Here is a 72,089-nt window from a genome sequence, read left to right as displayed (position 1 = left end):
TTTCACCTTCAGATGCAATGTTTTACATTGCTCTTCTATACTCTGAGACTTGCATGTGTAGGTTGATTGCTTGACTTGTTCTAAGTTGCTAAAATTTGCCAAGACTTAAAATTGGGAAAAGGCTAGATTTTTATTTGGTCAAGTAGTCTAATCACCCCCCTCTAAACATACTTTCGATCCCACAAGTGGTATCAAAGCTTTGGTCTCCATTTTCCTTGATTTCCATAGCTTTTGGTGATCATAGCCTTGGTTTCACAACCTAGGAGAGTATGGCGTCTAGCGAGGGCAATTACCACCATACAGGTCCTTACTTTGATGGTACTAATTTTGCTAGTTGGAAGCATAAGATGAAAATGCATATTCTTGGACATAACCCCGCCGTTTGAGCTATTGTGTGTATTGGCTTGCAAGGTGAATTCTTTGATGAGAGAGAACCGAACCGTGAAGCTAGCACGGAAGAGTTGAAGATGCTGCAATACAACGCTCAAGCTTGCGATATCCTCTTCAACGGATTGTGCCTCGAAGAATTCAACAAAATCAGCCGTCTTGAGAATATAAAGGAAATTTGGGATACTTTGATTGATATGCATGAGGGTACCGACTCCGTCAAGGAATCCAAATTGGATGTGCTTCAAAGTCAACTTGACAAGTTCAAAATGAAGGATGGTGAAGGTGTCGCTGAAATGTACTCTAGGCTTGCTCTAATCAATTGTTAGCTTAGGAAGTAAGGAGATGACCGATAGATTCATCATCAAGAAGATCCTAAGAGCCTTGGATGGAAAATCTGATATCGTGTGCACATTGATCCAAATGATGCCCAACTACAAAAATCTCAAACCAACGGAAGTCATTGGAAGAATTGTTGCTCATGAGATGTCACTCAACGATAAGGAAGAGCTTCACAATAAGTCTAGTGGTGCTTACAAAGCCTCATGTGATGCTCCTACATCATCAAGAGAGAAACAAGCCTTCAATGAGGAATTGAGCCTAATGGTGAAGAACTTCAACGAGTTCTACAAGAGTAGAAGCAAGGAAAGAAGTTCCAAGTCAAGGTCCTACAATGACAAAAGATCTTCGAGTCGTGAATGTAATTGATACAATTGTGGAAGACCCGGACACTACTCCAATGAGTGTACGGTTCCCTACAAACGAAGAGAAGATTCACCCAAAAGGAGAAGTAGAAGAGAAGAATCACCACCAAGAAAAAGAAGGAGTAGAGATGATCGTTATGAACTAAGAACATCACGGAGAAGCAAGGATTCGGAAAGGAAGGACAAGTCATCAAGGAGCTACACAAAATGAACACATCAAACTCATGTTGGTGAATGGGTATTCGACTCCGACTTCAAGAACCACTCCGAGAGAAGTTATCACTCCGACTCTGAATATACTCAAGATGAATGTGTTGCCGGTCTAGCACTTGTGTAAACCAACTCCTACGACATATTTGACTCACCAAATGAAGGAATTGGAAGATGCTTCATGGATAAAGGCCCAAAGGTATCACACCCCGAGTATGTTGATTTCAATAGTGATGAAGATGATTTGCTAGGTGATGATGATTTACTTGTTGACAACTCTAGTGATGAAAACTATGATGAAATTTCTATTAATCATGTTAATCAAGACAAAACAAATGATGATGATAAGAAGGAGATTGAGCGTCTAAATAAAGAACTAAACACTCTTAAGTTAGCTCATGAAACTACCTTGGAAAATCATCAAGAGCTTTTAAAGACTCATGAGAAGCTACGCTTTAAAAAGCTCAACCTTGAGCAAGAACATCGGTTCTTAAAAGCAATCAATGATGATCTTCGCAAGAAAAGTTCTTCTTACATTGCCAAGCATTTACTCTTGTCTACTTATATGCCACAAGTAAAATATAGCAACAGGAGTAAGAAAGATTCATCTTCTAGTAGTAACAATAATCACGTTAAATCCAATATTGTTGCTTCCAGTAGTTCTCTTGATTCCACTAACGATTCTCTTGCCCAAGTTACACTTGAGCAAGAAAATAGCTTATTGAAGGGAATTATAGAGAAAGGTGTTTACAAGAGCCTTGCAAGGATTAAACGTTTTCGGGAAATTGTACGCAAGGAAGGAAGGCACCGGAAGATTCAAGGTATTGGTTTTGAACGAAAGTTCAATGCCAATGGAGTTGAATGGGATGAAGATCAATACCCCAAGACGAAGTTTGTTCCTCAACAAGAGATGTATGATCCTACTTCTTTCCAAGGGACACAAGCTGAAGATGATCTACCACCACAAGACCACAAGCAAAAGAGTAAGGACAAGCTTCAAGAGGAGATTGATGCATTTGAAGAAGTTCCTAAGGCCTTGGTCAAGTGGGTTCCCAAGACTACATCAAGTTCTACTTCATCAAGTACGACTACAACTCCAAGGATTCCCGTCAAGATGACGTGAATCCCGAAGAAGAAGAACTAGAGAGTTGTTGAGGGTGACTCCGCCAACATACTACACTCATATCATCTTGGCAAGGAAAAGTTCAAAGAACTTCCACATGTTGCACTAGTTCAAGGAATCACAAACCCTCTTGTTGGTAAGATAAGGGATAAGGTAACCCAATGCTTTCATGGACATCATCTATGTGTACATCACTCTATATGTATGGAAATTCTTGTTTGTTCCTTGTGGGACTAACCCGTGTAGGTATTGAAAGTGCAACCCACTCCAATGGATTGCTCCAAATGATCTACTCCCTCCGTCCGCCAAAGAGTGAACGTCAGGCTCGAGTAATTTTCCCAAAATAAGTGAACGTTTGGCTCCGCAGTGATCAACCGAGGTAATTTTACGTTCACCCCCTCGATCTACGCCTCGAGGCAACCGCAGCGGTCCTCCATCCAATCCACTCGTTCTCACCCCCGACAACCCAATCCACTCGTCCTCTCCCCCAAAATTTCCCCAATCTTCCTCCTCTCCCCCAACGTTTCTCCTCCCCGATCCAATCCCAGTTCGGTGGGAGTCAATCCTCCAATCGAAGCCAGTCGTTGGCCATCGAGAGTGTAATGGCGGCCAGTCCATATAAACTCCCAGTACGGTGTGCACCTCATTGGATCCATGGCGGGCGGCGAAGCGGGCGGAGGAGCGGAAGCCGGCGATGGCCAGCGAGTCGAGGCTGTCGCGACGGCCAGCGGTGCAACACGCGGCCGCGGAGGATCTGGTTCTGGAGGCCCTCACCGTGCTCGTGCAGTCAAGTTTCGACTACGTTCGCCCTCATACATTCGTCGGTGGCGGAAATTCGGTTGCGGCTCCAAGATACTTGACCTGGACGAGGACATAGGGGCTGATGGTGAAGCGGGTGTTGGCCGTGGAGGCGCTGTACCCGGCGCTACAGCGGGTCATATGGCTAACCAGGTCGGCGTAGCAGCTGGTGCTGGGCAGGACAGCGCGTCCGTAGGTGTTGGGCAAGACGGCACGGCGGCATCAGTGCATCCTGGGGCTGACCATGACGCAGCGGCCGCAGGTGCTGGGAACGTTGAGGAGAAGATACGCAAGCACTACTAGCTCCGTAAGTTGGCTGGATGCAGTGTTCAATTTGTTTGGCTTTTAGTTTGGCTTGATGTAGTAAGTATGGCTGCATATTTTTATGTTCTACAAGTATGAACATCGATTCATACTATTGGAGTATGGCAGATATTATTACTATGGATGATCTATATTTATGGTGATTAGTGTGGTGGTCTCTAAAAATAATTTTCGGTTATGGATCATCCATTGTTATGGTGATTAGTGTCCTGGTCTCTAAAGATAATTTTCGGTTATGTATGATCTCTTGTTACGACAGTGATTTTAGGTTGGTAAATGGTACTATGTTGGTGAATAAAGAATCAAGCCCTGGTCTCTAAAATCATGCTATCATAGAGAGATTGTAGTGTTACTGTAACAACATTCATGATGATCTCTTGTACCAGATGATGATTTTGATCAACTGATTTCACATGAAAATTACTCTGGCCATGGATACTAGATTACGGATAATTTACATTCTTTATTTTATGATTTAGATGATGCATGTCATGAGTAATGCTGGAAGTGGCATGAAAATTACTGGATTCTAGATGATGCATTTTTTTAGATGTTCCCATTGTAAGTTTGATAAATAATTGGATAAAAAAATGATGAACTCAATAATAGTTGGATAAAAAATTTCAACCCAATGTCCAACATTACAAAAGTTGCCGCATCTAATATTAGAACTTCTAGTTGGCTAAGGTCTGCAAGACGTTCTCATAGAGTTCACGATCACAATCTAAAACATTAGGAAGATTTCCTGCATGTTCAAGGCCAACCTTGTACATGTGAGAGATCTTGTAGTCATTGCCTCCACCTCTCTTCATGACCTCAATTAAGTAGCTTTGTAGTGTAAGAAAAATCATGTTTATCTTATCAGCATCATAGGCATCATATCCCTGCTGCACATTGTTGATTAGCTCATCTAAATTGTTAGAGACCAATCTATCTGACATGGACTGTAGTGAGGAAAATAGGCCAAGGTCTAGGATATTCATATCCGGTGAGTTCAAAGGCTGTTGCATGAGGCAAATATCAAGCCTAGTTCGGGAAACAACATTAAGGAAACCTGAGTCATTACTTGGGACATGTGAGGGTGCATTATCTTGCTGGATCCATATCGTCTCACCTGCGAGCTCTTGAGGCCAAACTGCTTGAATAGCTGGTAGTACCTTTTGAATAAAAAACTCCCTCGATACATCTCTCTTAACTGAGATTTTTTTCGTGATTAGTGTCCCTCTTGGATGGTAATCACTTTTCCTTGGCGCTGGCTCCTACAACCAGCAAAACAACTCAAGTTAGATTAAGTATTGATGTGCATAATAAATAAATGGATTAAAGGTTCAAATTAACCTTTTTGATAAAGGGCCAAATGCCTATCTTCCCATCAAAAATGCAAATACCTTCTGCATTGTATCTAGGCCTGGCTATAGCAACCAAAAACATTATTTTGCCAATGGAGTTCTTATTTTGCATAGTCCTATGTGGGTCTTCTTCCGATGGTAGTTTGTAGAATGTCATGGTCTTCTGAGTGGAGTTAAACCACTTTTCATCTATATGTATTATGTTACGCATATCCTTGAATGTGGGCCTATTTTGCAAACTTTGTTGGTCAAACATAGAGAGACAAAACTGCAGCCCAGCCTTTTTGTTTGCTTCCTTCAAATATGGTTTTAGTGAGCTTGAATGTCTATCGAGCAAGCCGTCCGTAAACATCCTACGTAGTGTGCTTTTCTTCACACCCAAAGCTCTTGCGAGACTGTGTATAGTTCTCCTTTGGCTCCGAGGAATCTCAGGAACCATACTGAGGTCAACTACAATCCTTTTGCGCCCACAGTTTTTCGGCTTCCTTGATCTTACATCAACGGGTACGCCTTGTCGAAGGCACTCCTTCACTCTCCTCCAAACACGTCTGACCTTCTGCACCGAAACATGGAACATGTTTGCAACTTCTCTGGTTGTGGTCTTCTTTAATTTCCGATTGACACTTCTTGCTAGCAACTCTTCATAAATACCAGTCCTTTGCAAATCTGTTAAATTCTTGTATTTGTCTTCATGACGAACTTGCTCATTATCTTGTTGCTCTTGCTCCACATACATGTCCTCTTCTGGTGCTGAATCATACATGGCTTCTGTTGGGGAACGTAGCATAAATTCAAAATTTTCCTACGTGTCACCAAGATCTATCTATGGAGTCATATAGCAACGAGGGAGGAGTGGATCTACATACCCTTGTAGATCGCGCGCGGAAGCGTTCAAGAGAACGCGGTTGATGCAGTCGTACTCGTCGTGATCCAAATCACCGATGATCCTAGCGCCGAACGGATGGCACCTCCGCGCTCAACACACGTACGGAGCAGCGACGTCTCCTCCTTCTTGATCTAGCAAGGGGGGAGGAGAGGTTGATGGAGATCCAACAGCACGACGGCATGGTGGTGGAAGTAGCGGGATTCCAACAGGGCTTCGCCAAGCGGTGTGGGAGGAGGGAGATGTGTCATGGGAGGGAGAGGGAGGCGCCAGGGCTTCGGTTGGGCTGCCCTCCCTTCCCCCCACTATATATAGGGCCAAGGGAGAGTGGGGAGGCGCAGCCTTGGCCCTTCCTCCAAGGAAGGGTGCGGCCAGGGAGGAGTCCCTCCTCCCCAAGGCACCTCGGAGGTGCCTTCCCCCTTTAGGACTCTTCCTCTCCCTTGATTCTTGGCGCATGGGCCTCTTGGGGCTGGTGCCCTTGGCCCATATAGGCCAAGGCGCACCCCCTACAGCCCATGTGGCCCCCCGGGGCAGGTGGCCCCACCTGGTGGACCCCCGGGACCCTTCCGGTGGTCCCGGTACAATACCGGTGACCCCGAAACTTGTCCTGATGGCTGAAACAGCACTTCCTATATATAATTCTTTACCTCCGGACCATTCCGGAACTCCTCGTGACGTCCGAGATCTCATCCGGGACCCCGAACAACATTCGGGTTACTGCATATACATATCCCTACAACCCTAGCATCACCGAACCTTAAATATGTAGACCCTACGGGTTTGGGAACCATGTAGACATGACCGAGACGTTCTCCGGTCAATAACCAACAGCGGGATCTAGATACCCATGTTGGCTCCCACATGTTCCACGATGATCTCATCGGATGAACCACGATGTCAAGGACTTAATCAATCCCGTATGCAATTCCCTTTGTCTATCAGTATGATACTTGCCCGAGATTCGATCGTTGGTATCCCGATACCTTGTTCAATCTCGTTACCGGCAAGTCTCTTTACTTGTTCCGTAACACATCATCCCGTGATCAACTCGTTGATCACATTGTGCACATTGTGATGATGTCCTACCGAGTGGGCCCAGAGATACCTCTCCGTTTACACGGAGTGACAAATCCCAGTCTCGATTCGTGCCAACCCAACAGACACTTCCGGAGATACCTATAGTGTACCTTTATAGCCACCCAGTTACGTTGTGACGTTTGGCACACCCAAAGCACTCCTACGGTATCTGGGAGTTGCACAATCTCATGGTCTAAGGAAATGATACTTGACATTAGAAAAGCTTTAGCATACGAACTACATGATCTTGTGCTAGGCTTAGGATTGGGTCTTTATCCATCACATCATTCTCCTAATGATGTGATCCCGTTATCAACGACATCCAATGTCCATGGTCAGGAAACCGTGACCATCTATTGATCAACGAGCTAGTCAACTAGAGGCTTACTAGGGACATGGTGTTGTCTATGTATCCACACATGTATCTGAGTTTTCTATCAATACAATTCTAGCATGGATAATAAACGATTATCATGAACAAGGAAATATAATAATAACTAATTTATTATTGCCTCTAGGGCATATTTCCAACAGTCTCCCACTTGCACTAGAGTCAATAATCCAGTTCACATCGATATGTGATTAACACTCAAGGTCACATCCCCATGTGACTAACACCCAAGAGTTTACTAGAGTCAATAATCTAGTTCACATTACCATGCGATTAACACTCGATGAGTTCTGGGTTTGAACATGTTATGCTTGTGAGAGATGTTATAGTCAACGGGTCTGAATCTTTCAGATCCGTATGTACTTCGCAAATCTCTATGTCATCTTGTAGATGCAGCTACTACGCTACATTTGGAGCTATTCCAAATAACTGTTCTACTATATGAATCCAGTTTACTACTCAGAATAATCTGGATTAGTGTCAAAGTTTGCATCGGCATAACCCTTTACGGCGAACTCTTTTACCACCTCCATAATCGAGAAAATTCCTTAGTCCACTAGTTACTAAGGATAATTTTGACCGCTGTCCTGTGATCCATTCTTAGATCACTCTTGTACCCCTTGACTGACTCATGGCAAGGCACATTTCAGGTGCGGTACACAGCATAGCATACTGTAGAGCCTATGTCTTAAGCATAGGGGACGACCTTCGTCCTTTCTCTCTATTCTGCCGTGGTCGAGCTTTAAGTCTTAACTTCATACCTTACAACTCAGGCAAGAACTCCTTCTTTGACTGATCCATCTTGAACACCTTCAAGATCATGTCAAGGTATGTGCTCATTTCAAAGTACCATTAAGCGTTTTGATCTATCCTTATAGATCTTGATGCTCAATGTTCAAGTAGCTTAATCCAGGCTTTCCATTGAAAAACACTTTCCAAATAACCCTATATGCTTTCCAGAAATTCTACGTCATTTTTTATCAACAATATGTCAACAACATATATTTATCAAAAATTCTATAGTGCTCCCACTCACTTCTTTGGAAATACAAGTTTCTCATAAACTTTGTATAAACCCAAAATCTTTGATCATCATCAAAGCATACATTCCAACTCCGAGATGCTTACTCCAGTCCCTAGAAGGATTTTTGGAGCTTTGCATACTTATTAGCATCTTTTAGGATTGACAAAACCTTCCGGTTGTATCACATACAACCTTTCCTCAAGAAAATCGTCGAGGAAACAATGTTTTGACATCCTATCTGCAAGATTTCATAAATAATGCAGTAATCGCTAATATAATTCCAACAGACTCTTAGCATCGCTACGAGTGAGAAAGTCTCATCGTAGTCAACTCTTTGAACTTGTCGGAAAACATCTTAACGACAAGTCGAGCTTTCTTAATGGTGACATTTACCATCATTGTCCGTCTTCCTTTTAAAATCCATCTGCACTCAACAACCTTATGACCATCGAGCTGTTCTGTCAAAGTCTACACTTTGTTTCCATACATGGATCCTCTCTCGGATTTTATGGCCTCGAGCCATTTATCGGAATCCGGGCCCACCATCGCTTCTCCATAGCTCGTAGGTTCATTGTTGTCTAGCAACATGACTTCCAAGACGGGATTACATACCACTCTGAAGTAGTACGCATCCTTGTCATCCTACGAGGTTTGGTAGTGACTTGATTTGAAGTTTCATGATCACTATCATAACCTTCCACTTCAATTGGTGTAGGTGCCACAGGAACAACTCCCTGTGCCCTGCCACACGCTAGTTGAAGAGATGGTTCAATAACCTCATCAAGTCTCCACCATCCTCCCACTCAATTCTTTCGAGAGAAACTTTTCCTTGAGAAAGGACCTCATTCTAGAAACAATCCCTTATTGCTTTCGAATCTGAGACAGGAGGTATACCCAACTGTTTTGGGTGTCCTATGAAGATGCATTTATCCTCTTTGGGTTCGAGCTTATCAGCCTAAAACTTTTTCACATAAGCATCGCAGCCCCAAACTTTTAAGAAATGACAGCTTAGGTTTCTCTAAACCATAGTTCATATGGTGTCATCTCATCGGAATTACATGGTGCCCTATTTAAAGTGAATGTGGTTGTCTCTAATGCCTAACCCATAAACTATCGTGGTAATTCGATAAGAGACATCATGGTATGCATCATATCCAATAGGGTGCAGTTATGATGTTCGGACACACCATCACACTATGGTGTTCCAGGCTGTATTAGTTGTGAAACAATTTCCACAATGTCTTAATTCTGTGCCAAACTCGTAATTCAGATATTCATCTCTATGATCATATCATAGATCTTTTATCCTCTTGTCACGATGATCTTTCAACTTCACCCTGAAATTACTTGAACCTTTCAATAATTCAGACTCGTGATTCATCAAGTAAATATACTCAACATCTACTCAAATCATCTGTGAAGTAAGAACATAACGATATCCACTACATGCCTCAGCACTCATTGGACTGCACACATCAAAATTTATTACTTCCAACAAGTTGCTTTCTAGTTCCATTTTACTGAAACCGAGGCTTTCAGTCATCTTGCCCATGTGGTATGATTTGCATGTCTCAAGTGATTCAAAATCAAGTGAGTCCAAATGGTCCATTTGCATGGAGTTTCTTCATGCATATACACCAATAGACATGGTTCGCATGTCTCAAACTTTTCAAAAACGAGTGAGCCCAAAGGCCCATCAACATGGAGCTTCTTCATGCGTTTTATACCGATATGACTTACGTGGCAGTGACACAAGTAGGTGGTACTATCATTACTATTTTTGGCATGAACATGTGTATCACTACGATCGAGATTCAATAAACCATTCATTTTAGGTGCAAGACCATTGAAGGTATTATTCAAATAAACAGAGTAACCATTATTCTCTTTAAATGAATAACCGTATTGCGATAGACATAATCCAATCATGTCTATGCTCAACGCAAACACCAAATAACAATTATTTAGGTTTTAATACCAATCTCGATGGTAGAGGGAGCGTGCGATGCTTGATCATATCAACCCTGGAACACTTCCAACACATATCGTCAGCTCACCTTTAGCTAGTCTCCGTTTATTCCGTAGCCTTTTGTTTCGAGTTACTAACACTTAGCAACCAAACCGGTATCTAATACCCTGGTGCTACTAGGAGTACTAGTAAAGTACACATCAACACAATGTATATCCAATATACTTCTATCGACCTTGCCAGCCTTCTCATCTACCAAGTATCTAGGGTAATTCTGCTCCAGTGGCTGTTCCCTTTATTACAGAAGCACTTAGTCTCGGGTTTGGGTTCAACCTTGGGTTTCTTCACTAGAGAAGCAGCTGATTTGCTGTTTCATGAAGTATACCTCCTTGCCCTTGCCCTTCTTGAAACTAGTGGTTTCACCAACCATCAACAATTGATGCTCCTTCTTGATCTCTACTTTTGTGGTGTCAAACATCGCGGATATCTCAAGGATCATCATATATGTCCTTGATATATTATAGTTCATCACGAAGCTCTAGCGGCTTGGTGGTAATTACTTCGGAGAAACATCACTATCTCATCTGGAAGATCAACTCCCACTCGATTCAAATGATTGTTGTACTCAGACAATCTGAGCACAAGCTCAACAATTGAGCTTTTCTCCCTTAGTTTGCAGGCTAAGAAAATCGTCGGAGGTCTTATACCTCTTGACGTGGGCACGAGCCTGAAATCCCAATTTCAGCCCTCGAAACATCTCATATGTTTCGCGATGTTTCAAAACTTCTTCGGTGCCTCAACTCTAAACCGTTTAACTGAACTATCACGTAGTTATCAAAATGTGTATGTCAGATGTTCGCAACATCCACAGACAACGTTCGAGGTGCAGCACACTGCGCTGTGCATTAAGGACATAAGCCTTCTATGAAGCAATGAGGACAATCCTCAGTTTACGGACCTAGTCCGCATAATTGCTACTATCAACTTTCAACTAAATTTTCTCTAGGAACATATCTAAACAGTAGAACTGAAGCGCGAGCTACGACATAATTTGCGAAGACCTTTTGACTATGTTCAGGATAATTAAGTTCATCTTATGAACTCCCACTCAGATAGACATCCCTCCAGTTATCTAAGTGATTACATGATCCGAGTTAACTAGGCCGTGTCCGATCATCACGTGAGACGGACTAGTCAACATCGGTGAACATCTTCATGTTGATCGTATCTACCATACGACTCATGCTTGACCTTTTGGTCTCTTGTGTTCCGAGGCCATGTCTGTACATGCTAGGCTCGTCAAGTCAACCTAAGTGTTTCGCGTGTGTAAATCTGTCTTACACCCGTTGTATGTGAACGTTAGAATCTATCACACCCGATCATCACGTGGTGCTTCGAAACGACGAACTTTCGCAACGGTGCATAGTTAGGGGGAACACCTTCTTGAAATTTTAGTGAGGGATCATCTTATTTACTACCGTCGTTCTAAGAAAATAAGATGTATAAACATGATAAACATCACATGCAATCAAACAGTGACATGATATGGCCAATATCATATTGCTCCTTTTGATCTCCATCTTCGGGGCTCCATGATCATCATCGTCACCGGCCTGACACCATGATCTCCATCATCATGATCTCCATCATCGTGTCTTCATGAAGTTGTCTCGCAAACTATTACTTCTACTTCTACAGCTAACGGTTAGCAATAAAGTAAAGTAATTACATGATGTTTATGTTGACACGCAGGTCATAAATAAATAAAGACAACTCCTATGGCTCCTGCCGGTTGTCATACTCATCGACATGCAAGCCGTGATTCCTATTACAAGAACATGATCAATCTCATACATCACATATATCATTCATCACATTATTCTTGGCTGTAACACATCACATAACATACCCTGCAAAAACAAGTTAGACGTCCTCTAATTGTTGTTTGCATGTTTTACGTGGCTGCTAAGGGTTTCTAGCAAGAACGTTTCTTACCTACACAAGAACCACAACGTGATATGCCAATTGCTATTTACCCTTCATAAGGACCCTTTTCATCGAATCCGATCCGACTAAAGTGGGAGAGACAGACACTCGCTAGCCACCTTATGCAACTAGTGCATGTCAGTCGGTGGAACCAGTCTCACGTAAGAGTACGTGTAAGGTCGGTCCGGGCCGCTTCATCCCACAATGCCACCGAATCAAGATTGGACTAGTAACGGTAAGCATATTGAACAAAATCAACGCCCACAACTACTTTGTGTTCTACTCGTGCATAGAAACTACGCATAGACCTAGCTCATGATGCCACTGTTGGGGAACGTAGTATAAATTCAAAATTTTCCTACGTGTCACCAAGATATATCTATGGAGTCATCTAGCAACGAGGGAGGAGTGGATCTACATACCCTTGTAGATCGCGCGCGGAAGCGTTCAAGAGAACGGGGTTGATGGAGTCGTACTCGTCGTGATCCAAATCACCGATGATCCTAGCACCGAACGGACGGCACCTCCGCGTTCAACACACGTATGGAGCAGCGACGTCTCCTCCTTGATCCAGCAAGGGGGGAGGAGAGGTTGATGGAGATCCGACAGCATGACGGCGTGGTGGTGGAAGTAGCGGGATTCCAACAGGGCTTCGCCAAGCGGTGTGGGAGGAGGGAGATGTGTCATGGGAGGGAGAGGGAGGCGCCAGGGCTTCGGTTGGGCTGCCCTCCCTTCCCCCCACAATATATAGGGCCAAGGGAGAGGGGGGAGGAGCAGCCTTGGCCCTTCCTCCAAGGAAGGGTGCGGCCAGGGAGGAGTCCCTCCTCCCCAAGGCACCTCGGAGGTGCCTTCCCCCTTTAGGACTCTTCCTCTCCCTTGATTCTTGGCGCATGGGCCTCTTGGGGCTGGTTCCCTTGGCCCATATAGGCCAAGGTGCACCCCCTACAGCCCATGTGGCCCCCCGGGGCAGGTGGCCCCACCTGGTGGACCCCCGGGACCCTTCCGGTGGTCCCGGTACAATACCGGTGACCCCGAAACTTGTCCCGATGGCCGAAACAGCACTTTCTATATATAATTCTTTACCTCCGGACGATTCCGGAACTCCTCCTGACGTCCGGGATCTCATTCGGGACTCCGAACAACATTCGGGTTACTTCATATACATATCCCTACAACCCTAGCGTCACCGAACCCGGGTTCGGGAACCATGTAGACATGACCGAGACGTTCTCCGGTCAATAACCAACAGCGGGATCTGGATACCCATGTTGGCTCCCACATGTTCCACGATGATCTCATCGGATGAACCATGATGTCAAGGACTTAATCAATCCCGTATGCAATTCCATTTGTCTATCGGTACGATACTTGCCCGAGATTCAATCGTTGGTATCCCGATACCTTGTTCAATCTCGTTACTGGCAAGTCTCTTTACTCGTTCCGTAACACATCATCCCGTGATCAACTCCTTGATCACATTGTGCACATTATGATGATGTCCTACCGAGTGGGCCCAGAGATACCTCTCCGTTTACACGGAGTGACAAATCCCAGTCTCGATTCGTGCCAACCCAACAGACACTTTCGGAGATACCTGTAGTGTACCTTTATAGCCACCCAGTTACGTTGTGACGTTTGGCACACCCAAAGCACTCCTATGGTATCTGGGAGTTGCACAATCTCATGGTCTAAGGAAATGATACTTGACATTAGAAAAGCTTTAGCATACGAACTACATGATCTTGTGCTAGGCTTAGGATTGGGTCTTTATCCATCACATCATTCTCCTAATGACGTGATCCCGTTATCAACGACATCCAATGTCCATGGTCAGGAAACCGTGACCATCTATTGATCAACGAGCTAGTCAACTAGAGGCTTACTACGGACATGGTGTTGTCTATGTATCCACACATGTATCTGAGTTTCCTATCAATACAATTCTAGCATGGATAATAAACGATTATCATGAACAAGGAAATATAATAATAACTAATTTATTATTGCCTCTAGGGCATATTTCCAACAGCTTCATCTGTTGAATCATCAAGCTCTTCTTCCTCAAACTGAATCTCTATATCGCCTGTTGTCGGTGTCAAAACCGGCGGATCTCGGGTAGGGGGTCCCAAACTATGCGTCTGGGCCGGATGGTAACAGGAGGCAAGGGACACGAATATTTACCCAGGTTCGGGCCCTCTTGATGGAGGTAAAACCCTACGTCCTGCTCGATTAATATTGAAGATATGGGTGTTACAAGAGTAGATCTACCACGAGATCAGAGAGGCTAAACCCTAGAAGCTAGCCTATGGTATGATTTTATGTTGTGATTGTTGTCCTATGGACTAAAACCCTTCTGTTTATATAGACATAGGAGAGGGTTGGGGTTACACAAGGTCGGTTACAAAGGAGGAGATATCCATATACGTATTGCCTAGCTTGCCTTCCACGCCAAGTAGAGTCCCATCCGGACACGAGACGAAGTCTTCAATCTTGTATCTTCATAGTCTAACAGTCTGGCCAATGGAGATAGTCTGGCTGTCCGGAGACCCCCTAATCCAGGACTCACTCAGTAGCCCCCGAACCAGGCTTCAATGACGACGAGTCTGGCGCGTAGTATTATCTTCGGCATTGCAAGGCGGGTTCCCCTTAAAATTCTGCGTACCTATCGAAATAATGTCCAGTTCCTTGTGATGGTTTGTACTTCTTGGCTTCTACGCCCGATAATGGTCACTATCCACGTGTTGACCGAATGTGAAGAGCCAGGGTGTTTTCACATTTACCCCCTAGGTATGTAAACGAGCCGCCTATTTAAAAAGACGAGGATACAGATCCAAATCACATCATCCTCCCTTGCCGAGTCTTCATCAGAGTGCACCCGACAGAGATCCATTCCACCATGGCCGGTCGACGCAGCTCCTCCTCTCGCACCCCTAGTTCCAAGCCTGGAGATTGGGAGAGATGTTCCATCCCGCACAGCAAATTGGTGATGCTTCAGTCCAAGGGATTTCTTCCCCCAGCGTACCTGGTCCCGGTTCGAGCCGGGCTTGCCACTTATAATGGCGGAGAGCAAGCGGAGAGCCGTCCCAATCCTTCCAAGGGAGAGCGGGTATGCCTTGTCCCTTATCTGGTAAGAGGGCTCGGATTCCCAATCCATCCATTTCTCCGAGGGCTTCTGGAGTTCTATGGCCTCCAGCTGCACAACCTTACGCCTGCCTCCCTGCTGCATATCGCGGGATTCGTAGCCCTTTGCGAGTTATTTTTGGGCTGTGAGGCTCATTTCGCTCTATGGAAGAAGCTGTTCTACCTTGTGCCCCGTTCTAAGAAGGGATCAATATATCAAATGGGCGGAGCCGAAGTGTGGCGTATCGCTGGGATCGGATACCTATCCCGGAGCCTGAAGAAGATGTCCGAAGACTGGCCTTCAAAATTGTTTTATATAGAAAATGTCCCCCTTCCGGACCCTATTCGGATCGGCCTTCCTGAGTTTGACAACGCCCCTTTGAAGAAGCGCTAGAGCTGGCGTCCACGGAGCCCCCTGGAGGAAGACGACCGGGACATTCTTTATCTGATGAGCCGGATAAGCTCTTTAGCTCGATCCGGATTGACCATGATCGTGGTCATGGCTATATGCATTATGCGGGGGGTGCAGCTGCTCCAGTATAGAGGCCACCCCATGTGGGACTTCAACGGGGAGCATGACGCCACCCGCCACGGCCGCAAAGGGCCGGGATCGGCTGCTGATCTAATAAAAATCTTGTCCACTTTGTACAAGGGAGAAGAGGAGGAATTCCTCCGTGTCAACCCGCAGGGCGGATTCTCCATGTACAATCCTCCGAGCTGCGTAAGCGGAGATTTTTTCTCGCCCATCCATTTCGTATTCCCGTAGTTTAAGTATTCATTCTAGTGATTTCATCGCATGAGCTGCACCAGGCAATAAAGGAGATAAACAGCCCTCCTCCACAGCCCGAGGACCCAGTACGGTCCCTTGACCCGGCCTCCCAGGAGGATCCGGACATATCCGTGGAGCTGATCGACGGGGTATTTTACCAAGGGAGTAATGAAAATACCTTCACTACTAGAAAAATCCCTACTAATGGCGCACCTAGTATGGCCATTAATGGCGCATCTGTGGTGCGCCATTAATAGCACGCCATTAGTAATTTTTACTAATGGCGCACCACCTGGTGCACCATTAGTATCTGGTATACTAATGGCGCACCGCGGGTGCGCCATTAGTATAGGCCAGGGTGCGCCATTAGTATGCCTCCCAGGGGCCATGTATATGCAGGTGCTTTTGCATACTAATGGCGCACCACCACCGGATGCGCCATTAGTAACCGCGGCATACTAATGGCGCACTACCCAGTGATGCGCCATTAGTATGCACTGTCATACTAATGGCGCACTGTCATGTGATGCGCCATTAGTATGAATATTAGGTTTTTTTTATTTTTTTATTTTCTGTTTTTTGCACAGGTTACAAAATGTATAATTTGACAAAATATAGACAGCACACATCAACAACAGATTCATCGAATACAATAGAAGATTAGTCTTTGAATACAATTCATCATATTAGTCTCTGAATACAATTCATCATATTAGTCTCCGAATTGAAAAGACCGAACAAAGATAGAACATTATATTACAAGTCTCGAGACCGCGAGTAGCGAGTTTGTCTTCACATTACAAGTCGATATCGATCATCTAAACTACCATCACATAGAAGAGAGTTGCGGTCATCACGATGAGCATCATCACGATGAAACTCGTCTTCATCCGGTTCCTCCAACGCTCCCTCCCCTCTCCCGCTAGATAGCGGGCGTATCTAGATTCGGCCTCGGCCCTAGTGGTGTACCCTTTGTAACTGTTACCGCTGAATCGGTGAACCTGTCTCCGACACTCCTCCCAGTCATCGTAGACTCCGGGAACCTTACCCTTGTACATGACATACGTCGGCATCGCTATGCACTAGCCAAACGAAACGTTAGTACCAATTCACAGACAATACATAAGCAATATATAAGTATGCAACAGAACGATCGGAAGAGAAAAGCAAGACATTAATAGCATCGATTACATCTAAGTTGAACCACTCTTGAAACCAAAGAGACATACTACAAGTTCATTAAAGTTTAATTACAACATGAGCCAATCGATGTTTCAGAACTAGACACAGCATCACTGCTTTCGACTCGACTCAAGGGACCGGAGCGTGGATGAAGCCGCCGTCTATCGTGGGAGTCATGAAATAACGGTCGTTGTCAGCCTGCATTTGTAGCATTGTGTCGATGTCACTGTTGGACGGTTGATTTCTGAGGTAGAACTGCCCCGAGGTACGAAGGACATCTTGATGGATGATTTCCGCAAACTCCGACTGGATGCGAAAGAATTCTTGTCGGAGGTCCGCGTCCTGGATTGCCGACACGCTCGCGGCCCAATCTTTGAGTTTACTCGGTAGCAGAAGTTGATGATGGTCCCGTACGATCGCCCGCATGTGATGGATGGCGTAGTAGGCACCCTTCTGACCGCTAGGCGGCTGCTTGACGCAGCAGAACGTCGTATTGTGGGAGAACACGTGCTTGCCGTACTTACGAATAGGCCTGGTGAAGGTGCCTCCGGATTTGGCGTAGCCGGGGAGAACATCATCAAGAACCTTCTTGACATTTGTGTAGTCTACGTTCGACTGACGGTCCGGGTCGAAATACGTGGCCATGGAATATTTGGGGCTTAGGAGGATGAGCGTGCAACGTGTGTCACTGCAGAAAACACGGAATGTTAAAAGAAAAACGATCGAAATGTAAGAATTCATATGTTACGGGCCGGTTGAGGGGAGGACTTACTCGGGAAAGTAAGGCACAAGGAAGTTATCCTTATCTTGGTTTGCCAGAATGACGCCTTCGAGGTAAGAACTCGCGACTTGCCGGTCCCCAGCGTTGCCCAAGATCTTGGCACGCATGTAGAAGGGGTCGACTATCACGATGTCCGGGGTCTTGTCGCGAATGATCCGCATCTCCATACTCAGCGAAAATAGCCGAACGAAGGTGTAGTGCAGCGGATGAAGGTTCAACATAGCGTGGATGTCATCAAAACGCAGGACGATCGTACGCCCGATGGAGTTATCCACAAAGCCCTTGCCCTCTGGCACCTTGGCCGCGAAAACTGGGTATGCCACATCCTTCTCCCTGAGACGCCGCTTCTCCAAAGAAAGAACACTGTCATGCAGACTCCGCATAGCACCGGTTGCAGCATTGAGCATATTTGTCGGTAGCATCGCCCTACCCGCCACATGCACCCTCCTCGAGATATCCTGCGGTGAAGGTGGCCCGTCCTGAGCATGGATCGTACTCGGTGCCGGCTGGCTCGCACCCTTCTTAGTCTTTCTTTTGCGTGCCTTCTTCTTCTCCTGTAATGGGACCAAGTTCTGCTCACAGACCGCCTTCTTGAGTGTGTTGGGGCTGATAATATTTCGCACCTCGCCTATCTGAGGCTCGGTGAAGTCGGCAGCTGGAGGCGTCTCCTGAGAGCTGAATGCCAGACGGCGCCTGTTGCAACTTGGCTTCTCCGCGGTACCAGCTAGATCACACACGTCTTTTGTTGGGTTTGGTTCTTGAGAAGGAGGCCCCATGAAGTCGCCATCGTACCCATGATCGGCAAAGTACTGATCGACGTAGCCAAATGTATCATCGTCGTCTTCGTCGTCGTTCTGATCCTCTGCCATATGCATGTTTGGATCCAGTGGCATAGGGATGTCCGGCACCGTTACGGCGGTCTTGCCATGGGGCCGACTTGGCGCCGGCACGACTGGCGGTGTTGTCTTTGGGGTGGTGTCCCCCGCCCCCAAATGAATCTGGCTCTTCGGCCAAAGCAGGGGCCAGCTCAGGCAGGCGCTAAGGGTCATCACGTCTTCATCGTCGGCCCCGACGGGTCGAATCGGAGGTAACAAGTCGTCGCAGCCTGGCAGCACCCGAACCAGTTGAACCCTAAACAAGTTGGGTGGCATCTGGGTACCGTGGAACAAGGGGTTGCCCGGTTGAATGATTTTGCCCTTGGCAACATCGACCAACTCGTTGTTCACGAAGTGGAGGAGAGTGCACGGAACGTCGGTGGCGCACTGCGAAAACATGTAGGGCGTCAGGGATGCCCAGTCAAAGGCAAGGAGATGAAGTCCTCGGCCGAGAGAGGCTTAATTAGTTACCGTGATGATGGCGTCGAGCTCGGCTAATGTCGACGCACCGCCAACGGCGGGCGTGCAGTTGACGGAGGGGCCGCTTGCTGAAGAGGTGCCGGCCGGCGTACACCCGGGTGCATTAAACTCCCGTGCCGGCGTCGGAGACACCCATGCCGGCTCCGCCGGAGGCACCAATGGCCCCGCCATCGCATTATGCGAGTTGCTGGCCGTGAAGCTAGGAATCGGGGGCGGCCCCTGTTGGCCGCCCGCAATCCACGCACTCAACCCCGAGATCAAGGTAGGCACAAGGGCGGTGATCGTCGCTCCGAGTCGTTGTTCCACTTGCTCTTGGACAATCTCCGGAATCCGCGCCACCTGTGCCTTGAGTTCTTGAACCTCTCGCGCCTGGCTTTCCGAGCTGGTCTTTTTCTCCTTCCGCACACTAGCGGTGTAGTATGACCCCCATTTTGTCGACAAGCCTTTGCCGGCCACACGACCAGCTGACGTCGGCTTACTGAGCTTATCCTTGTTCTTCATTACATTCAACCCCCTATTTAGAGTGGTGTCCCAAGGGTTGCTCTTAGTCGACCCCGCGCTACTGCTTTCAGTCGTCTGCGGAAGGAATGTGAACCATTTAGAAATTCGGCTTCATTAATTAGAATGCAACCATATGGAGCTAATTACACGGGGGTGTATTCCTTACCAGAACAAGCTCAAGCTGCCTGGTCTTCGGATCCGTGGTAAGCTCCTTTGTTTTCGGGTCCTTCTTGTACCGGGCCCTGACAAAGTTCCTGGTCTGCTTGTCACCGTATTTATCGAAGAGGGGCGGTAGGCCTTGCTCCTCACGCCAATCGACTTCCGAGAGATGACGTCGAAGAAGTTGCATAGGCCAAATAGCGTTTCATGGACATGCGCGTCCATGATCCCACGGATTGCAACTGGAAGTATCTGCGTCATCAGCACGTGACAGTCGTGAGACTTCATCCCGCGGAACTTCTGCTTCGCTGGGTCTAGGTATCTGCTTATCTTCCCCGCGTAATCGTAAGGAAGTTTTACTCCTAGGAGGCAGGTGAAAAACTGCTCGATCTCCTCCTGACTTAGAGTGAAGCATGCGGGAGGGTAGTCATTTCCGGTCTTCTTGGCCTTTTTGCCTTTGTGACGACTTTCTGTGTCCCGCTTCGCCTCATCATCATCATCATCATCATCATCATCATCATCATCATCATCATCATCATCATCATCATATATAGCGTGAAGCTCCTGCCTGATGCCCATTGATTTCAAGTCTGCCCTTGCTTTCGGCCCATCTTTGGTCCTCTCTGGCATGTTGAGCAGGGTACCAAGCAGACTCTCGCACACGTTCTTCGTGATATGCATGACATCAAGGCTGTGAGGCACATGGTGGATCTTCCAGTACGGCAAGTCCCAGAAAACAGACCTCGTTTTCCATACCTTCAGCAGCGGCTCTGGCGCCTTTAGCTTCTTTCCCGGCTCTGGCGCCTTTTGCTTCTTTCCCGGCAGTGGGCAGTCTTTCCAATTTTTCAACAGCTTGTCTATTTCCTTGCCGCTCCTCGTACACGGGCGTTTTCGGGGTTCGGTTTCACCATCGAACAGATCCTTGCGTTTCCTCCACGGGTCATCGTCGCGAAGCCACCTTCGATGTCCCATGAACACGGTTTTCGAAGACCCGAGATCTCTATCTAGCTGGCGATACGTTGTGTCATCCATGCACCTTACGCATCCAGAAAATCCGTGGACTACCTGCCCCGCAAGATATCTGTAACCGAGATAGTCGTGCACCGTCGTGAGCAGTGCGGCTCTCATAGGGAAATATTCTTTCTCTGCGGCGTCCCACGTATTGGCTGGCGTTTTCCACAGCGTGTCAAGCTCCTCTTTCAGCAGCCCCAGATACAGATTGATGTCGTTCCCTGGTTGTTTCGGCCCTTCAATTAGCATACTCATGTGAATGTACTTCCTCTTCATGCACAACCAGGGGGGAAGGTTGTACATCCACACAAACACAGGCCAGGTGCTATGTGTGCTTCTCTGGCTGCCAAACGGATTGACTCCATCGGTGCTCGCGCCCAGCACGATGTTCCTTGGATCGTTCCCAAATTCTGGGTATTCGAAGTTCAACGCTTGCCACTGGCTCGCATCCTTAGGGTGACTCAGCATCTTGTCTTTTTTTATCTATCTCCGGATCATTTGCGTCATCTTCTCGCTTCTTCTCCTCCCTATCCGCGTGCCAACGCAGGAGCTTTACTACATTAGGATCCGCGAAATACCGCTGCAGACGAGGAGTGATCGGAAAGTACCAGACCACTTTTCGAGGAGCTTTCTTCCTCTTCTTGTATCGAGTGACACCGCACACCGGACATATGGTAGACTCCGCGTGCTCGTCCCGATAAATGATGCAATTGTTCATGCACACATGGTATTTCACGTGCGGTAAATCCAGAGGACACACGATTTTCTTCGCCTCCTCCAAACTGGTCGGGCACTTGTTCCCCTTGGGAAGACGTTCGTGCCAGAATGACATGTTCTCGTCGAAGCATGCGTCGGTCATTTTGTGTTTTACCTTCATCTCCAGAGCCATGAGCGTTACTTTTAGGCGGGTATCCTCAGGCCTGCATCCTTCATACAATGGAGTAACCGCGTCTAACTCAAGTTGATCCATCTTGGCTTTCTCTCGGGCGGCAGCTCTTGCGTTATCCGTCTACTTGAGAAGCAGCTCTTGAATATGAGGGTCCTGCACCTAGCCCATCAATGGTCCAGCGTCGTCTGCTCTGCCGGCATCATCATCATGTCCTGCTTCTTCTACATGATGACTGTGTATAGCATCACCATCGTGATCATCTCCTGGGGATTCTTCGTCTTCTCGCCCCCCCGAGTCGCGGTGGTTTTCTTGCTGCCCTTCCTCATTTCTTGCCCGGCCCCCATGGACGACTTCGTAGTCATCTTCATCACCTTGCCACCGATAGCCATCCATGAAACCACGCAAGAGCAGGTGGTCCCGCACCTGCCCGGAATCCGGGTCCGCAATAAGGCTATTCAGCTTGCATCTTCGACACGGACATCTTATCTCCGTCTCATTCTTTTGCAGCATCTCGGCCTTCGCGGACCTCAAAAACCTATTCACGATGCCTTCGGTCATCGTGCGGACCATGGTCGCCTGCGGGGTAGAGCAAAACGATATTTTAGAACCAAGAAAAAATTTGGCATGACTTTGCCTAAAAATAGGACCAAAAAGAATGCTTAATGCCAAAATTCTCGCCGAAACAGAAATGAATCAACATTCCGGCAAAATATTGGCAACTATCGCATTTCAAATACCGGTACACCTCCAAACACAAACACATATGCAAAACCACAAACATATGCAACACCACGAACATACATAGATCTAGCTAGGCCATAAAAAGTGCATGTGCACATTGTTGTAGGGAGAACAACATAAATATAGCTTCCCCCCTTACTTACCTAGCAAAACAAGGTAACTTAACCACTTAATTTGAATGAATCTATGGTGGAAATGAGGTGAAAAAGAGGAGGCACCCGAGACAAGGAGGAGGCGGTGGAGAGAATGAAGAGGGGAGAAAGTGAGTGTGGGAGGAGAGGCTGTCCAAAATATCTTGTTGCTGCCCACTTACTAATGGCGCACCAACCACAAATGCGCCATTAGTAATCCAGGTTACTAATGGCGCACCCCCTGGTGGTGCGCCATTAGTAGTTTTGCAAAAAAAACATACTAATGGCGCACTGCACCACGATGCGCCATTACTAGTTTAAACTAGTAATGGCGCACCGCGTGCGAGTGCGCCATTAGTAGTTTTGCAAAAAAAGGAATAAAAAAATAAAAAAAAACAACATTAGTGGCGCACTCTCTGGAAGGTGCGCCATTACTAGTTACAACTATTAATGGCGCACTGCCTGTGGATGCGCCATTAGTATGTTTGGACAGGCGCACTAGTTAAAAAAAATTTGGTACTAATGGCGCACCGTGGGCAGGGTGCGCCATTAGTAGTTTCAACACTAATGGCACATCAGAAGGTGGTGCGCCATTAGTATATACTAATGGCGCACCACATGTCTGGTGCGCCATTAGTGTCAATTCCATCTATAGCCCTTTTCCTAGTAGTGCTTGGTGACCATTACGGCCGATTACCCTGGGCTAGTTCCAGCCTCACAGGTGACTGAGACCGAAGTCCTAGCACTTAAAAAGGGATCTGTCCTTGTGCTCTTTTTTATTGCCGTATAACAGCCGTGTTTTGCAGGGGAGGTCCTTGGGGCAGAAGGCCGAGCCTGTGGCAACTAGCCAACAAGGGGCCGCTAGGCCAGGCAGGCTGAAAAGATCCGCAGTCCGGATTGAGGCACCGGCGCAGCAGTATAGCGCGTCGTCTTTATTGCAAGACATTATTTACAGAGGGATATTAACGCCCATGCCTTCTTTTTAGGAGAAAGAGCGCTCGCCGGACTATACCCGGAGAGGCTACCAACCACGCCTCCATAAGCCAGGCTCCAAGGCCGGACTCAGGGATGGGAACGAGTACAAGGCGTGCACCGGGTGCTCCTCCGACAGAGGATACGGATAGACTATCCGCCACCCATTCTGAGGTGGAAAGTGCCATGAACCATAGGTGTCGCCGAACTGTTCTTCGTGACGCTTGTTTCTCCCAGGAGGCTTCGGATGCCTTCAACTCGGGAGATGCGCACCTCTGTGCCGCTTAAAATGGTCTAGCCAGAGCCACGGAGCAGTATGTAAAAGACATACGGGTGAGAAAATTTGATGATTATATATATATCAGTAGCCCCTGAGACTTGAAACAGTTAGGATAACTGATTTAAGGATCATTTGTTATGTAGGTTCTTAAAGAAAATAATACTCAACTGTCCCAGGAGCTGGAAGAGTGCAAAGCCCAACTTCAGGCCGCACTGTCCGCCATAGGGGAGCCCAAAGAGACCCCCGCTGGTAACATATCCGTCAAGTGATAAGTATCATATTAGAGTGCGGCTTTATATGCAAATCTGACGATAAAATTGCAGATGGCGCTGGAGTGAATCCGGATAAGCAGCAGCTCATATGCCAGCTAAAGGCTGGTGAGAGCGTGCTAACGAGGGTGAGGTAGGAGAAGAATGATCTCCAAGCTGCCAACACCAAGCTGGGCGTGGAACTAAAAGATGTTCGTGCCCAACTGTCGGATTCTGTTAAGGAGAATCGGCGGCTTCGACACGACAAATTTAGTAAGTGCTTGAACAAACTTTGAAAAAGAGTTCGGCGAGGAAGCTACCTGACAGAGTTATGTCTGTAGGTATGCTAATAGGGCGTCCTGCCGAGGAGATGCCTAGTTCAACGGGTGATCTTCTTCCCGAGCTCGCATAGTTGCACGAACGAGTTCGGCAGGTGATGCAAGGTGTTGCGCAAGCCTTGTGGCCGTCCGTCTCCAAGCCCGAAGGCCTTGGAGAGCTTGCAGAAAAGCTGAAGGGAGCACGGCGGCGGTTCTGATTATGGAAGATATCGGCCTGGCTTCAGGGCGCTAGGGAGGCTTGGGCAATGGTGAAGACATGGTACACGAAGGCTGACCCGAACCACATGGCCGAAGTCGGACCTGTGGGGCCTGACGGCAAGGAGATCCCTGTTAATTTAGTGTTCGGCCAAGTAGAATTGGCCGCAAAGTATTCCCAACGGGACTGTATACTAGACAGCCTATTGGAGGGCATTGAAGAGGAATTCAACCAGTCAAATTGACTATGTAATTGTAAAGTGACATATATGATGTCTTCTAGCCGGATTGTAGATCGTTTATCGTGGCGGACCTTTTCGCTTCAACCTCGGGACCCGACAGTCCGGAGTGTATCTGAATACCCTCTCGGTTATATAAGAACCGGGGCATGCGTGGAGACCAGGCGTAGGGATAATTAGTGCTTTATCAGACAAGTGCCCAACTAGTTATGTTATATTACATGGGTAGTAAGAAACATCTTCCAGAGAGAATAGTTCCGTTAAGGGTTCCTTTCCCTGGGTAGGCATGCCCTAAAGTGCATGTCCGGACTGCGACAAGAAGCACAGTAAAAACGTCTGGGGGCAGATATGGTTAATAAATAAAAGTCATCTTTTGTTCACCGACCGAATATTCTCTTAAGAACGCTAGCTTTCGGCTTCACCCAGTCTGAGGTACACGCCCGGCTGACCCGACGGTAACAATCACAGAGGTGCTCCCCATTTGCTCATTCGACTTGACCGTTAGTTTGTGGGTGGTAGACTGAAGCATAATCGAGCTTGATGCCCCTTTTGCCGCACCAGAGTTTTACCTCGTGGGCCGTGAAGTTCGTGCCGTTATTAGTGATGATGCTGTGGGGGACGCCATAGCGATGTACAACCCCGGATATGAAATCTATCACCGGTCCGGATTCGGCTGTTTTAACCGGTTTGGCCTCTATCCATTTGGTGAATTTATCCACCATGACCAATAAGTATTTTTTTCTTGTGGGTTCCACCTTTAAGGGGTCCAACCATGTCAAGCCCCCAGACCGCAAAGGGCCATGTAATGGGGATTGTTCGGAGGGCGGTGGGTGGCATATGGCTTTGATTTGCAAAGAGCTGGCAACCGGCGCAACGCTGGACTAAGTCCTGTGCGTCTGCCCGGGCCGTTGGCCATTAGAATCCTGTACGAAAGGCCTTGCTCACAAGAGCCTGGCTGCGGCGTGATGACCGCTGAGTCCGGCATGAATTTCTGCCAAAAGGTTCCGTCCTTCCTCTTCGGAGATGCATAGTTGAAGGACTCCGGTACTGCTTTTTTTGTACAATTCTCCCTCGTGGACCCTGTAGGCCTTTGATTGCCGCACTATGCAGTGTGCCTCATTTTGGTCCTCCGGGAGTTCCTGTCTAGTTAAGTAGGCCAGGAATGGTTCTGTCCACGGGGCAATAATGGCCATTATTTCGTGGGCTGATTGTGTTATTTCGGTGGCGGAGCCTCCGATTGTGTCAGGGAGTTCGGTGTCGGGTATTTTGTCCGGGTCCAGACTATTGTTACCGGTGTCCCCTTCCCATGCTACGGATGGCTTGAAAATCCTTTCCAGAAAAATGTTGGGAGGGGCCGCGTCGCGTTTGGCGCCAATGCAGGCGAGGATATCCGCCGCCTGATTGTTTTCCCGAGCCACATGGTGAAATTCGAGCCCTTCGAACCGAGCTGACATTTTTAGGACGGCATTGCGATAAGCGGCCATTTTTGGATCCTTGGCATCAAAGTCTCCATTTATTTGGGATATCGCGAGGTTTGAATCCCCATGCACCTCTAGGCGTTGAATGCCCATGGATACTGCCATCTGGAGACCATGGAGAAGGGCCTCATATTCGGCTGCATTGTTGGAGTCTGTATACATTATCTGCAGTACGTATTGAATGGTGTCTCCTGTTGGGGACGTTAAAACAACGCCAGCCCCCAGACCAGCTAACATTTTGGAGCCGTCGAAGTGCATGATCCAGTTTGAATATGTGCCGTACTCTTTAGGGAGTTCGACTTCCGTCCATTCAGTGACGAAGTCAGCCAAAACTTGTGATTTAATAGCTCGCCGTGGTTTGTAAGTTATGTCAAACGGGAGGAGCTCAATTGCCCATTTGGCAATCCGGCCCGTCGCGTCGCGGTTGTTTATAATATCGTTAAGTGGTACTTCCGAGGCTACCGTCATCGAACACTCTTGAAAGTAGTATCGCAGCTTCCGGGATGCCATGAATACCGCGTACGCTATCTTTTGATAATGTGGGTACCGTGATTTGCATGGGGTAAGGACTGTGGACACGTACTAAACCGGCTTTTGAAGGGGAAATTTGTGTCCGTCCGCTTCTCGCTCGACGACAAGCACTGCGCTTACTACATGATGAGTTGCCGCAATGTATAATAGCATTGGTTCGCCAGTGTTTGGCGCGGCCAGGATTGGGTTTGTTGCCAATATGGCTTTTATTTCGTTCAGTCCGGCCGTGGCGGTGTCTGTCCACTTGAAGTGTTCGGTGCGTCATAGGAGGCGATAAAGGGGTAATGCCTTTTCTCCCAAGAGGGAGATAAAGCGGCTTAGAGCCGCCACGCATCCTGTTAATTTTTGTATTTGTTTGAGGTCAGTTGGGGTAGCCAACTATGACAACACTTGGATTTTGGCCGAATTAGCTTCACTACCTCTACTGGAGACGATGAATCCCAGGAGCTTTCCTGCTGGTACGCCGAAAACGCATTTTTCCGGATTGAGCTTGATGTCATATGTTCGGAGGTTGTCGAATGTGACCCTCAAGTTGTCTACTAGGGTGTCGACATGCTTGGTTTTAACGACCACGTCATCCACGTATGCCTCCACTGTTTTGCCGATCTGGTTTGCCAGGCATGTCTGAATCATGCGTTGATATGTTGCACCGGCGTTTTTTAGCCCGAAGGGCATTGTGTTGAAGCAGAATGGGCCGTATGGTGTGATGAATGCCGTTGCGGCTTGGTCTGGCTCTACCATTTTGATTTGATGGTAGCCGGAGTATGCGTCGAGGAAACACAATGAATCGTGTCCTGCGGTAGCATCGATGATTTGATCGATGCGGGGGAGGGGGAAGGGATCCTTTGGGCAGGCCTTATTAAGGTCCTTAAAATCGACGCACAAGCGCCAGGATTTGTCCTTCTTTGGCACAATCACCAGGTTTGCTAGCCAGTCCGGATGTTTTATGTCTCTGATGAATCCGGCCTCCAATAGCTTGGCTAGTTCCTCTCCCATGGCTTGTCTTTTAGGCTCGGAGAAACATCGAAGAGCCTGCTTGACTGGCTTGAATCCTTTTACGATATTTAGGCTGTGTTCAGCCAGCCTGCATGGGATTCTTGGCATGTCTGAAGGGTGCCAGGAAAAAATGTCCCAGTTCTCGCGTAGGAACTCTCGCAGTGCGGTGTCAACATCAGGGTTTAACTGTGCCCCGATGGAAGCTATTTTTGTAGGGTCCGTTGGATGGACTTGGAATTTGACTATTTCGTCCGCCGGCTTAAAGGAGGTGGACTTGGATCTTTTATCGAGTATCACATCGTCCTTGTTCACCGTGGAGCGCAGCGCAGTTAGTTCTTCGGCCGCTAGGGCTTCGGATAGTGCCTCAAGGGCTAGTGTAGTTGTCTTATTTTCGGCGCAGAGTGCTATGTCCGGATCACTAACAAGAGTGATGATTCTGTTGGGCCCGGGCATTTTGGGCTTCATGTACCCGTAATGGGGTATGGCTTGGAAGATTGTAAACGCCTCCCGCCCTAATAGAGCGTGGTATCCGCTGCTGAACGGGGCCACTTGGAATGTAATTTCTTTGGACCTGTAATTATCCGGCATGTTGAATACCACGTCTAGTGTGATTTTTCCGGCGCAGCGTGCTTCCCACTGGGGATGATTCCTCTAAAGGTTCTGCTGCTTTGCTTAATGCGGCTCCAGTCTATTTCCATCTTTTGAAGAGTTTCCTTGTAGATGAGGTTTAATCCGCTGCCGTCGTCCATGAGTATCTTGGTGAGTCGAAAGCCGTCCACGATTGGACTGAGGACCAGTGCGGCTGGTACTCAGGCTGTTCGGAATTTAGGTTCGTCACTGGCATTGAAGGTAATAGCTGTGTCGCTCCAAGGATTTGTTTCTGCTATGTGGCAGATTTCGGACGTGTTGCGGAGTGTTCGCTTCCGTCTTTTATTTGATACGAAGGTCTCAAAGACTGTTAAGACCGTACTATTGTCCTCGGGGTGGTGCTCTGTGGTTTTTGGGAGGAGTAGATCCTCACCACTTTTGGCCACCTGCCGGAGTATCCAGCATGCTCTAAGGCTGTGCGTTGGTATCGCATCCGCTGTACTATGAATTTTGCAGGGTCCGTTGAGCCATCCCTCCAGTACGGTTCCTTGCCCCGTAGAGGGCTTTTGCTTTTTGGAAGTTAACCCAGGTGTATTGTGATAATGCACCCTTTTATTTCGGACTGGGTTTGTATTCAGGGCTGGATTATCCCAAAATTTTATTTCGGTTTTCCAGGCGCTTTCCATCACACAGTACTTTCGTACTATGGACACCAAGTCGAAAAAGCGTGTAATTTCATGACGACTTATGGCGTTGAGGATTCCCTTGTCCGTGCAATTATTGCAGAAGAGTGAAATTGCATCTTCCTCGCGGCAGTCCTTTATCTTGTTCTTGACCAGGAGGAATCTGGCCCAGTAATGGTGTACTGTTTCTGCGGGCTCTTGCCTAATTTGGGATAGATCGCGTATGTTTGGGTGGGTGGGTGGAATTGAATCTGAATCCTCACCCAATCTGAGGCTTAGTGGCCAAGGAGTTTTCAAACTCGAAAGTTTGGATTCTGGGTTCACGCGTTGAGTGACATCCTCCCCTCCGCGGGTATCCGGCTTGGAGGGATCGGGAATCCGGACATAGCTAGTGCTTAAGATAGATGAAGTTTTGCCGCATTGTTCTTCCACCACTGCAACTTGATGGGTGACCTGGGGAGAGTTAATTTCTCTTAGATCAGGTTTAGGCCCAATCTGATCGTAGTCTGTAGCGACTCCCAGGGCGGCGATACGATCCAAGAGCTCGTTCAGGAAAGAGAGCTCCATTGGATCTAACTTCTCAGCGAGTTCCGAGTTGATGTGAAGATTGCTTTCAATGATCCGAGAAGTCATCGTCGGTGCAGCGGCCGAACAGGCGGTCATAAGAAAACCACCTAGCCGAAGAGTTTGGCCGATAGCCAGAGCTCCCTCAGTGATAGTGCCGTCTTTAAAGACGAGACGAGACATCCTTCCTTCTGGCGACGGCACAGCGGAACTCTCAATGAAAGCACCAATGTCGGTGTGAAAACCGGCGGATCTCGGGTAGGGGGTCCTGAACTGTGCGTCTGGGCCGGATGGTAACAGGAGGCAAGGGACACGAAGTTTTACCCAGGTTCAGGCCCTCTTGATGGAGGTAAAACCCTACGTCCTGCTTAATTAATATTGAAGATATGGGTGTTACAAGAGTAGATCTACCACGAGATCAGAGAGGCTAAACCCTAGAAGCTAGCCTATGGTATGATTGTATGTTGTGATTGTTGTCCTACCGACTAAAACCCTTCGGTTTATATAGACACCGGAGAGGGTTAGGGTTACACAAGGTCGGTTACAAGGAAAGAGATCTACATATCCGTATTGCCAAGCTTGCCTTCCACGCCAAGGAGAGTCCCATCCGGACACGGAACGAAGTCTTCAATCTTGTATCTTCATTGTCCAACAGTCCGGCCAAAGGATATAATCCGGCTGTCCGGATACCCCCTAATCCAGGACTCCCTCACCTGCATACACACCATAGTCTTCCTCATCAACTTGAAGGTTATGTAGAGCTTCATCCATTGCTTGCACTTCCTCTTCCATGCTCTGGAAAACACCGCCTTGGTCTTCAAGTTCATGGTCTACAAGGTGAGGTTATGTGAGTAGTTGAATAATATTATAATTAAATAATCATATATGCTATAACTAAATTAGTTTACTAACCCGATTCATCTGATTCATGTAGGTTCTCTTCTCCATGGGCAACATCAGCCTCATGTTCCTCTTCTCCATGGGCAATGTCGGGCTCATGCTCATCTTCTACATGAAGACCGACATGGGGTTCTTCATGCAAGGCAGCCTCAAGTTCGTCCTCTATGGCGAAGAAGAATAATCAGCAGGTGCACATGAACAAGGAGAACAAAGAAGTAGAGGATCAAGATGTACCTGGGCTCATGTTCAGATCGATTTGATGACCAACCTGGAGTAGCTCTTCGTGCAAGGGAGGCTCATGTTCATCTTCTCCGGTGAATTGGTGGCTGTCCTGGAGTACTTCATGCAAGTGAGGCTCAAAACTGACCCGGAGTTCTTCATGCAAGGCAGCCTCAAGTTCGTCCTCTATGGCGAAGAAGAATCATCATCATGTGCAGATGAACAAGGAGAACAAATGAAAAGCTGATCAATATGTACATGGGTTCAGGTTCAGATCGATTTGATGACCAACCTGGAGCAATTCTTCATGCAAGGGAGGCACATGTTCAACTTCTCCCTCTCCTGGTGCTATGTTCATGTCAATGGCCATGGCCTCCCTGTGTGTTGTTCTACTTGGTGCTAGTGTGCTTCTTGTTCTACTTGGTGCTAGTGTGCTAGCTTTATAGCTAGTTGTTCTACTAGAAATCTGGCTCATAGCTCAATTCTGTAATTTGCCGCTTCTAATTCTGTAATCTGACGCCATATTTGTACTAGTACTCATCTACTAGTTGTAGATGGCGGGAAATGCTGTGGCGGGAACAAATTTCTGTTGGCAAAGTTGTTTTTACTTCTCCCTTCTCATTTATTATCAACGGGAATCGAAGCATTGGTAAAGCTGTTGGCACCTTAATTGAGTGGTGGGAGGGCTTTTTTCCAAAATCCTTAATTTGTCTTAGAATACCCAGATGTGCACTCTTTGGCGGACGGAGGGAGTACATGAACATTGAGCATCCACATCTTCGACATCTACATTAAGTCAGCATCGACAAAACCCAAGGTTAGTTCATCCCTCTTAGGGGGGATATCACATCTAGGGGGAGCTTTACTCTAATCAATTGAGCTAATGAAACTCTAATGGTGTTAACACAACAATGCTTTATGTAAAAGTGGTAATCCCACTTGAGCTTAACGATGAGTATGACCTATGATCAAATGTTCTCATTTGACTCCTAAGTCAATATACTCATATATAGATGACCTAGTCATCGCCAATAGCTTGATAGATGCTAGAGTGTTTGTGTATGCTTTGTCACATATTTCATTTGCCATTTTATTGTGTGAGCATGTTAATTGCATATTTTACTCATTCGAGGACATCCACGTGTTGTTTTGATTGTTTGGCTTTTTTCTCTTTAGCCAAGTGGATAGACAAGAATGCCTAAGAACTTCCTCTAGCTGTCTATGCTCTTCTCGTCTCAAACTCTATTCATGCTACATCACCAAGTTTGATCAAGTCCGATCTAAACCACTCTGTGTGAGGAGCACTTGGAGTCCCCGATTCGTCGTAGACTTAAAGAGACGTGAACTTTTGGATCACACCGAGTTGCAGTAACCGCTTGCAATTCCGCATCTCGGTGCCACCGAGTTGTTCCACTCGGTCACACCGACAGGGTCAGGATATATAAACCCACGGGTGAGATTTTGGAAATTTCTTCAAACCTCCTCAGCCCGTGCGTGTCCTGCTCTGCCGCCTCGGGTCTCCGGTTTGTCTTCTCGTCGCCAGCGACCTCCTGCCGCTGTTTTCCATCGCTGTTAATAGGATTCAAACCCACCATTGCCGCCGTAGCTAACTCACCACCGAACTATGGTATGAGTTCGATCTTTTGTGCTAATTCCTTACTCCGACTCTTAGCACAATGCAATGCCATGTTCTTTACACGTATGAGATCAATCTATCCAGAGAAAACTTCCTTTGGGTTAGGTTTGATTTGAAAATTTAGGGTTAGGTTTCCGCCGAACTCATCTCGGACCGACCGAGTTGTAGAAATCGGTATCAGCAATTTGGCTTAGGACATTGCACTTGCACTTTTCGGTCTGACCGAAAGTTGCAAATCGGTGTGACCGAGTTCGACTCTCTGTGAAACCCTAGCAATCTCGGAGCCACCGAACTGTGACTCGGTCTGACCGAGTTCACTAGTTTAGACCCCAAAAGTTGCTTCGGTGTCATCGAGTTTAACAAATCGGTAGCTCCAAAATGGTTTTTGTGGAGAACTAAAACTAAGTTTTTGACTCAGCAGTTTTGCAAAACTCTGCACTTTGTGATGCTCATCCTGTCTACCTCATCTATATCTATTCACAAGTTTGCTATCAGTTTGCTTGACAGAATGTCTGCCTAGAGAGATAGCCAGAATAAATCAGAAGAGCAAGTGCACATGAGTGAGGGCACTAGTCCCTCAAGCAGCTATGATGAGGGAAGTAGGAGCACTCCAAGCAATTTGCCCGAAATGCAAATCCTCAAGATGGAATGATGGCGATGTTGTGAAGAGGATTCCTCATAATGTTTGAGACATTTTCCAATTACACCAAGATTATACAGATTGTTTCATGGTGCTGAAACAAGAGAGGATATACTATAGAATTCTAGGAACTAGGAGTACAGAGATCAGAATGTAATGAGCCATCCATCACATGGTAGTGAGTACAAAAGCTTCAATCAGAAACACAAAAAGTTTGCTACTGACCCGAGAAACATTAGACTTGGCTTAGCTTCAGATGGATTTAACCCCTTTGGCCACTGGAGCGCCACATATTGCTTGTGGCCAGTGCTTGTTATCCCTTACAACATGCCTCCAAATGTCTGCACCAAAGAATCAAACTACATGATTGCCTTTCTGATCCTAGGTCCAAAAGTCCTAGAAAGGATTTTGATTTATTCATGGAGCCTCTTGTGGAGGAACTTCAACAGCTATGGAGGGGTGTTCTCACTCGAGATCTATATAGCCGCCCACCAGCTGATTTCTTTCTACGTGCTGTTATAATTTGGTGCATCCATGATTATCCGGTTTTAGGCACTATGTCAGGGCGAACGACACATGGTTACAATGCATGTGTTCGCTATGACAGGAATCCGCTGTCATACGCAATACTTAGCAAGATCTGTTACATTGGACACCGCCATTTCCTTGCCAAGGACAAGCCGCGTCCTACAAAATACCGAAGACATGTGTTTAATGCAAAGCATGAAAACCGTGATGCGCCAAAGAGGCTCACCGCCGATGAGTTGCAAGTGGAATTAGAGAAGGTCAGGCATATTACACCATGAAACCATTCTGGTAATGGTAGCAGGAAAAGGAAGCGTGGCAGGGCAGAAGAGAGATTATTGTTTACCCGCATGTCCGCTTTGTGGGACTTGGAGTATTGGAAAGATTTAGATCTGCGGCATAATCTTGATGTGATGCACATCGAGAAAAAATATATGTGACAGCATTATCGGCACACTTCTTAATATTAAAGGCAAGACGAAAGATACCTTAAAATCTAGGATTGATTTAAAACACTTGGGTATCAGAAAGGATTTGGAGGTGGAAGATGAAGGTAAACCACGGGATATGGCACCAGTTGTGTACGTCTTGGACAAGGTAAAAAGAAAAGAATTATATGAGGTCCTGTCACATGTGAGATTCCCACATGGATTTGCTTCCAACCCTGAAAGGAGAGTCAGTGCAGATGGGAACAAGGTACAAGGGTTGAAAACTCATGACTACCACGTCATACTTCAAAGGGTTTTACCTGTTATCCTTAGAGGATTGGGCCACCCTGACTTATACAGAGTAGTTTAGAGTTGGGACAATTCTTCAGGGAACTCTGCAGTAGAAATATCAGGGTAGATGCTTTGGATCATCTTAGAGACAAGATACCAACTATCCTATGCGACCTTGAGAAGATATATCCTCCAGCCTTCTTTGATGTGATGGTGCATTTGGCTGTTCATCTACCTGATGAGGCACTACTTAGAGATCCAGTACAGTATGGCTGGATGTACCCTATTGAAAGGCGGCTAGGCACTTTCAAGGGCTATGTTAGGAACAGAGCTAGACCCGAGTGTTCCATTGCAGACGCCTACATTGCTACAGAAGCATTGACATTCTGTTCAAAATACATTGAAACAGCTGATCGGCTTAGCAAAGAGGTGGGTGAAGACAATCCCGGGCTCAATGTTTTCGATTTTTCTTTTCGAGTTACAGGGAAGAGTCGACAAGAGGACAAACCTAAAGATTTGGAAAAAATGGTTTGGTATGTGTTGAATAACTGTCCTGAGATACTACCTTATTTCAAGTAAGTGATAAGTACTGCACCTTATACATCATAATCTACTAAACTTGCAGCACATTCTTATATATTTAGATGTTTGACGCGATCACCCTTACACGCGACGAAGGAAGGAAGACACAAAATAGTGCCATCATGAGCACAGATATGTGCGACAGAGAGACAACTAAAATGTATGCTAACATAACAGACATTGTTCAGCTGCAGTAAATCAAGCAACACAGGTGTTTTTCTTGGAAGACACATTTGCACGTAGCGATGGCTGGAGAGTATTGCAAAGGTTTGAGCAGAGGAATTCGTTTAATGAAGTTGCACAACAAGACGATGCTTACACTGCTCCTGATGTACAAGATTCCACAGATGTTCCTAATATCTTTGAGAACCATCATGTCAATGACGCTGGCGAAAAGATTGCGTGTCATGCTGTGGACATACAAGAGTTGATCAAGAAGAAGCCAACGTTCGAGGACACTGAGGATGAAGAAGAAGATGACACTCTGGGGAATTACGATTCAGACTGATACACATGGCGAAGATGTTGACGCTCGTGCTGCAGATGATGATCAGATTGCTTTTGTCGTATTTGCCTGTCAGAAGACATTTTTTATCTACTATGTGAAATTGTGTTTTCTATGACAACTGAAACCTGATGAACGTGTTGTTTAGTATTTTGCTGTGAGAACATCACTTGTTATGTATGTTCATTAGTGTTTGGTGATTGTATGACGACTAAAACATGATGACATTGTTGTTTAGTTGTACTCATATTTGGCTGTGAAACTTGAATTTGATGACATAGTTTGCTATTGGACTGCAATTTGCTCGATGTCTTCGAATGGGAACAAAGCTAACTCGACAGGGCCTCGGCTAATTTATTTATTTATTACCAAAATGGTCTATGCAATTTATTTATTTATGAGCAAAAGGGGATACCCCCCGATCTCTGTTAATAGAAATCATTAGATATTCGCAACACTATGCCCAGCCTGCTACACAGGTTTCATTCATTACTAATTTCAGCAAAGTGCTCATGTCATAGCCACTGAATACATCATGAGTGCTACATACACTGCAAATAAAGAGACAATCATCCTATAGAGCACATTGATTTTGCCCATGATCTTCAAAAGCTCTTTCATCTCCTCATTGCTGTCAAGGCCGTTCAGCAACTGTTGCTTGGCCATGATCAGAGGAACTGCATCTTTAACCTTCTGCTCTGCATCTTTCTCTTCTCCCGTTCCTTCATTTACTTGTCCAACACCCCAACCTGCTGGTATTGGGATTCCTCGGCTAACCAAATAATCAGCATAGTTGCGTTCCCCCGCATCAGCAACTTCCCAGAAATACAAATCACATGAATTTTCCCTTTTCTGCATGAATCAAGTTGGAAGATCATCAACCAAACTATTAGAAAATCAGCAACTGAAAGTAGCAGAACAACACTTAAATATATTATTACCCCATGATTCGGGCATTTGTAGAAGACTTGGCTAGGGTTGAGGATTATGGTTAAGACGCGACGGATGACTCTGCGTGATTTGCAGCAGTGGCACCACACCAACGGCAGCGGGTTGCGATGAGCAACCGGCTGTGGTGCGTGTGCCGGCGGGGGTGTGATGAGACCCACAGGCGATGGTATGGGTGGCGACTTGGAGCATATCAGGTTGTTGCCTGCTGAAGAGTAGGTGGACGAGCAGCCAGCGGACATGGTTGTTGCGGCCAGAGCTTCTGATGCTAGGCAGAGTAAGTAGAGAAGAGGAGAAGCGAATGTTGGATATGTCAGTTTCATTACTTGTAGAGTAGCATAGCACCATATATAGTAATAGTCTAGGTTTGGATTTGAACCAGCAACATGAGTGCGTCTCTCTTTTTCTAAAACTCAGCAACGTCTCTTTACTGGTACACTAGCTTGTTCTGTATGCCTTCTCAAGTCTTTGATTTTCTTTCTCTTTTTTGTGAGGAAGGAAGGAGGACAAAATTGAGAGTTCCTGGGACTCGAACCCAACACCTCTCAGTTGAAAACCAAGGGTGCTAGTCACTTATGTGGCGAACGTTCCCTCGCAGTTTCCTCGCAGTTTTAGTTGTGAAGCAAGATCGAACGGTCGCAGTTTCAGGAATGTTATCACGCAAAAGAGCCCAATTTTTATTTTCTTCCTATATATAAAAAAGTATGCAACTTGGTGTCAGCTTAGTCAACAAATGATTGTGCCAACCTTGACCATTGGATTGACATTCAATGTTTGTCATGTTTCTTCAGTCTCTTCTTCCTCCAGCCGCCAAAGCCAAACCAGCGCCGGCGGGACCGCGTACTCCCACCTCCCACGGCTGGTTGTGCTGCCACGCACGCATCATGGCCACATCGCACAATAAAACTCTTCGCATCTTCCCCGGCTCATGTTCATTCCCATCCGAGGCCTCACCATCGTCCTCCGCCTTGGTTCGCTCGCTGCGGCGCTGCCCTCCGGTGTTGTCAACATGGTCAACAACTGACAGGAATAAGGAGGTGACCGTACATGGTGAGGATGGCAGTAGGTACCCAGCAACGCGTGAAGTAATTTTGTTTTTTCGGGACGGAGAAGGGTATCAAATGGGTTGTTCGGGGGCTGTGGCCCGTCTAGCACATGACCAGCCCAGTTTGTTTTTTCCTTTCTGAAAATGGCTAGCCCAGCTATTTTGCTTTTTGCAGAATAACCAACGTAGGCCTACTTGCTTTTCTACGCCCAGCTGGGCCGAAAATCTTTCAAGATGAGGAGGGATGCACTTTGCCCAGAAAATGGGCTATAAGTAATATTAAATGGGTTGTAAAATGAAAAAAAATACAAAAAATAGGCAATTAGTTCCAAAATACTTTTTTCTTTTGGATTTTGATATTTTAAATTTCATTGTTTTTGTGTGGGTACAATTTCTTTGGATTTAAATTAAGGTATGTTTAGTTTTTAAATTAATTTGAATCTGGCTAGAAATTTCAGGCTGTATGCTGTTTGGGACAAATTTGGAGGATGGCTTGTGGGTCTACTAGGTTGACGTGTACAAAAGGCTTTGTCAACTTAGTCCACAAACGATTCTAGCAGCAGTGATTGTTGGATGTTAATCCAACGGTCGTGCTGCTTCTTTAATATCTGATCTTCTTGCTCCTGTCGCCCAAACCAGCGCTGGTGGGACTGCCTGCTCCTGCCTCCCATGGCCGCCTGTGCTGCCACACAGGCCGCACCGCCCCACCCTACTCCATTGCTGGCCAGGCCATTCCTCTACTCACCCACACCTCATGTTATTTTCCGAAGACGGTAGCCGGACTAGTAAACCCTCGTACTCCCCACCGCGTGGGCAACCACTGTCGAGTCTTCCCCGGCTCCGTGTCGTTCCCTTCCTAGGCCTCTCCGTCGTGCACCGCCCTGGTGCTCTCTGCGCGCCGTGGTCAACGAACGACATCCATCGGATGTGGACTGTATGTGGAGAGGCTGACAGCTGGGTCCACGGCCGCACACAAGGAAATGCCTCCTTATTACATGCAAAATAATGATTCCTCCACCTGACATCTGGGACCCATCGGAAGGGCCTCTGTATTTCGCAAAAAAATGTTCCCCCTGCTGAAAGGTCGGACCCACCAGCTATATCTTCGCATGCAAGGAAGTGCCTCCTTATTACGCACAAAAAATGAATACTCCCCTACTAGCTGGGACCCAGCATAGTGGGAGGCTGACATGTGGGCCTACTAAGTTGACGGGGATGGAGGGCTTTATCAACTTAGTCAATATGAATGATTCTAGCTCTAGTGACCGTACGATGTACATAAAACAGCCGTAGTGCTTCTTCAACCTCTAGTCTTCTTGCTCCAGCCGCCCAAAGCAGCGTCGGTCGTGCCGCCTGCTCCTGCCTCCCGTGGCTGGCTGTGCTGCCTGATAACCCACATGTATAGGGGGTCACAACAGTTTTCGAGTGTAGAGTATTCAACCCAAATTTATTAATTCAACACAAGGGGAGCCAAAGAATATTCTCAAGTATTAACAATTGAGTTGTCAATTCAACCGCACCTGAAGACTTAATATCTGCAACAAAGTATTTAGTAGCAAAGTAATATGGAAGTAGCGGTAACGGTGGCAAAAGTAACAATAGTAGTTTTTGTAGTGATTGTAACAGTGGCAACGGAAAAGTAACTAAGCAAAGATCAATATGTGAAAAACTCGTAGGCAATGGATCAGTTATGGATAATTATGTCGGATGTGATTCCTCATGCAACAGTTATAACATGGGGTGACACAGCTAGCTCCAGTTCATCAATGTAATGTAGGCATGTATTCCGAATATATTCATACGTGCTTATGTAAAAGAACTTGCATGACATCTTTTGTCCTACCGTCCCGTGGCAGCGGGGTCCATTGGAAACTAAGGGATATTAAGGTATCCTTTTAATAGAGTACCGGACAAAAGCATTAACACTTAGTGAATACATGAATTCCTCAAACTATGGTCATCACCGGGAGTGGTCCAGATTATTTTCACTTCGGGGTAACCGGATCATAACACATAGTAGGTTACCATTAACTTGCAAAATAGGATCAAGAACTCACATATATTCATGAAAACATAATAGGTTCCGATCTGAAATCATGGCACTCGGGCCCTAGTGACAAGCATTAAGCATAGAAAAGTCATAGCAACATCAATCTTAGAACATAATGGATACTAGGGATCAAACCCTAACAAAACTAACTCGATTACATGATAAATCTCATCCAACCCATAACCGTCCAGCAAGCCTACAATGGAATTACTCACACACGGTGGTGAGCATCATGAAATTGGTGATGGAGGAAGGTTGATGATGACGATGGTGACGGATTCCCATCTCCGGAGCCCCGAACAGACTCTAGATCAGCCCTCCCGAGAGAGATTAGGGCTTGGCAGCAGCTCCGTATGGTAAAACACGATGAATCTTTCTCTCTGATTTTTTTCTCTCGGAACGTGAATATATAGAGTTGGAGTTGACGTTGGTGGAGCCATAGGGGGCCCACGAGGCAGGGGGCGCGCCATGCACCCTCGTGGACAGGGTGTGGGCCCCCTGGTGTTGATTCTTTCACCAGTATTTTTTATAAATTCCAAAACGTGTCTCCATAAATTTCCAGGTCATTTTGAGAACTTTTATTTCTCCAAAAAATAACACCATGGCAGTTTTGCTGAAAACAGTGTCAGTCCGGGTTAGTTCCATTCAAATCATGCAAGTTAGAGTCCAAAACAAGGTCAAAAGTGTTTGGAAAAGTAGATACGATGGAGACGTATCAACCCCCCCCCCCCCAAGCTTAAACCATTGCTTGTCCTCAAGCAATTCAGTTGAAAAACTGAAAGTGATAAAGAAAAACTTTTACAAACTCTGTTTGATCTTGTTGTTGCAAATATGTAAAGCCAATATTCAAGTTTTCAGCAAAGATTATGAACTAACCATATTCACAATAAAATTTAGGTCTCATGCTTACTCATATCAATGGCATAATCGACTAGCGAGCAATAATAATAAATCTCGGATGACAACACTGTCTCAAAACAATCATAATATGATATAACAAGATGGTATCTCGCTAGACCTTTCTGAGACCGCAAAACATAAATGCAGAGCACCTCTGAAGATCAAGGACTGACTAAACATTGTAATTCATGGGAAAAGAGATCTAGTCATAGTCATACTCAATGTAAATTAATAGTAATGCATGCACATGATAGCGGTGCTCTCCAACTGGTGCTTTTTAATAATAGGATGATGACCCAACATAAAAGTAAATAGCTAGGCCCTTCTAAGAGGGAAGCAAGGATTTGCAGAGGTGCCAGAGCTCGAGTTTTGAAATAGAGATAAATAATATTGTGAGCGGCACACTTTCATTGTCAACATAACTACCAAGAGATCGCGATATCTTTCATGCTACACACATTATAGGCAGTTCCCAAACAAAATGGTAAAGTTTATACTCCCCCACCACCAAAAATCATCAATCCATGGCTTGTCCGGAACAACGGGTGCCTTGTCTGTTACAGCGATCCTCAAGATACCCGACTTGAAGACCGGAAACTTAAAGGGGCTCCTAGGATACCCGACGTGTGCCTTGTCCGGAATAAAAATAAACAAGGCATTGATAAAGGCTGGAAACTTAAAGGGGCTCCTCGGATACCCGACGTGTAAACTTGTCGAATGCATTTCGGCGATCCTCAAGATCAAAGATAAAGAAGATTTGTTGAATCAGTTTTCAAGACCGGTAACTGAAGATGAAGAACAGTTCGGAAGAATCGAGGAGCGTCCCTAACTTGAAGACCGGTTCAGGGGGCTACTAACGGTGTCCTGGACTAGGGGGTACTCACCACGTCATCTCCTGATCTATTAGATTGGGCCGAGGACCCCCGTGGCCGTATACTCATGGGCCAGTTCGGACGGCTACCGCATACAAGGAAGATTCCACAAGACTTGGCGATCAAGACAAGGACTTCTCCCCACTGGCGTATCCGGCTAGGACTCTTGTTATCCTAGGCCTCCGATGCATTATATAAACCGAGGCCAGGCTAGTTGATATTTCATTATACAACAATCATACCATAGGCTAGCTTCTAGGGTTTAGCCTCCTTGATCTCGTGGTAGATCTACTCTTGTACAACCCATATCATCAATATTAATCAAGCAGGACATAGGGTTTTACCTCCATCAAGAGGGCCCGAACCTGGGTAAAACATCGTGTTCCCTGCCTCCTGTTACCATCCGGCCTAGACGCACAGTTCGGGACCCACTACCCGAGATCCGCCGGTTTTGACACCGACATTGGTGCTTTCATTGAGAGTTCCGCTGTGTGATCGACAAAAGGATCGATGGCTCGCCTGCAGATCAACTGCGACTTCGGCATCTTCGTCACCAGCTCGACTGGTCACCTTGGTTCGACCAAGAATTGCACCCCGTGTTTGGATCACCATGTCCGGACGAGGGCCTTCATCAAACATCAACTCCGATCTCTATCAAGATCGTGGAGGAATCATCTATGGAGCTCGGGGGCTCAACGTCAACATTGCCCTCAAGCGACCGTGCTGTTTTTCTGGACAGTGAACTCGTATCTGCCACCACCACCTCCTTGAGTATCGCTTTGACGATCGCTTTGGTGGAATTGTGCGGAATTGAGTCTACAACAACCCTGGAAAATTTCGTCGAGTTCTGATGGAGGAATCTCTGGCAATCCACGATATACCAGAGCCCTGTCAAATCTGGACGGGAATTTGGATGAGTTTAGGGCATGGTGTCCAGCTTCTAGTTCGGACGTCCTTTGGAAGATCCAACCGTTGATCGGCTGCGGAATTCCTATATCTACCACCTCTCAAAATTTCGGCTCGATCCGACCGTCCAAACTCCGGGAACCTTCCGATTAGTGCATCACTTTTCGGATCTGTTTTCTGCGCGAAAACGAATCCGACCCGAGTTCGTCTTTTTTATGAACAGGATTTCGGACATCCCTTTTGAAGGAAGTTTTGTATGGGGTATTGTGTTTCATTCCCGAACACATCCCACTAAGTTTAAGATCTTTTGAACATGATCTTCAACATCATGCTGGTGTCAAATCAGTCCAGCAATATTACTCCACGGCTACCGACCTGCGCTAGACACGTCGTCACTTTAGCTGACCTCAACTTCTTCGGATCATCATCTCGGCAAGCCGAACAAGAGTCCGTCATCGCGAAGGATAAATCATCATCAACATCGCCGCCCCACGGATTACACAGAGCGGGCATACCGGCATCGCCGCACGGTCGCTTCATCAAGCCGACATCAACCACATCACGACCTGCATCGACAAGGCCGCACTATTGCTTCTTCAAGCTGGTGTCTGTCACGCCGACCTGCTTCGACTCATCGGCTGATGTCGAGGCTTCGACATCTTGGCTAGACCGGGGGCTTCGCCATCTCTTTATCAACCTACTCCAGACACTTCGGTGACACTAACCGACCAGCTCCGTCACGTTAGCTGGGCCGAGGGCTTTGCCTCGGCGAATCAACCTTTACCAGCATTGCCATGCCGTCGTTTTATCGCCCACCAGGCAATGGGTGTGCGGAGCGAGTCCCAATTTTGGGAATCACCTTCCTTCGGATTGCTACAACAAATAAACCAGGTGCTATTAATCCCAGTATTTTTTGCTTGTTTGGGTTCACTCTTCCCAAGGAATTATTACTCTGGTTTGTCCACGATATGTACACAGGTCTATCAAATGGTGACCGCATTAATGACGGTCGCGTGGTGGTTCGATCAGTTTCCGTACATAGTCCGACGAACGCCGCATCCAAAGCTCGGACCGACCTGTGAATTCAGGCTTTGCCACGCCTTTACTACATCACGCCGACGCCCTGCATCGACATTGACTGTGGCGCCAGGCCATATTTCTTTTATTCCTCACTTTTCATAAATTATTTATTATGCAACACATTTTTTTTAATTATCATTATTACTATTATCTCCGATTTGCACTATTTTTTGTGCACAGGAAAATGATCCGGGGACTTCGGCGTCACTCTGCCGGTCTGCATTGACCGTGCTATGTCACCACTTCGGCGTGTCAAGCTCTCCGCTCCGCCACCTCGGGACCGGCTTGGGGATGGAACCTTGCCCCGCATCAAGCTCGGACCGCGTCATCAATACCGAACACATTAACCAGCTAAGTCGCTTTCATGCTCAAAGCTTTAATTTCTAACTTGTGTTCGGTTCGACCAAGCATTATACTTTTTTGGAAAAAAGTTGCTTGTAAAAAATTTCCTTGTCCAAACTTTGTTTGTGACACACAAATTCAAGGACCCAATTCACTTGGGGGCTTCATTTATGAAGCTTTTCCTCTTGCATATGATTATACTTGTACAGCTTCGTTCCTTGTTCGTGTATTATGCCACAATATGCACCGTATTGACTTAAGCGATTTGCAAGCTGGGTTGCCTCGCTCCTGTGTTTACCCCTACGTTCCCGATTGTTCGGCTAGGGAGTAAAGGGAGCACCTCTGCGATTGTCACGATCGGGTCAACCGAGCCGGACCTCAGACTGGGTGAAGCCGAAAGCTAGCGCTCTTATAGTTTTCAATGATGGTCGGCACACAACGGAACTCATGAGTACAAAAAATCTATTGCACAAGTCTCATAATAACAATGAGCACCGAAGAAAGGTATCGGTGGGGGTACTATTTTCTTCGAAGATGCTTCTTACACTTCACGGTAATATAGCATAAGTTCCCTGAGCGCGCTTTGTCTGTTACAGCCTTATGGCCTGATTGCCTGGTTATTGGAAACACCGTCGATATTCTCGACCGATGGAGTACATAACACTTTTCGGTCCTTGACCGAAGAGGGAGAAGCTGACGGTCGGTTAAGACGCGTTTAAAGTTCGGTTGAACATAGATATGATATAAGTACTTCGGTACATGCAATCATTCTTCTACCCAAGTCACTTGGGGGCTCTTAAGTTTATTTGAGCCGTTTTATAATAAGTGTTCTTCTTCTTAGTCGTTGCAAAGTTTTATTATTATTTATCACTCCTTTTTCGACACGAGTGTGCGGTCACTAGCCGGGGAGCCTAATTTCTCTCTCAAAGCCGCTAGAGTTTAGTTTGCTAAACTGGCCTGATGAGAAGTACTCCGCCCACGGGATAGGAGGTTGAAGCCGTAGGCTGACCCGCTCGAAGTCTTGAGATAGGATGTATCATGTTAAAGCACGACAGAAGCACTTCTTTTTTCTAAGACCAATTTTCGGATTGGCACCGAACACTTGATCTTGTTCGGACGTCATGTTTTTACTGACGTTTCTTGGTTTTCCAAGCTTTTTGGCACTTTTAAACTATTTGTGCTTTTCCAGCATTAGTCTCGCAGTGCAACGCCGGACACCTTTAGGGATTCGGCAAAAACATTCTCAGATATTGCTATATATGCATCGGTTTCGAATTGTGTCTTCGGTCAATAGTTGGGTTGCCCGGCTCCTGCACTTGCTTCCTACGTTCCGTTTTGTTCGGCTAGGCGTGCAAAGGGAGAACCACTGCGATTGTGCTTCCAGCTCACATGGTTAAGCACCTTAGTGGAGAAAGCCGAAAACTGACTGTCACAATAAGCGTAAACTGGTCAGCGATCCGATGACTATGACGGGCCATTCATAACATTGGCCGAAGTGTTTACGGCTTGACCTCGACTGTCGCCGAACACTACCGGGGGCTATTAACTGGCCTCCCAAACTAAATCCTCGATATTTTGCTCTTACATTCGAGCTGAGGTTTCATGATCATGCTTAGCATGACAACCCAAAGAAAGGAACCGATAGCGGGACTATTTTCTTTGGAATACATTTCTTCTGTTAAACAGTAATATAACATATCTCTCTGCGTACCTTTGTTTATAAAACCGTGTGGCCAGATTGCCTTGTTTGTCGTAAATCTTTGCCCTCATAAAGGCTTTATAAAGTAGGACAAACACTCCTCGGCTACTGGCCAAGGAGGTGGAAGCCGATGGTCGGTCAACAAAGTTTTGTACAATGCGGATCCGAGCATTAATGACGTAAAGTACTTGGATACATAGAGTCATTACACATAATTTGTGACTTTACTATGGATATTGATCCTTAATTCGGCCACCCGTGCCCGCATTAAGGCTCGGGGGCTACTGGTCTTCGGGCTTATTATTTACAAATATTAAAGGGGCACATCGATCCCCTGATCTGGTGTTGCCACCCGACCAGTGTCTCGGGGGCTACTGCATTGCTTGTCCAATGCAGAAAATTTTATGTGCAATATAGTTTCCGAGGAGATTTTGATCCTCAGGTTGGTCGGCCGCACCCAACCTGAGTCTTGAGGACTGAGCACGCCGTTTTTGTGTCCCGAAGTATTCTGCCGAGCTAGGACTTGATCCTCAGTCCGATTTTGCAAATCAACCTGAGTCTCAGCGGCTACTGGGATCGGCGGTCTTATGTCATCCTTCATGTGCATCTCGGGTTTTAGACCGATACACACCTTGAGGGCTACTGGCTATATATCTCGGCAGAGAATAAATTGCACCAATAAAAAATATTGACAAAAAATCGGCCCATAGTCGGGGTGGTGCACCACCTCGGAAGCAGTCCGGCATAAAGCTCGAGCGCTAGTGGCTGGCTCCATAGAGGGCATTTCCGGCATTAAGCTCGGCTAAACTCCTTCAAATTTTTTGAACCAAGGTGATATGACATCTCGGATATAGTCCTGCGTTGGAGCCTGGACACAGTCCGGCGTTGGAGCTCGGATATATTTCGGCGTTGGAGCTCGGATATACAGTCCGGCGTTGGAGCTTAGATACATAGTCCGGCATTGGAGCTCGGATACATTCCGACGCTAGAGCTGGGAAGCGGTCCGGCGTTGGTGCTCGGCTGCAAAAGATACCTCGAATGCAGTCCGGCGTTGGAGCTCGGACGCAAGAGGACCCTGCCTCCCGAGAACAACTTCAAACCCGAGGTGTGGCATAAAAATAAACAAGGCATTGATAAAGGCCGGAAACTTAAAGGGGCTCCTCGGATACCCGACGTGTAAACTCGTCGAATGCATTTCGGCGATCCTCAAGATCGAAGATAAAGAAGATTTGTTGAACCAGTTTTCAAGACCGGCAACTGAAGATGAAGAATAGTTCGGAAGAATCGAGGAGCGTCCCTAACTTGAAGACCGGTTCAGGGGGCTACTGACGGTGTCCTGGACTAGGGGGTACTCACCACATCGTCTCCCGATCTATTAGATTGGGCCGGGGACCCTCGTGGCCGTATAGTCATGGGCCAGTTCGGACGGCTACCGCATACAAGGAATATTCCACAAGACTTGGCGATCAAGACAAGGACTTCTCCCCACCGGCGTACTCGGCTAGGACTCTTGTTATCCTAGGCCTCCGGTGCATTATATAAACCGAGGCCAGGCTAGTCAATATTTCATTATACAACAATCATACCATAGGCTAGCTTCTAGGGTTTAGCCTCCTTGATCTCGTGGTAGATCTACTCTTGTACTACCCATATCATCAATATTAATCAAGCAGGACGTAGGGTTTTACCTCCATCAAGAGGGCCCGAACCTGGGTAAAACATCGTGTTCCCTGCCTCCTGTTACCATCCGGCCTAGACGCACAGTTCGGGACCCACTACCTGAGATCCGCCGGTTTTGACACCGACAGTGGTCTTCTCCTCTCGACCCCAAAAGTAAAGAAATGAAACTATTTACACGAGGAAGCTCCCAACAAGCAAAAGAAGAATGAGAAATCTTTTTGGGTTTTCTTTTAATTACTACTACTACAAGCATGGAAAGTAAACTAGCTAAAAGCTACAACTATTTTTTTGGGTTTTATTAAGGTTTTTCAAACACACAAGAAGAAGGCTTAAAAAGAAATTGAACTAGCATGGATAGTAGAATGAAAAAGTATGAGCACTGACAACTAGAATGAGTGTGTGAACATGAATGTAATGTCGGTGAGAGATACGTACTCCCCCAAGCTTAGGCTTTTGACCTAAGTTGGTCAATGGCCACTGATCGAAGTTATTCTCTCCGGTGTACTGAGGAGGGTCCTCAGGCTACCACTGGTTAGCGATCTTCTCCGGATCCCACTGATTAACAGACTAACAATAAGGATCAAGTGGTGGCTCCGGCTCAGGCTCTGGGACTTGTGTCAGCCTGTAGTACACATAAATGGACTCGGGTAAGATGAGGTATGTGCCTGAAAGTATGTTAAACAGAGAGGGTGCAGGCAAGGTAATAATCTCATGGTATGTTTTATCAAATATCAATTTATACTTAAGCATCTTCATCTTATCTTTAACAATAAAATCATTTGCTACCATACTCTTATAATCTAGAAAAATAGGGGGCAACAACTTTTCCTCTTTCTCATAATGCCTAATAGGTATCTCAAAGTGTTCAGCAAGGCGTGAAGCAAAGATGCCTCCGAAGATGGGACCTTTGTTCGGTTCAGATTTAATGGTTTAGCAACAATAGCGCCTAAGCTGAAAGTGATATCACTAAACAAAGCATGGCGCAAAATGACAACATCAGGAGCACTAAGATTTCCACTATTCCCGCGACCAATTAAGCATCTACTAGCAAATATCGCAAAGTAACAAAGAACAGGAAAATGTATACTGGTAATTCTTGCATCGGAAATTTTCCCAGTTTCTCATATGGCAATTCTATCAATAAACCCACCCACATCGCTACGATGTGGTTCCTCGATACTGCCCTCAAAGGGTATCTTGCAGAATCGACAAAAATCAAGAAGTGACATCTCCTTAACCTCATCATATAAGTGAAACTCCACTGAAGGTTGTGATTTCTTAGCATGGAAATAAAAAAATTACACGAAAATATTAGTGAGTAGAAGATATTGTTCACGCTGGTCGCGGAGGAAGTCGATGAGGCCTGCATTGTCAGCCATATAATAAAAGTCCTCGTAAATCCCGGCTGCTCTCAAGAACTGATCACATGGCCACTTGCACGGTCGAACCTCCGCAGTGCGAGGAAGATTGTATTTGGGCTTTTTATTCTCCTCATTCTTATTATCCTTCGAGCTTTGGCTCGAGGAGCCTCTCAATAATCTCTTCAACATTTTCTCCCTCTGAAAATTTGTGAAATTTTTAGTGACTCAAAATAAAAGTGAACCAAACTCTACAAGATTGATAGCAACTACTCCTACAAGTGCCTAAAGGCCATATCATGCATTAAACTACTTTGGACCATATAAATTTGACATGCAAGCTCAAGAACAGGGTCATCTAAGCAGCAAAATTTTGCAATAAATAAAGCACTAGAACAAAAACTAATGGGACCATTGGAGGAGTCACATACCGAAGAACAATCCCCCAAAGCAGTTTTGTGAATGAAGCTTTGAGCAAGGAGATCGAAAACGGCAGCAAGATGAGCTAGAACATGGGTTTGAGCTATGGGATAATTTTTTCTGGAGGAAGACGAGGTGTGTGGGTGCTGGAATAAGTTGAGGGGGCCACGTAGGGACCACGAGGCAGGGGGCGCGCCCTGGATCCTCGTGGCCAGGTGGTGTGCCCCCACGTGTGTTCTCAGTGCCAATAATTCTTAAATATTCTACAAAAAATCATATATCATTTTCAGGACATTTGGAGAACTTTTATTTTTGGGGTATTTTTTATTGCAACGATAATTCAGAAAACAGATAGAAACTACTATTTTTGCTTTATTTAATCTAAATAATAGAAAGGAAAAGGAGGGTACAGAGAGTTGTTCTTTCTAACTTCATCCATCTCATGCTCATCAAAAGGAATCCACTAACAAGGTTGATCAAGTCTTGTTAACAAACTCTTTCCGAATAACATGAAACCGGAGAATTTTCGGATAACACTAAGTTACCTCAACGGGGATATGCATGTCCCCAACAATAAGAATATCATATTTCTTCTTGACAGTAGGGAGAGGAAATTCAAAACCTCCAATAGTTATCGTTGAAATTTTTCCAATAGAATTGATACTGTTGACTTGAGGTTGTTTCCTCGGAAAGTGTACCATATGCTCATTACCATTAACATGAAAAGTGACACTGCCTTTGTTGCAATCAATAACAGCCCCTAGAGTATTCAAAAAGGGTCTACCAAGAATAATAGACATACTATCGTCCTTGGGAATATCAAGAATAACAAAGTCTGTTAAAATAGTAACGTTTGCAACCACAACGGGCACATCCTCACAAATACCGACATGTATAGCAGTTGATTTATCGGCCATTTGCAAAGATATTTCAGTAGGTGTCAACTTATTCAAATCAAGTCTACGATATAAAGAGAGAGGCATAACACTAACACCGGCTCCAAGATCACATAAAGCAGTTTTAACATAGTTTCTTTTAATGGAGCATGGTATAGTTGGTACTCCGGGATCGCCTAATTTCTTAGGTATTCCACCTTTGAAAGTAGAATTGGCAAGCATGCTGTAAATTTCATCTTCCGGTATCTTTCTTTTATTTGTAACAATATGTTTCGTATACTTAGCATAAGGATTCATTTTAAGCATATCAGTCAAACACATACACAAAAACATAGGTCTAAACATTTCAACAAAGTGCTCAAAATCCTCATCATCCTTTTTCTAGGATGGTTTAGGAGGGAAAGGCATGGGTTTCTGAACCCATGGTTCTCTTTCGTTACCGTGCTTCCTAGCAACAAAGTCTCTCTTATCATAACGTTGATTCTTTGATTGTGGGTTATCAAGATCAACAGAAGGTTCCATCTCTACATCATTGTTATTGCTAGGTTGAGCATCAACATGAACATCATCATTAACATCATCACTAGGTTCATGTTCATTACCAGATTGTGTTTCAGCACTAGAAATAGAAATATCATTCGGATTCTCAGGTGTGTCAACAACAGGTTCACTAGAAGCATGCAAAGTCCTATCATTTTTCGTTTTCTTCCTCTTAGAAGGACTAGGGACATCAACATTAGTTCTCTGAGAATCTTGCTCTACTCTCTTAGGGTGGCCCTCGGGATACAGAGGTTCTTGAGTCATTTTACCCCCTCTATTCACAACTCTAACAGCATTATCATTTTTCTTATTATTTAATTCATTGAGCTAATCATCTTGTGCTTTAAGCACTGGTTCTACTTGAGTGGTAACCATAGAAGCATGTCTACTAATATGTTTAAGTTCACCTTTAACTCTAGACATATAATCACTCAAGAGTTCAAGCATATCAGCATTATGTTTCAATTATCTACCAACATAAGCATTGAAGGTTTCTTGTTTAACAATAAAATTATCAAACTCATCCAAGCATTGGCTAGCAGACTTATTACGAGGAATATCACCTTCATCAAATCTATAGAGAGAATTTACCTTTACTACCTGTGTAGGGTTATCAAGACCATGTATTTCTTCAATAGGTGGTAAATTTTTAACATCTTTAGCTTTAATACCCTTTTCTTTCACAGATTTCTTTGCCTCTTGCATATCTTCAGGACTGAGAAATAGAATACCCCTTTTCTTTAGAGTTGGCTTAGGAGTTTGTTCAGGAACTGTCCAATCATTATTGTCGGTGTCAAAACCGGCGGATCTCGGGTAGGGGGTCCCGAACTGTGCGTCTAGGCGGATGGTAACAGGAGACAGGGGCATGATGTTTTACCCAGGTTCGGGCCCTCTTGATGGAGGTAATACCATACGTCCTGCTTGATTGTTTTTGATAATATGAGTAGTACAAGAGTTGATCTACCACGAGATCGAAGAGGCTAAACCCTAGAAGCTAGCATATGGTATGATTGTTATTCTTGGTCCTACGGACTAAACCCTCTGGTTTATATAGACACCGGAGGGGGTTAGGGTTACACAGAGTCGGTTACAAGGAAGGAGATCTACATATCCGTTTTGCCAAGCTTGTCTTCCACGCCAAGGAGAGTCCCATCCGGACACGGGATGAAGTCTTCAATCTTGTATCTTCATAGTCCAACAGTCTGGCCAAAGGATATAATCCGGCTGTCTGGATACCCCCTAATCCAGGACTCCCTCAGTAGCCCCTGAACCAGGCTTCAATGATGATGAGTCCGGCGCGCAGATTGTCTTCGGCATTGCAAGGCGGGTTCCTCCTCCGGATACTTCCTAGAAGATTTTGAACACGAGGATCGTGTCCGGCTCTTCAAAACAAGTTCCACATACAACCGTAGAGAGAATAATATTTCCACAAATCTAATATGCCGATGTGTTTCGCAGTGCGACATCACACCATAGCCAGGTCACCATTCGAATCGTCTTTCACAACCAAACTTAGCGTGTTTCGCGAGGCAGTTTCCTTGGCACGTCTTGTCAAAGCAGAGATCGTGTCCCCTTATTACGGGATTCCCATCAATACGGATGTGGGTAACCCAATCGCGCCATCAATTACAGCACTTGGGGGATAAGCGAGTTTTACCAGGCTGGTGGGGGCGCATAGTTTTCGTCCGCCCTTATAAAGGGATAAGGGTTCACCTTTTTCTTCCCACGCCTTCTTCCTCCTAGCTCACCCATTCTCGCCCACTCGAGCTCCATCGCCCAAGTCCACATCCTTCTCCTCAACTCTCTCCAAACATGTCCGGAGCAGGAGGCAAGTGGATGGTCTCCTCCGTCACAGAGGGAGACATCAAAAAGCTACGCGGGGCCGGATACTTAGCCGCGGATATCGCGCACCGGCTGCCAGCCACGGGGCAGATCGTCCCTACCCCGGAACCTTACGAAATGGTGGTTTTCCTCACCCACTTCGTCTGCGGACTGGGGTTACCCCTCCATCCATTCGTCTGTGGCCTTATGTTCTATTATGGGCTGGACTTCCATGATCTGGCCCCGAATTTCATCCTCAACATCTCGGCGTTCATTGTTGTGTGCGAGGCTTTCCTCCGCGTCCGGACCCACTTCGGCCTGTGGCTGAAGACCTTCAATGTCAAACCGAAGGTAGTAGGCGGCCAACAAGCGGAATGCGGCAGCCCATGGTGGGCAAAATGCCCAACGTTACATGGCTCGAGGGCTCCTACGTGGAGACCATAAAGGGGTGGCAATCGGGGTGGTTCTACATCACCGAGCCGCGCGACACCAACTGGGTGGCGGCCCCCTGAGTTTCGATCCAGAATCCCCACTCGGCTTACTTCCTGGAAGGAGAAGGGCCTGTCCTGGGGCTCATTGGTGGAGCTGGACGGACTCCAGAAGTGTATCCGGAACATGATAGGCAAGAAACTCAAGCTTGTCAACATAGTCCAGGTCATGCTCTTCCGCTGGATCCTCCTGTGTCAACAACGGGCTTTCAACTTATGGGAGTTCGACCCGGCCCAGCACTAGACTCTACGCGAGTTCTTCGACACGACGCATAAGGACGTCTGGAAGGTGCTGTTCAAGGGCGCCGAGGTCCCCCCTCCCCTTACCGAGGACCGCGGGCTAAGCGCGACGCGCCCTGCGAATCTGGTAAGTTCTGTACATCTCGTAGGGTATTTATTTTCCATAGTTTAACCATGTGCGGGATCTGGGCTCCCATGCCTTTGACAGGACTGGGTGGAGACATCGGAGCAGATTGACTGCCCGACCCCTTTGCCCGAAGACCCTGCAAGTGCTCTCCTGACGGAGATGCGGACCCCAGCTCCTTATGAGGTGCCGGAGAAGAAGATCAAGAAGAAGGCCACGGGAACCCAAAAGAGTTCCTGGCGCCAGGTGGTATCGGACTCATCGTCTGATAACTCCGAGGCACCAGGTGGTATCGGAAGATGAAGATCCCCCCCCTCCAGCCGGGAGAGACAAGAAAAGGAAGGCCGCCCCAACCGAGGAGGCCAAAGGGTCCAAGAAGGGAAGGACTCTCCTTCCAGACTGTTCCACCGCCGCCGCCGACAGTGAAGATGAGTGGTTACTCAGGGCCAAGCCCCTGGCGAAGTCGTAAGTATTCGGATACCAGAGTAACTCATAGCATACTTTTATTGCACTACTTTTCCCAATGCCGAATGTGATCATGCAGTCCGCCCCGAGCCCGTATGGACGTATCCTCGTCGGGCAGTTCCTTGGACTCGTTGGATATGAATAGTGAGTCACTTCCAACCGCCTCCTCTCCCGCCCTATGGACAATGTCGAGGTATTGTCTCAAGGGGCACCGAGCCGGGGGAGATAGTCCTGGAGGCGCCTCAAGGCGACCTTCCGGACTCCAGGCGCAAAGGGAGAAAGACTCCCAAGGGCTCCAAGTTCCGCCCTCAGCCGAACACCGCGCCGGAACCTCCAGTGGTTCCGGACTCCGGCAGGCGGCCCCCTTCCAAGAGGGGCAAGTGCCGGTGACCTCTGTCCATCCAGAGGCACCGAACAACCTGCTGGGGGTGCTTCGCGGCGCTTCCATCGACGAAGAGCACCGCACTATTATGAGTGCGGTGATCAAGAAGGTTCAGTCCGCCAAGTGCAGACTGACTAAAGCATGTGCCAGCCTTCTAACAGGCTTTGAGGTAAGTATTTAAAATATAGGAAAATATTACCGCATAGACAGTAGCCCCTGATGCTCTATTTGGTGTTCACAAAGAAAAGACGAATAGAGGATCAAATAATATCTGCAGGAGTCTAATGTAAGTATGCCTGTATGCGTATGCAGGCTTTGCTGCTGACCTCTGCTGCACTGACTGCGGAGGTCGCGCACTGAAGCAGAACCTCGAGCGGTCCGAGAAAGAGCTCGGCCTTGCCAAGAGGCAGCTCGAGGAGAACAAAGGTAAGTAATACCTTGTCTATATATATATATATAAGATGTGGTTGCAAAATGATAGGATCATCATGGATGTGCCAGGGGCCACGACTGAAGTGGCGACCATGAAGCAAGCGTTGTCCGAGGCTGAAAACAAAGTGGCCAAGGAGCGCACCGAGCGGGAGAAACAGGAGGCACGGGTGGGCGATGTGCAGCAAGAGCTCCAGGCTCTCGTGAAGAAGCACGAGACTTTGGAGCTTGACTCGAAGACGAGAGAGTCCGAGCTTGCCGCGGCCCTCGAGAGCACAAAGCATGCCAAGGCTGAAGCCCAAAAGGCCCTCCAGGAAATTGAGGCGATGAGTAAGATAGCGGCGGGTAAGGCATTCATTATGCAAAGCAAGCATGTGAAAGTAAATTACTTGTTACTTACCCGAGTCCGGAGCTCTCCAGGAGCATTCGCAGATTTGCCCCGCAGCGTGTCAGATGCCGCAAAGTACTACCAGGCCGAGGAGGGAAGCTCGACGGAGAAGTTGTTCTGGTCTCAGTATACTGGGACCGAACACCCGATGCATGTGAGCGACCAGCTGAAGCAACTGGTCGAGCTGCACAAGGCGGCCGAACAGGCCATGAGGGGCCTTATAGTCCGGATGTGGCCTGGCGACTCCCTTCCCAACAGCTACTTCGGCCTGGTGAGGCGGCTTGTGGATGCCTGCCCACGGCTGGAAGTCATAAAGCGGTCTGTCTGCATCGAAGGTGCACGCCGGGCTTTTGCCCGTGCGAAGGTGCACTGGGCCAAGATGGACGCCGAGAAGCTGGTGAAGGAGGGGCCGCCGCAGGGCAAGGAGCATCGCCACCCTGAAATGTATTATGAGGATGTCCTGAAGGGTGCCCGTCTTGTGGTGGACGACTGTGCGAAGGATGTAATTTTTGAATGAACTTGCTCGTGTGATCTTGTATTATGAAAACTTGTTCATGTGCGCTATGCAACGCTTGTTTGAATTTAAAATATTACCTTCTGTGCGGCTGTTTATCAAATCTGAGAGATGGCCAGTCGTCGGCTTCTGCCCCCATGCCACGAGTGCTAGGGTGTTCTGGATATATTTGAGCACTCTTTTTCCCATTGTTGGGTCCTTCGAGGGAGGTGCTCAGCGCAATGAACAAGGCAATCAGACTATAATGCTTTATCACTCTCACTTAGCCATAGAAGTCTACAATTTTAAATTTTGGCGAAGCCCCTAGTATTCGGAAGGTCGAATTCAGGGTGCTATACATGCCTAAGCCAGACAAAGCCGACTCCTCGCCCTAAGCAGCACAAATCTTTAGGGACTCGAGACCTCTTGAACACCAACCAGCTCTCGCCTTATCATGACAGTCAGTTTTAGCTTTCTCTACTGAGGTGCTTGCCCAGATGAACCGGGGCACAATCGCAGTAGTTCTCCCAGTGCTACATTAGCCGATATATAGGAATGTAAGGTACCAAAACATGGGAGCTGGGCAAACCCAACTATTGACCCAAGACATGATTCGGAGCTGATGCATATAATGCTATAAGTTCGGGGTGCCGCACTGTCGAAAGTGTTCGGACTTCTCACGCCGTATTATGGGGTACGCTTAAGCCCCTGGCGTATTGGCCGTACCAGAGTGTACGGGTGCTGAATGTCATGAATGAACATATATATAGAAAAGAATAGAGAATGCAGTAATAGTCTAGTGCTATGCATTGTTTATTCAAAAAGGTGCGTCGAAGCAGAATGATACAAGTAGTGCGATAAGCAAAAAGTAGGACTATTTGACATGTCCCCTCCAAGGGCAAGCTGAGGAATGGTATTTAAAGCAGGTATTTCACTCGTTATCAGAGACCACCTGGGAATTCCATGGTGCGACGTAGCTTTCTGCCTCCTTGGTTGTTGTATCGTGTGTCCGGCAATCGTACTGCCGGACGGGGTTTCCAGAGAGTAAAGTCCTGAAAGAGAGAAAAAATAACAAAGCGGGAAGCCCCTAGTGCGGTTGAGCCGCGTTTTGGGGCGTGCCGTAGTCGTGCCCCCCACCTATGCCCATGGTATTTTCAATGCGTAATTATGTACGCGTGGCACGGATTTCGCCGTTTGGCTGGGACTGGGGTGGGGGCCGCATTGCTATGCGAGCTCGGAACGTGCCAGGCGGTCTTGTTGCAGATTACTCCGGGCGCGCTTGACGGTGTCCGGGTGTTTAATCACCGAACTGGTGGATTGCCTGAAGAGGCTGCTTTGTGCTTCTGCTGCGAGGGCCGCAGTGTGCTCCTCCGTGCGGAGAGAGCGCTCTGTGTTTCCATTGACTGTGATGACCCCCCGAGGTCCTGGCATCTTGAGCTTGAGGTATGCATAATGCGGTACCGCATTGAATCTCGCAAATGCGGTTCGCCCGAGCAGTGCGTGATAGCCACTGCGGAACGGGACTATATCGAAGATTAACTCCTCGCTTCGGAAGTTATCCGGGGATCCGAAGACCACTTCCAGTGTGACTGAGCCTGTGCAATGGGCCTCTACACCTGGTATGACGCCTTTGAAGGTCGTTTTTGTGGGTTTGATCCTTGAGGGGTCTATACCCATTTTGCGCACTGTGTCCTGATAAAGCAGGTTCAGGCTGCTGCCGCCGTCCATAAGGACTCGAGTGAGGTGAAATCCGTCGATGATTGGGTCTAGGACCAGTGCGGCGAATCCGCCATGACGGATACTAGTGGGGTGGTCCCTGCGATCGAAGGTGATCGGACAGGAGGACCATGGGTTGAACTTTGGGGCGACTGGCTCCAACGCATATACGTCCCTTAGCGCACGCTTCCGCTCCCTCTTGGGGATGTGGGTTGCGTATATCATGTTCACCGTCCGCACTTGTGGGGGGAACCTCTTCTGTCCTCCGGTGTTCGGCGGCCGGGGCTCCTCCTCGTCATCGCTATGTAACCCCTTATCTTTGTTTTCGGCATTTAACTTGCCGGCCTGCTTGAACACCCAACATTCCCTGTTGGTGTGGTTGGCTGGCTTGTCGGGGGTGCCGTGTATTTGACACGAGCGATCGAGTATACGGTCCAAACTGGACGGGCCCGGAGTGCTTCTTTTGAATGGCTTTTTCCGCTGACCGGGTTTAGAGCCTCTGAATCCGGCATTGACTGTCGTATCCTCGGTATTGTCGCTGTTGATGCAGCGCTTGTGTTTGTTGCGACGTGACCTGCCATTGCTATCCTTGGTATCCGAAGTACCATGGTTCTTTGATATATCATTGCTGCGAGCCAGCCAGCTGTCCTCTCCCGCGCAAAAGCAGGTCATGAGTGGCGTGAGGGCTGCCCTAGATTTCGGCTTTTCCTGGCCATGGTGTCGGGCGAGCCACTCGTCGTAGATGTTGTGCTTAAAAGCTGCTAGGGCCTCTGCATCCGGACAGTCTACGATTTGATTTTTCTTTGTCAGGAACCATGTCCAGAATTGCCTGGCCAATTCCTCTGGTTGCTGAATTATGTGGCTCAAGTCATCGGCATCTGGTGGTCGCACATAAGTGCCTTGGAAGTTGTCGAGGAATGCGGCTTCCAGATCTTCCCAACAGCCAATGGATTCTGCTGGCAGGCTATTGAGCCAATGCCGAGTTGGTCCTTTGAGCTTGAGTGGGAGGTATTTGATGGCGTGTAGATCGTCACCGCAGGCCATGTGGATGTGTAGGAGGAAGTCCTCGATCCATACCGCAGGATCTGTTGTATCGTCGTATGATTCCATATTTACGGGTTTGAAACCCTCTGGGATTTGGTGATCCATTACTTCGATTGTGAAGCATAGGGGGTGTGCGGCGCCTCTGTACTGGGCTATGTCGCGACGCAGCTCAAATGAGTCTTGTCCGCTGTGTTCGGCCCGGTCGGATTTACTTTTACTATATCCGGCGTGACGTTTATCGTCTCGCGCAGTGGCGCGCCCTAGTGATCCGTAGATCGATCTTGCATGTTTTGCTTTGTCCTCCAATATGTCTCGCAGGTCTAGCGTGTTTCCCCGTGCCTTGACATTTTTATTTGAGTGGTGTCGGGGTGCAGGCTGAGCTTTTGGCTAAAATACCTCTCTGTCGCGGCCATGAGGTGGCCGATCAGCTGTGTCATACGCTGGAGATGTAGGTTTTAATGCTTCCTCCTCCAGTCAGGGTAGCAACCTGCGCTTTGGGTAACTCTTGGAGGGGCGTTCGGGTTCATATTCCTCGGCCGCAAGGACTTCAGTCCATCTGTCAGCTAGCAAATCTTGATCAGCTTGAAGCTGTTGTTACTTTTTCTTAAGGCTATTTGCCGTGGCTATAAGCCGGCGCTTGAAGCGCTCTTGCTCGACAGGATCCTCAGGCACGACAAATTCGTCATCGTCGAGGCTTGCCTCGTCTTCGGAGGGAGGCATGTAATTATCATCCTCCGCCTCTCCATCTGCCGCTCTCTCGGGAGGGCTGGCTTCTCCATCCTCCTGCTCTAAATCTTGCTGGAGGGGATTGTCGTCATCTTCGGCACTGTCCGGAGTGCTATTATGTCCTGTGCCGGTATCACCGCTTTTGCCTTGGCGAGACTTAGAGCGGCGCCGCTGTCGTCGGCGCTTGGGTTGCTTCTTGGAGGGGTCATCCTCCGCTGTCCCGTCGCCATTGCCTTCTTTGGGTGTGTCCACCATGTATATATCATATGATGAGGTGGCTGTCCAGTGCCCTGTGGGCAGTGGTTCCTGTTCGTCTCCTGCATCGTCGTCCATACCGTCGATGTCTTCGGAGTCGAAGTTGAGCATGTCGGTCAAATCATCGACAGTGGCTACTAAGTGGGTGGTGGGTGGGCGGCGAATTTCTTCATCATCTGCATCCCAATCCTGCCGGACATAGTTCAGCCAGGACCCTCCTGACAAGGAGAGAGACCTTAAGGAGTTCAGTATGTCGCCGAAGGGTGAGTGCTGAAAGATATCCGCGGAGGTGAACTCCATGATCGACGCCCAGTCGGATTCGATAGGCACGGGCGCAGGCGGTTCGGAGTCTGTGGCCGGGGAAGAATCCGGCAGTTTGGCGTCACGACTCTCGTGAAGGGTAAGGTAGATACTTGGCTCGATCGCCGCTGAGAATGCGGCCTCCGTGGCGGGGTCTATCCACCCGTCCATGGATGGCGCAATTGGCTCCGAATTGAGGGTCAGAGCGGTTGCCGGTGCGGTCTCCTGAACACTGTCCGATGGTAGAGCTAAATCATGCTCATCGTGACCGTGCGGCGCACTTGGCAGGGGCTCGAATCCGTCGAAGATCAAGTCTCCGCGGATGTCGGCCGTGTAGTTTAAGCTTCCAAACCTGACCTGGTGGCCAGGGGCGTAACTCTCGATCTGCTCCAGATGGCCAAGCGAGTTGGCCCGCAGTGCGAAGCCGCCGAATACAAAGATCTGTCCGGGGAGAAAAGTCTCACCCTGGACTGCATCGCTATCGATGATCGAAGGAGCCATCAAGCCTAACGATGACGACACAGAGGAACTCTCAATGAAAGGACCAGTGTTGGTGTCAAAACCGGCGGATCTCGGGTAGGGGGTCCCGAACTGTGCGTCTAGGCGGATGGTAATAGGAGACAGGGGACACGATGTTTTACCCAGGTTCGGGCCCTCTTGATGGAGGTAATACCCTACGTCCTGCTTGATTGTTCTTGATAATATGAGTAGTACAAGAGTTGATCTACCACGAGATCAAAGAGGCTAAACCCTAGAAGCTAGCCTATGGTATGATTGTTGTTCTTGGTCCTACGGACTAAACCCTTCGGTTTATATAGACACCGGAGGGGGCTAGGGTTACACAGAGTCGGTTACAAGGAAGGAGATCTACATATCCGTATTGCCAAGCTTGCCTTCCACGCCAAGGAGAGTCCCATCCGGCCACGGAATGAAGTCTTCAATCTTGTATTTTCATTGTCCAACAGTCCGGCCAAAGGATATAATCCGGCTGTCCGGATACCCCCTAATCCAGGACTCCCTCAATTATCATTACTCAACATATTATTCAATAGCAACTCAGCTTGACCAACAGTTCTTTCCCTGAAAACACAACCAGCACAACTATTCAGGTGGTCTCTGGAAGCATTGGTTAGTCCATTATAAAAGATATCAAGTATTTCATTTTTCTTGAGAGGATGATCATGCAAAGCATTAAGTAATCGGAGAAGCCTCCCCCAAGCTTCTGGGAGACTCTCTTCTTCAATTTGCACAAAATTATATATTTCCCTTAAGGCGGCTTGTTTCTTATGAGCAGCGAAATATTTAGCAGAGAAGTAATAAATCATATCCTGGGGACTACACACACAACCAGGATCAAGAGAATTAAACCATATTTTAGCATCACCCTTTAATGAGAATGGAAATAACTTAAGTATATAGTAGTAACAATTTTATCCTCATGAGTGAATAGGGTGGCTATATCATTCAATTTAGTAACATGTGCCACAATAGTTTCAGATTCATAGCCATAAAAAGGATCAGATTCAACCAAGGTAATTATCTCAGGATTGACAGAGAAATCATAACCCTTATCAGAAATGCAGATAGGTGAAGTAGCTAAAGCAGGGTCACATTTCATTCTAGCATTCAAAGATTTTTCTTTTAGCTTAGCTAACAGTTTCTTAAGTTCATATCTATCTTTGCAAGCTAAAAGATCTCTAGCAGTTTCTTCATCCATAACATAACCCTCAGGCACATCAGGCAATTCATATCTAGGGGGAGAATCTTCATCATCACTTTCATCAATATTACCAGTTTCAATAATTTCATTCTCTCTAACCCTAGCAAGTTGTTCATCAAGAAATTCACCTAAAGGCACATTATTATCAAGCATAGAAGTAGTTTCATCATAAGCATCATGCATAGCAGAAGTGGCATCATCAATAACATGCGATATATCAGAATCAATAACAGGAGTAGATGTCGCAAGTTTACTCAAAACAGAAGGTGAATCAAGTGCAGAGCTAGATGGCAATTCCTTACCTCCCTTCGTAGTTGAGGGGAAAATCTTGGTTCTTTCATCTTTCAAGTTCCTCATAGTGATCAAAAGATATAAATCCCAAGTGACTCAAAGAATAGAGCTATGCTCCCCAGCAACGGCGCCAGGAAATAGTCGTGATAACCCACAAGTATAGGCGATCGCAACAGTTTTCGAGGGTAGAGTATTCAACCCAAATTTATTGATTCGACACAAGGGAAGCCAAAGAATATTCTCAAGTATTAACAGTTGAGCTGTCAATTCAACTGCACCTAAAAGACTTAATATCTGCAGCAAAGTATTTAGTAGCAAAGTAATATGGAAGTAGCGGTAACAGTGGCAAAAGTAACAATCGTAGTTTTTGTAGTGATTGTAACAGTGGCAACGAAAAATTAACTAAGCAAAGATCAATATGTGAAAAGATCGTAGGCAATGGATCAGTGATGGATAATTATGTCGGATGCGATTGCTCATCCAACAGTTATAACATAGAGTGACATAGAACTAGCTCCAGTTCATCAATGTAATGTAGGCATGTATTCCGAATATAGTCATACATGCTTATGGAAAAGAACTTGCATGACATCTTTTGTCCTACCCTCCCGTGGCAGCGGGGTCCTACTGGAAACTAAGGGATATTAAGGCCTCCTTTTAATAGAGTACCGAACCAAAGCATTAACACTTAGTGAATACATGAACTCCTCAAACTATGGTCATCATCGGGAGTGGTCCTGATTATTGTCACTTCGGGGTTACCGGATCATAACACATAGTAGGTGACTATTGACTTGCAAAATAGGATCAAGAACTCACATATATTCATGAAAACATAATAGGTTCAGATCTGAAATCATGGCACTCGGGCCCTAGTGACAATCATTAAGCATAGCAAAGTCATAGCAACATCAATCTTAGAACATAATGGATACTGGGGATCAAACCCTAACAAAACTAACTCGATTACATGATAAACCTAATCCAACCCCTCACCGTCCAGCAAGCCTACGATGGAATTACTCACGCACGGAGGTGAGCATCATGAAATTGGTGAGAGGAAGGTTGATGATGACGATGGCGACGGATTCCCCTCTCCGGAGCCCCGAACGGACTCCAGATTATCCCTCCCGAGAGAGATTAGGGCTTGGCGGTGGCTCCGTATCGTAAAACGTGATGAATCCTTCTCTTTGATTTTTTTATCCCCAAACGTGAATATATAGAGTTGGAGTTGATGTCGGTGGAGCCACAGGGGGCCCACGAGGCAGGGGCGCGCCCCAGGGGGGTATGTCCTGTACCCTCGTGGATAGGGTGTGGGCCCCATGGTGTTGATTCTTTCAGTAGTATTTTTTATAAATTCCAAAACGTGTCTCCGTAAATTTCCAGGTCATTCCAAGAACTTTTATTGCTGCACAAAAATAACACCATGGCAATTCTATTGAAAACACCGTCAGTCCGGGTTAGTTCCATTCAAATCATGCAAGTTAATTAGAGTTCAAAACAAGGTCAAAAGTGTTTGGAAAAATAGATACGATGGAGACGTATCACTGCTGCGGAGGCCTCGCCGCCCCTACTACTCCCACCGCTGGCCAGGCCCTGCGGCGACGGCAGCCTCACACGCAGTCGAACCAGTGAACCCTTGTACTCCTCTCCGCGTGCGCATCCACTGCCGCGTCTTCCCCGGCTCCGCGTCGTCCCCTTCCTAGGCCTCGGTGTCGTCCACCGCCTTGGTGCTCTCGGCGCGTCATGGTCAATGTGGTCAACGAATGACTTCTACCGGAAGAGTACTGTACGTGGAGAGGCTGACAGCTAGGTCCACGGCCACAGCAAGGAAGTGCCTCCTTATTACGCGCAAAATAATTATTCCTCCACCTGACAACAGGGACCCACCGGATGGGCCACCATATTTCATGAAAAAAACATTTCCCCCGGACTGCTGGGACCCACCAGCTACATCTTCGCACGCAAGGAAGTGCCTGACAGTCGGGACCCACCTGGTCGAAGCGTACGTAGCGTTGTCATTCTGGTCGCGAACGTGTACGTACATACAATCGGTTTGTCTGTGGGCTGCAGCGATGAACCATGACTATGTAAGGCAAGGCACGTGTCATAGTAGAGGCGCGCACGTAGCATGTACACGTACAGCGGCCAGGGTGCAAGAAAGAAAATACGGCCAAGTACGTACATACGGGTGGGGTCTCGAACGCCTACTCGCACATACGTGCGGCCAGGGCTCGTGTACATGGCTGGGTCGAAACGGAGAAGCTGCACCATCGTCGTGATCATGGGGAGGCAACCGGCTGGGTCGGAGCGGAATGCGTCGTCGTGTTCATCAGGAGCCAACCGGCTTGGACGGAACAACCGATGGAAATGAGGCCTGGCGTACCGCAGAACGGAGGAAACGGCCTTGTGTTCGACCGACCACGGTCGAAACAGGATCATGTTCATCGGGAGGGGTCTGGCGTACCGCAAAATGGAGGAAACAGGTCTCCTACGATGGAAATGGGGTCCTGTTGATCGGGAGGGGTGTAGCATACCGTAAAACGGAGGAAACAGACTTGTGTTGGAGCGCTACGGTCGAAACAGGGGTCATGTTCATCGGGTGGGGTGTGGCGTACCGCAAAACGGGACTCCACAGGATACTGTTCATCTCCACCTTCGACCTCCTCCAGCCTCCACGGACTACTGTACATCCACCGTCGACCTCCTCCAGCTTCCACCTGCGACTATTCATCCACGGGCTCCTGTTCATCCAGCCTCCACCGCGTGCTCCTCCACCAGCTACTGTTCAACCAACCCTCTCCACGGAGTCCTATTCAACCACCCCTCCACGGGCTACTGTTCATCCAGCCCTCCACCGGCTACTGTTCAACCAGCCCTCCACAGGGTCCTATTCATCCAGCCCTCCACGGGGTCTTGTTCATCCAGCCCTCCACGGGGTCCTGTTCATCCACCGGCTCGATCGATCGGGGTACTATTCATCCAGCGGCAACGGCCTCTACTACCACGGGGTCCTGTTCATCCAACCCCACACCAGGAACTGTTCATCCAACCCCCCCCCCAACAACGCTCACTGTTCATCCAGAGGCAGTATCGATCGGCTTCAGCTAGCAGTAGTAGCGAAGGAATCACTCAGGTTCAGTTAACAACAAGGGATCGATTGATCGCTCGGGTTCAGTAATGGGTAGCCTGCAGTGCAATCACTCGGGTTCAGTTAAGCGAACGCCTCGCTCGGGTTCAGTTAGAGCCCAACGCCTCGCACCCATGCGCGTACATGTACGAGAGAAATGCGCATCGCTCGGCCCCCGACCACCCACCATAACCGGGAACTCCCCGATATTTTCCTCGCCCTCGCTTCTACCATGGTTTTTTCGTCATGGACGGCCCAAAGAATGGCATGCAGCTGCGTCTCCGGCCCACCCAGGACGAAAAGCCCATTTTCCGTCATGATTTTTTGTCATAGAAGTAGGACCCCACCACATCTATGATGATACCGGGTTTTGTCACAATTATCATCATAGAAGTGTCATAAGCATGACAGAAAAAATTCGTTTGGCCCAAAATGTCACGGATGTGTCTTTTTTTGTAGTGTTGGTTCATACTTTTTAACGCGCTTCAGCTTTTTCAACCCCCACACAATACATGAGCGCAAGCCATGGATACATCACTATGGGTGGAATAGAGTATGATGATAGGGGTAAATATAGGGATGACAAAAAGGGTAAGGAAGTCTCACATCGACGCGGCTAACCAATGGGCTATGGTGATGCCCATCAATTGATATCAAGGCGAGGAGTAGGGATTGCCATGCAACGAATGCACTAAGAGCTATAAGTGTATGAAAGCTCAATATGAAAAGTAAATGGGTGTGCATCTAACTATAATGAAAAATTCCCACTACTATATGAAAGTGACAACATATGAGACTCTCTATATGAAAAATATGGTGCTACTTTGAAGCACAAGTGTGGTATTTGCATGCCCCTTCTCTCTTCTTATCTCATTTTTTTCTTTCTTTTTCTTGGGCTCTTTTTGGCCTCACTTTTTTCTCTCTCTTTTTCTTTTTCTTTTTCTTTTTTAGTCCGGAGTCTCATCCCGACTTGTGGGGGAATCATAGTCTCCATCATCCTTTCCTCACTTGGACATGCTCTAATAATGAATAATGATGATCATCACACTTCTATTTACTTACAACTCAATATTACAACTCAATACCTAGAACAAAGTATGACTCTATATGAATGCCTCTGGCAGTGTACCAGGATGTGCAATGATCTAGCGTAGCAGAGATATCAAAAAATGGACAAACCATGGAAACATCATGCTAGCTATCTTACGATCATGCAAAGCAATATGACAATGAATGCTCAAGTCATCAAAACGAAAGCGGTGGGAGTTGCATGGCAATATATCTCGGAATGTCTATGGAAATGCCATAATAGGTAGGTATGGTGGTTGTTTTCAGGAAGATATAACAAAGCTTATGTGTGATAGAGTGTATCATATCACGGGGTTTGGATGCACCGGCGAAGTTTTCACCATGTCTTGAGGTGAGAAAGGGCAATGCATGGTACCGTAGAGGCTAGCATGCTTCGGGGATCAAAGTACTACTTCAGGGATCACGTCTTGAGGTGAGAAAGGGCAATCACGGAAATGTAAGAGTGTGTATAATGCATGGACCCACATTATTCATAAAGAACTCATGTACTTATTGCAAAAGTTTCTTAGACCTGGGAGCAAAGTACTACTACGCATGCCCCTATGGGGGAGGTTGGTAGGAGTCAACCATCGCTCGCCCCCGACCTTCACACAAAGGTAGACACTCAAGGATAAATTGTGCTCCAACTTCCTGGCATAATAGGAGACTATGCGTGCATGCTTCGGGGATCACAAACCTTAACACCAATATCCCTACTAAACACAACCATCCACTAGTACCTCCCACATATTATCATCTCTATATCGCAAAAACTATTGCAAGGAATCAAACATATCATGTTCAGTGGTCCATAAATTTTTTGTAGGATTTTATGACTAACCATGCAAATAGCCAATTCCCGTTGACTCTCTAAATAGATATAAGTGAAGCGAGAGAGTTTAATTTCTTTCTACAAAAGATCATTATACAAATAACAGTTTTCTATGTGAAGAGAAATAGGAAATCCAAACTTCAAAAGATATAAGTGAAACACATGAAGCATTCTATAAAGCCATACTCAAAATATATAAGTGAAGTGCAATGAGCATTTTATAAATCAACCATGGACTATCTCATACGAGAATGGTGGATAAAATAAAAATGAAAAGTAAACACAAGAGACGCTCCAAGATTTACACATATCGCATGAACGAAACGAAAACATACCGATACTTGTTGAAGAAAGATGGGATGTGTCGTGGTTTTGTCACGGCAGATGTCCTCATGAAAGGACTTAGTCGTGGAGCCATTGTTACGGGTTAGCTTAAAGGGGTTAAACCGAACAAGGGACACGAGTATTTTATACTAGTTCGGCCCCTTCGATGAAGGTAAAAGCCTACATCTAGTTGTGTTGGTATTGCTAGGGTTTCGATGACCAGGGAGCGAATCTGCTTTGCCTGGCTCTCGAGTTGTTGTCTGTTGTCCTCAAACCGATGCCGGGTCATCCCTTTATATATTCAGGTTGACGCCCGCCGGTTTGCAGAGTCCCAAGGCCGGATCATAAACGTGTCTAGTTCGGTATCTATCCCTTCTACCTTACAATACAAATTACATATTTATTGCCGGTTTACATCTACAGGCCCTGGTCCGCCTTTGGGCCTTGGGTCTTCTTGAAGCGCCATCATCCCTTTGTCTTCCCGGGCTTCTGATCTTCATAGAGTTAACCCGGCCACTCGAGGCCAGGTTACGTCCAGTAGTAATATCCCGAACATTAGGCCCCAGATTGATTTGAACTTGTTCATGTCAATCTTCAACACTTAGAAAAAATCTTTCCTTTGAACCTTCATGTGAGCCTTGTAAACCGCCGTGACGTCATCCTTCATATCCGCATTAAACCGCCATGACGTCATCTATTCGTTGAAGCCGAAGATGCCCTTTATTAATGAACATCCAACCATTGAGGCGACAACTTTATTAATTATCCATTTTTGAGCTCCACGATTCCCGCACCTGTCGCTTATCCATTCGCTTTATAAATAGGGTTGAGGCCCCTTTTCCTTTTCCTCCGCTGCCTCTTTGCCTCTTCTTCCTCCTCATGATGTCCCTGTGTTCGAGCACCGCCACCGTCGTCGAGCGTCACCCCTGCTTTGTCGCCAGCCGCTGCATCAACCTGACCGGACCAGAAAAGTACGGCGCATCTCCTCTGTTCATGTGACACCGGTAAGCCATCTCTCTTTCCTTCCTAGATCTTCGCCATTAGGGTTAGTATTCATCAGAGTTCATTGAAGCTCTAAAGCTTTTGTTCCCTATCCTTCTTGGTAACGTCATAAGCTAATCTTAGATCTGCTTAGGACTTGCGCGACCGTAGCCACAATCTCTCTTTTCCTCATTAGATTACTCCTTTTATATTGTCCATAACTCATCTGAACCCGATGAACCTTTTACTCACCTAAAACTTTAAGTCTGAATATATTATTGTTTTCTGTCGCACGACAAATCTGACATCTCCATATAAATCTTTGAAACTTGTTTCCCTCACTTAGGCATTTTTTAGATCTATACTCTTCCTTCAGACATACGCGGTTTAATTGTTTGAAATGTGATAATCCGGCAGGTACCATTAGTCCCTTGTAAACCGCCAATTTTAATACTCCGGTTTAACAATATGTATATATCTTTGCCTATGTTCATTCCTTGTCATTCATAATTGTACCAACCTCTGATTTACCAATTTCTCATACCTGGATAATTTTGTCCTATTGCACCTTATGAATCGCCATGAATGAATTGTAAACCGGCATTATTTTCCTTCAAGATTTTTGCTTGCAATGGCCAAGCAATTTTGTTCCTGCAACTGGGTCCCCTCCCGGGTTACAGAGGAGCAACTGAACGGAATGGTCAGGATTGGTACCTTACCAAAGAAGAAAGAAATCCGGTGGCGAGTTCCTAGATCGGAAAATCCTCCCACCCCTAAGCAAGGTGAGGTAGTGGTGTTTGTTGATCACATAGGCCGTGGTTTCAAACCGCCCGGATCAAAGTTTTTCTGGGATGTACTTGCCAGCCTTCAACTCCACCCTCAAGATATTGGACCCAACTCGGTCTCCAATATATGCAACTTTCAAGTTTTTTGTGAAGCGTACCTACAAGAAGAGACAACTGTTGAGTTGTTCCGGGACTTCTTTCATCTAAACCGGCGCACTGAATTTGTAGATAGACCCAATACTGAACTTGGTGGCGTCTCCATTTAGAAAAGAAAAGAGGTTGAATTTCCTCACGCCAAGCTGCACAGTCACCCCAAGGAGTGGAATCTAACTTGGTTCTACTGTAAAGACACCTCCCATGAAGATGAGAATCCTCTGTCGGGTTACCGTGCTCACCGGCTTCCCAATACTCATCCACTTCCACAACAGCTAAGTGCCCAGGAACGGGCCCAGTATGCACCTCAACTCGCCAAACTGAGAGCCTTCCTCACCAATGGTTTAACCGGTGTAGACTTCGTCCGTTGCTGGATATCCTGGAGTATCTTGCCGTTAAGTCGCCGCTCCGGCTTAATGTGCGAGTATATTAGTGAAGTCGAAGACTCCCAACGTCATATCAATATCCAGCTAAGAGATGAAGAAGTCACTGAAGCTGTTAAGAAAATTTTGAACGAACCGGAAGTTGTTTGTCGTCAAACCGGATTAGATCCTTTTTACACGCAGAACAAACCGCCTGTTGTAAGTATTGCTCTTTCGCTTTACACTAGATACCTTTAGACTGTCCAATCTTTGAATACCCTTCTTCTTATTTTAAACAGGGTGATGATCCATTTTGGAAGAAGAAGCCTCAAGAAAAAGCGGCAAAAAATTCTCGTCCTAAAACCAAAGCCGTCAAGAAAACCACAAAAAGGAAGGCATCTGAACGCATCAGTATGGAGCTGGATGACAACCCGGATGAACCGGAAATTGAGGTAGAACTTGATTCACTTGGTTCACTTTTCATGCATCTCATTGACAATGATATTTATCACGAGGACGTTGAGGGAAGCCAGGCTGACGATGCAGAGGTAATTATCCTTTCCTCCGGTTCAGACTCTCTGCCAACACGAAAAATCTGTCAAGCGGTCCGGAAAGTAAGCTTTTCTCATTCTCTTGCTTACTTGGATCCAACATTTATTTTGAAGAAACAGCAGCATGAGGCTCGCCGCACAACCCGACACAGCGGCCAAAAGGTCACTTCAACCGGTTTACCAGACACCCCGGTTCGAAAGCGCCGATCTGAGGTCTCACGCACTTCTGACACTTCTTATCCCAAGGCAGGCTATTTCCGACAACCTCTTAATCCGTCCGATTTGAATTATCAGGTGACACCTCCTTCCTCTTCTGGCGAGTCAACAGCGACCCAACTCTCTCCTCTCAAGACCATAGTTGGGTAAGTATTTCACCCCTTTCTTTTGATGTTTCATACTTTATATGATGTGCTAACATGTGTACCTTGTTCTGTCTTAGAGCCAAAGCCAGACCTAGTAAGAAGGCTCGGGTGAATAATCCGCCCGAAGATCATGTGGCTGTTGAACCGGAACAGACTGTAGATCCGGAAGGTCCAAACACTGAAGCCATATTTGATGAACCACCCCCTCCAGATCATAATATTGATGAACCAGCAGAAGTTGAAACTGTTGTACCAGATGGTGAACCGACAAGTCCAATCCGGGCTGCTGACAAACCTTCAAGTGCAGCAAAAACTACTAACATTCCATCAACTCCAAGAAAGGCTGCTGGAGACAAAGAAAGCGAGGTTATCATTACTGGTATTGGCCACACCTCTCCTAGCCATCCTGTTGTTTTGGAAAAACATAGTGCCAAGGAAGAACGTGCTGCTATGGAGAAAGGTAAATGGAGCACTAATTTATCCAGCTATGCCCATCTTAGTGCACAAGAACTCCACTCTGGCTTCTTAAACCGCATGTATTCAAACCGGGATTATGAAGCTGGTCTGGTGAATCTTATGAAGGAGTGCTATGAGGTATTTTCATCACTTTCCTTTTCATAAGTTTAATTTGTCAACTGTAGTAGCCCCCAAGGGCCGGTTTATGATGGCAATCATAAATCAGGACTTTGTAATATCACAATCCTTGCATGCTTGTCCTCCATATGTCAAGTGATCTTTGGAAACAAACCGTTACTGTATCATTGTATTCCTGTAGTTTTCATTGGTGCAGCCCCCAAGGGCCGTTTTATCTTTCCAAGGTAAACCGGGTCTTGAATCAATGCTTTAACTTTGAACAGATGTACATTAGCCCCCAAGGGTCAAAGATAATGCTTGCATTGTACTTTGAGACTTGCGAAAAATATTTTAATGATAGAGCAAATATGCATTAGCCCCCAAGTACAAAGTGCATAACTTGTTATACGGTTGGTACTTCATAACCCATTGATAATATACTTTGCCCTTGTAGGCCTAGCTGAGTAAGAAGTATGCTCAAACCGCTAATCTTTAGAAGAATGTTAAATCTCAGCAAGCAAAGGCTTCCGAGGCCAAGGAAGAGCTGAAAAATGCCTTAGCCATCAATGGAGAAAGAAAGAAACCTTTAACAAAGGGCGTGCAGACTGGGAGACTGAAAAGGCCGGTTTATCAAAGAAAGCCGAAGACACAGAAGCAGCCCTAAAGCCGGTGGTTGAAGAACTGGCCGGCTTAAAATGGCAGATTAACGCCATGACTTCTGCTGTATTTGGTAAGTATCTGTATATGACGTTTTTCCAATCCATAATATCCTACCAAAAACCAGTTTACTGATGCTTTACCATGACAGGGACCCGCGTCACTCATCTGGGCTCCGCTATGCGGATGAAGCTTAAAGAGGCCTATACTTTGATAGAATAGCTATATTCTGGAACCCAGCAAGTCATTTGCACTGTAGCTTATAACAAGCCTCCGCCAACGCTGATCAAAGAAACCATCGAAAAGCTGGCTATGCTGGCTGCCCGGTTGGATGAACTGAAGAGATCAGCCGCAAGGTCAGGTGCGCTGACCGCGCTAATCCGGGCCAAGGCATGGATTCCCGATCTTGAACCTGCAGATATCGGCCAAGGCTACCCCAGCGTGAAGGAGGATGGCACCAATTTCAACAACGATGAGCTTCGGAGGCTGACAAAGGAGATGCGGCCTATAGCAAGTAAATTGGTGGATGACACGGATCTATCTCATTATCAACCGGTTTATGATGCTAAAGGGAAAAGATAGTCCGTGGTGATTCATGATGTGGAAGATTGCGTTCCACCAATCCGTAAGCACACTTACGCTCCTGACATCGATCCTTCCACCCTTATTCATGAAGAAGCTGTTTTTAAAGCCTTAACTGGAATCGATTGGTCAACGATTGACTTCCAGCGACTAGGTAGAGATGAAGAGAATGTGACCACTCAAGATGATCCTCAATCGTCAAGCCGTCCAAATGAGTAACCATAAACCGGATGCTAGTTTACCAGTTGCAGTCTTCCACTCCTTAAAACAATTATTCAATTTGGGTTGTTTAAAGCGCCTTGTAATAGGATAGCGTGAACACCTTTATCTGTCATGCCATCGAGCATGTTTGGTTTGCTTGACAGTGATAACTCGCCATGCCTTTGAGCTCTTATATGCATAACCCCTA

The sequence above is a fragment of the Triticum aestivum genome, chromosome 2A (assembly GCF_018294505.1).
Source record: "Triticum aestivum cultivar Chinese Spring chromosome 2A, IWGSC CS RefSeq v2.1, whole genome shotgun sequence".
In the NCBI taxonomy this organism is placed as follows: Eukaryota; Viridiplantae; Streptophyta; class Magnoliopsida; order Poales; family Poaceae; genus Triticum; species Triticum aestivum.
The sequence above is the reverse complement of the archived record's forward strand: the minus strand, read 5'-3'. Positions refer to the sequence as shown.